The 72,089-nt window shown below is 43.6% G+C and overlaps 1 protein-coding gene across 2 annotated transcripts; it reads right to left on the minus strand.

Moving 5' to 3' along the window:
* Nucleotides 1–414: 414 nt before the first annotated feature.
* On the minus strand, nt 415–57,595 carry aadac (arylacetamide deacetylase). Of its 2 annotated transcripts, XM_048541603.2 has the most exons (6): nt 56,857–56,916; nt 56,347–56,442; nt 19,014–19,236; nt 10,707–10,776; nt 4,631–4,802; nt 415–2,739 (listed from the first exon to the last, which is right to left on the minus strand). In XM_048541603.2, exons 2-6 carry the CDS (start codon nt 56,353–56,355, stop codon nt 2,131–2,133), a joined length of 1,083 nt encoding a protein of 360 aa, XP_048397560.2. In that variant the 5' UTR covers nt 56,356–56,442; nt 56,857–56,916; the 3' UTR covers nt 415–2,130. The 2 variants fall into 2 exon arrangements, with proteins under 2 accessions (XP_048397560.2, XP_048397559.2); XM_048541602.2 differs by lacking the exon at nt 56,347–56,442 and having other exon boundaries at nt 56,857–57,595.
* Between the last annotated feature and the right edge of the window lie 14,494 nt (nt 57,596–72,089).

Below are 72,089 nucleotides of genomic sequence, written 5' to 3' on the forward strand. Positions count from 1 at the left end.
TGAACAGGCTAGATGTGCAAAGAATGTTCCCACTATTGGGGAAGGCCAGAACAAGGTGTCACAGTATAAAAATAAGGGATAAACCATTCATGATGGAGCTGAGGAAGAATTTCTTCACTCAGTTATAAACCTCTGGAATTCTTTCTCACAGGAAGCTGTTGGGGCCAGTTCATTAGATATATTCAAAAAGGAGCTGGACATGGCCCTTAGGGCTAAAGGGATCAAGAAGTATGGAGAGACAGCCAGAATGGAATACTGAGATGGCATGATCAGCCATGATCATATTGAATGGTGGTGCAGGCTCGAATGGCCCACTCCTCCATTTATTTTCTATGTTTCTATGCAACACCTACAAGAGTGAGTAACAAAAAAAGTATCAGGATCATCATACACAAATTCAAATGGAGAAAAGGACATTTTTAAAAACACAAAATTTTATTTATCACATTGAATACAAAGAGCAAGTTATGACATTTTATTACATGTTATGCAGTCAGTGTGTAAACAGAAGATAGGGTTAATAAATAACATCGCACTCAATTACTGTCTCATTATTTTACATGTACAACCAGAGCGCACTGAAAATGCTAGGTCAGACAATATAAACAGAATGGAGCATTAATTGTTGGTTTGAGGATAGGCAAGCAAAGAGACCGATTTCTGATTTGACTGGTTTTGGGGATCGGACCTTACGGTTTTAGGGGGTAAACACCCAAGAATATTCATAATAAAGCACAGTAAAATTTTCAAAACAAGTTCACATTGTACATTTATTGGTATGCAAGTAGACCTCCAACTCCGAACCCTGCTTCCTTAAATATGTTTATTGGTTTTGCAGTAAATGCAGAAGAATACCACTAGGCACTTCAAGCATTAAATTATGAGGCTGAGGCGCATAGACTAATATTCTGACTCTTGTGTTTAGAAGATCTAATTCATTAAAAGATAATTACAGGATTTAAGAGAAACTACTTCCACTAGTGGGAAAGTCTAAAAGAAGTTGGGCAAAACCTTACAGTTCAAGACCATTGGGCAGGATGCACATCTTCACACAAAGGGTCATTGAAATCTACAACTGTCACAGAAAAAGCCTATCAGGCTAGGGGTGAACACAGCATTTCAGAAACAGAATTGTGATAAATCAACATCCTCTAGGGAAGAAATTGCTGTCCTTCCCTGGTCTGGAGGTGGTTCCAGCAATGTGTTGACTCTTAAGTGCCCTCTGGGCAACTAGGGATGAGCGATAAATGCTGGCCTAGCCTGTGACACCCCGTCCATGAATATTAAAGAAAATGCTAAGTCCAAATCAAGACTGGTCTTGTGGATAGATACACACTTAGTGAAGCAAAAATTAACATGGGAGAGCAGGGGTCTGGGCTACGTTCTCATGGGGAAACATCACAAGGACATTCTGAACACTTCACTGAGGAATTTGACTCGATATGGACATCAAATCTTGGGAGAATCTCACACAGAATCTACAAATATCACACACAGTCTCTTTCACAAATAAATCCAAATCACAGCCAGAAAACACGAGGAGAGGATCTCAAACTAGCAGCTTGTCCAAAACTCAAAAATTGTCTGTGGTTCCATGTCCTGTTTGCAGAAGTACCTTTTGAGTGCATAACAGTCTCAGACATAATCTCAGTACCTGCTGAATCTCAGCTAGACGGCCCAGATGATGGGCAAGGAAACCTTCACCTTAAAAGGATGAACCACATTAGGCAGGAGGTAGATGCAGTAAACATGCAGATCAGCAAGGTACAATCGAGTGGCAGAGCAGGCTGAAGGGCCCCATCTTTTATTTTTGTCATGGTGTTGGATGGGCCAATTGGGCACATCCATGGGTGAGGTCTCCATGCCCAGATACAAGTTATGACAACCATCTACACTCCTTTAAGTCTGCCTTTCAAAGTCGTAATGAGTCCTGATCAAGTGCACGTCAATCGTGTCAAACACTAAATACAGATGAGAGTGTGGGGAGCCGAATCATAGAGACAAATATTTGCCAAGGATTGTCAGGTACAGAAGTACACCTGCCGGGGGTGGGAGGGGGGCAGTTGGTATTGATGGTGATGCTGCTACAGGGCACCAGGGGTGAGCCAAATTGGAGATGGGCAAGTTTATTTACAAATTCTTTTGCAGCCACTCAATGTAATGGCTTATCATTTTCTGACCAATTGCAAAATCGGTTGGCCACGTGATGAACATAATGGCACCATGAAAGGAGTCCTCATAATGCTCGTGTGTGACCTGGACTCCTGCTGCTTGCAATCTCCTGGCATACATGGCACCATCATCCCTCAGCACGTCATACTCACACGTTACAATGTAGGTGTGCGGCAGAGCCTGGAGTTTCTCATCCCCCACCAGCAAAGGAGCAGCCCTTGGGTCGAAGACGGCAGGCACGTTCCCGGATGGCTCTGGACTCTCTATGCCCGGCGGGACGTATTTGTAGTCCTTTCTGAACTCTTCCGGCAAGTGGGCGCTCCAGTTTGCAAAGTTGCTCAGGCCCTTTGATTCGCGAGTGCTGTGGCTGTTGGCCATCATCATCTTCAGCAGCGACTTATCACAACCAAAATATTCACTCCAAAACCTGACCATTAACGTCTTGGGCAGAATTGGCATGTTCTCATTTTGCTGGTAGGAAGGGGTGTTAAAGTCAATGGTCTGAAGCGCAGGGTAGATTAATGCCTGAACTTTGATCTCACCTTGAACGTCTCGGTCCTCTCGGATCTGCAAAATATTACCTTAAGTGCCCAAGATTACTCCACAAGAGGCGTTTGCATCAAGATATGTTTGTACATTATTATTTCACACAACCTCAATCACACAACGTCACTGCAAACCCGAAATAGAATAATTAATACCTAATAAGCTCGTCACTTAAATCTGGTAAATTATTAATCTCAACGTTCTCTAAGGCAAGCTGTGCATCTTATTTCAGTTTGTCATCAAAAGATTGTAGACTCAAGCCTAACTCAGCCTTCTAAAGAGACAAACCACTGAGAGAGTTCTGCGTTGTGAGATGTGAAATGAGATGTTACTAAAACTGAGCCCTCAGTGGGTCTGACAGCATTGGTGGAGAGAGAAAAAAAATTAACGTTTCAGAAAATTACTTTTCTGAGGCCTGACCTGTTGAGAATCACCAATATTTTCTGCTTTAGTTTTAGCTATAAAAAGTCTGAAGTATATCACTGTAGCATTGTAGGGGGTGAGTTAACTGGCAGCTGGTTTGCAATGCAGAGAGACTTTTTACTTAAGCCTATCTCCCCCATTTTCTGTTTATTTCTTTTTAAATGTAAACTCTATGAACAGTACATTATTTAAAACAATGTCCCGGTTCATAGCAATTCAACCAAACAAATAATAATTTGATTGCTCACATTGAAAGTGTTCCCTTTGATAAAGTGAAGATAGCCACAGTAACAAAGCAGCTCTTAGGAAAGTCATAAACAGCATTTTACAATGCCTACACTGCAGAAGGAGGCTATTTGGCCCATCGAGTCTACTTCCACAACTTCCCCAAGCCCTTGCCCTGCCAGCAGCCAGTTTGTAATACAGACTGATGCCACACAGTGTTAGTTCATTCTTGTGTCAGCTGAGATAACCATAAGAGACTCTCCTTCTCAACGTCTCCCTTCGCCTGATGCATAGTGCCCCTCAGGTTAAACCACCACCGGTCATCTCTTTCAAATGGGGGCATAGCCCAATGGTCCAGTAGGGCTACAATGATTTATTCTTTTAATCCAACACACAACTTTAATCACATTCTCAGACCAATGTTTCTTGGATCTTTCAGACCTTCATATTGTTGGACAATGCTCATTCCTTATCAGAAATTACAGTGACTATCCTGATTAACGACCAGGGAGGGCTTGAATATTATATTACTAACAGGGGAAAGATGGGAACTGATAAAACCTCATTAACAATTTATAGCAAAAACCTGTACATCCACAGACGGGAACACTGAAAAGTGGGAATGACTGGCTCGTTATTTTCAGCATGGACACAATAGGTCAAGTGGCCTCTTTCTATACTGTAAACGCTCTATGAACCTTTACCATTGGTGAGCAACAGCGCATGTTCAGTTTTGCACCATTTGAATTCCAAAGACTGGAGACCAAACATTGAATTGGAAAAGATATTTCTGGGGCTACAGAGTAGAAGTGAAGACATAGACTAATAGGATCAGAGGTAGTAAGAACTGCTGATGCTGGAGTCAAAGATAACACAGTGTGGAGCTGGAGGAACACAACTGGCCAGGCAGCATCAGAGGAGCAGGGAAGCTGACATTTCGGCTCAGGACCCATCGCCAGAAAAAGAATTTTCAAGGGTCCTGACGCAAAACATTAGCTTTCCTGCCCCTCTGATGCTGCCTGGCCTGTTGTGTTCCTCCAGCTCCACACTGTGTTATCATAGGCTAATGGTATAATTCCTTTCGGGGAGATCAATGGACAGAGTGGCTTCCTTCCTTATGATTCAATACCAAACAAGAAGAGCACTTGGCAGGAGCCATGTGAAAATATTCTTCCCGTTTGATGAAATGCATTATAACATTAGTTAAGTGCGTCCAAATCAGTCTTGTGAGCAGTCACAGCTATTACTGTATTTGTAACTGTACCTGCTGGGCTACTGCAGCAGCCAAGTTCCCACCAGCACTGTCTCCTGACACTGCTACTCTTGCTGGATCCACAGAGTACTGTACCAAGACATCTTGCTGTAGGAAGTACTTCACCACAGTGTAAACATCATTGAACTGATCAGGGAAACGATGCTCCGGTGCTAAACGGTATCTGGAAAATAACGAATGTATGTGAGTATCCAATCCGAAGAAGCATCACTGGACTTGAAATAGTAATTTTGCTTTCTCTCCACAGATGCCGCCAGACCTGCAGAGTTTCTCCAGCAATTTCTGTTTTTGTTTCAGATTTCCAGCACTCGCAGTTCTGTGTTTTGTTTGAGTGTACTGGTCGCGATTGCTGCCCATTGGTGTTGACAGGGAAAGTTGCATGCTGGCTATCCAGGGTGAACTTCCGATAATTTACTATGCATGGAGTTCAAAAGTTTTTTGGGGTTCAGGATTCAACTACTTATACTGTATGTTTCAATTCCCTCAGAAATGGCAGAGGTGGTGGTGGAGGAAGATAAAATTACATTTAAAAAGACATCTGGATGGTACACAAATCAGAAAGATTTAGAAGGATACAGGCCACCTGTTGGCAAATTGGTGAGGAATTTCTGGTCTGTTAATCCAGAGACCTGGGTAATGTTTGGGGGACCACTGTTTGAATCCCAGCACAGCAGAGGGCAGAATGTGAACTGAGCATAATGATGACCATGCATCCATTGCTGACTGTTGGAAAAAAATCCATCTGGTTCTCTAATATCCTTCGGGAAAGAAACGACCATCCTTTACCTGGTTTGGCCTACATGTGACTCCAGACCCTCAGCAATGAGGTTGACTCTCAACTGCCCTTTGGGGGCAATTAGGGATTGGCAATAAATGCCAGCCTAGACAGCAACGCCCTTGTCCCATAAATGATTTGAAAAAATACATTCTAGGTCAGATTGTGATGTTTGGTTGGCATGGACAAGTTGAACCAAAGTATCTGTTTCCATGCTGGATGACTATGGCACTAAAATTCTCTCTTCCCCTTTCCATAGGTCATTTTTAAAGTCTCTCTTTTGTGTTAAACGGATCGCCTGTCCCAAAATCTCCTAATGTGGCTCAGTGCCAATTCCCTACACCTCTGAACACAGAAGCAGATTAACTACATTGTGAAACATCTCTGAGTTACAGAAGCTTTCTCATGCAGGTTATTCATGTTGAATGTGAAGGGCTTTCGCATTAATAACTTGAAAATCATGTATGCAGACATTGGCAATTTTTCCCGTAGTATGGTACGGTAAAATGTCCTGTCAAATTTTTAGAGGAGGTCCTTGAGATTTCACTTGCATGTAAAACTAATGGACCATGTAGAACTGTGGACCAATGGCTTTTTTGTTCCTTTATTCATTCACAGGACGTGGGCATTGCTGGCTCAGCAGCATTTTTCTGCCTATCACTAATTGCCCAGAAGGCAGTTAAGAGTCAACCACATTGCAGTGGGTCTGGAATCACATGTAGGCCAGACCAAGTAAGAATGGCAGTTTCCTTCCCTAAAGGGCATCAGTAAACCAGATGTTATTTTCCCCCTGACAATTGACAATGGATTCACAGTCATCATTACAGTCTTAATTCTAGATATTTATTGAAATGAAACTTCACCATCCGCCATGGCAGGGTTCAAACCTGGGTCCCCAGACATTATATCAGTTGATAATGGGAACTGCAGATGCTGGAGAATCCAAGATAACAAAGTGTGGAGCTGGATGAACACAGCAGGCCAAGCAGCATCTCAGGAGCACAAAAGCTGACGTTTCGGGCCTAGACCCTTCATCAGAGAGGGGGATGGGGAGAGGGTTCTGGAACAAATAGGGAGAGAGGGGGAGGCGGACCGAAGATGGAGAGAAAACAAGATAGGTAGAGAGGAGAGTATAGGCGGGGAGGTAGGGAGGGGATAGGTCAGTCCAGGGAAGATGGACAGTTCAAGGAGGTGGGATGAGGTGGTAGGTAGGAAATGGAGGCGCAGCTTGAGGTGGGAGGAAGGGATGGGTGAGAGGAAGAACAGGTTACGGAAGCAGAGACAGGCTGGGCTGGTTTTGGGATGCAGTGGGGTGAGGGGACGAGCTGGGCTGGTTTTGGGATGCAGTGGGGGGGGGGAGATTTTGAAGCTTGTGAAGTCCACGTTGATACCATTGGGATGTAGGGTTTCCAAGCGGAATATGAGTTGCTGTTCCTGCAACCTTCGGGTGGCATCATTGTGGCACTACAGGAGGACCATGATGGATATGTTGTCTGAGGAATGGGAGGGGGAGTTGAAATGGTTCGCGACAGGGAGGTGCAGTTGTTTGTTGCGAGCCGAGCGGAGGTGTTCTGCAAAGAGGTCCCCAAGCCTCTGCATGGTTTCCCCAATGTAGAGGAAGCCACACCGGGTGCAATGGATACAATATACCACATTGGCAGATGTGCAGGTGAACATCTGCTTAATATGGAAGGTCATCCTGGGGCCTGGGATGGGGGTGAGGGAGGAGGTGTGGGGGCAAGTGTAGCACTTCCTGCGGTTGCAGGGGAAGGTGCTGGGTGTGGTGGGGTTGGAGGGGAGTGTGGAGCAAACAAGGGAGTAGCAGAGAGAGTGGTCTCCGGAAGGCAGACAAGGGTGGGTTTGGAAAAATAGCTTGGGTGGTGGAGTTGAAATGGTTCGCGACTGGGAGGTGCAGTTGTTTGTTGCGAACCGAGCGGAAGTGTTCTGCAAAGTGGTCCCCAAGCCTCTGCTTGGTTTCCCCAACTCCAGCTCCACACTTTGTTATCCCCAGAACTTTATGTAGGGTCTCTGCATTAACAGTCTAGCAATAATACCACTCGGCCATCACCTCCCTCTTATTACAAGATTGTGTATTAAATAAATAACTGGGCTTACCTGGGACAGATTAACTTGCCTTTTGCAATCAATTATGTTAACAAAGTTAAGGGATGCAAGGGCTATCAACAGTATTATTAAGCAGCACCTGCTCAGCAACCCCAAGTTCGGGTTCCACCAGGGCCACTCAGCTCCTGATCTCACTGCAGCCTTGGTCCAAATATTGGCAAGAAAGCTGAACATCAAAGGGAAAATGAGAATAACTGCCCTTGACATAAAGGTTGTATTTGGCCCAAAGTGGCATCAAAGAGCCCTAGCAAAAATTTCTGAAGGGCCTAGGCACGAAACGTCAGCTTTCCTGCTCCTAAGATGCTGCTTAGCCTGCTGCGTTCATCCAGCTCCACACCTTGTTATCTCGGAGTTAATGGGAAATGGGATGAAACTCTGAATGATTAGTGTTATTCCTGGAAGATGATTGTAGTTATTGGAGGTCACTCATCTCAGCTCCAGGACATCTCTGCAGGAGTTCCTCAACATAGTGTCTTAAACTTAACCATTGTCAGCTGCTTCATTCATGATCTGACCTTGTTAATAGCAGGAGGAAGTAGGAATGATGGCCAATGATCACGCAATGTTCACAGCTCCTCAGATACTGAGGACACACTGTTCAAATGAAACAAGATCTGGGCAATAACCAGGCCTGAGCTGATGTGGCAAATAACGCTTGAGTAACACAAATGCCAAGCAATGACCACATCCAACAGGAGACAAACTAACCAACACTCCTGACATTCAATGGTATCACCATCACTGAATCCTCCATGACCATTTTGGAGCTGCTTTGTCCAGAAACTGAACTGGATTAGCTTTATACCCGCAGTGGCTACAACAGTGCCTCAGAGGCTAGAAATCTGGCAGATAATGCATAGTGTGGGAAAATGTGAAGTTGTGCATAAGTAATACTCTGTTTTATTTACTTTAAACAGAATGACTGCCAAATTCTGAGTGAGAGGTGAACACTAAATAAAAACCAAAAGAACTGTGGATGCTGTAAATCAGAAACAAACAGAAATTGCTCAGAAGGGTCACCAGACCCAAAATGTTAACTCTGATTTCTCTCTACAGATGCTGCCAGGCCTGCTGAGCTTTTCCAGCAATTTCTGTTTTTGTTTCTGAGTGAGAGGCAACTTGACTGGAGTATTAAAGATCATGAACAGAATTGACAAGGTGGATGTGAAAAGGAAGTTTTCTCTTGTAGGCAGTTCCAGAACCAGGGGGCACTGCCTAATAATTTGGATGGAGATGAGGGGAGCGGTTGGGTAACTCTCCGCCTCAGCTGTTGGTAGAGGCCAGGTCATGGAATATTGTTAGATTTTGTTATACAGAGGAAACAAAGGTTTTGGGGGATGATTGGGAACATGGAATTTGCAACAAGCAGATCACTTATGACCATATTAAAATGGCAGAGCAGTCTTGATGGGCTGAATGGCCTACATCCGTTAATTTGTATATGTATGTTTGCACGGAGAGCTGGCAAGAGGCTCATGTGGCCTTTCATTTTGGGAAAACTACATCTATAACTAACAATAATAAGTGGAAGTCCTGTCCACCCAGAACTCTGGGTCATTCTGAGATGGATAGCTGTTTGTTGCTCAGTAACACCACTGGGAGAGCAGCAGCTGCTACCAACAACACTGCCATTTCAATGTCCAGAATCACCGAGGGACCCAGGCCACAGGTGAATGACGGCAGGCTCAGGTTGTGGGGGAGGGGTACAATAGAGTAGAATTTAGCAGAAAATCAGAAGTCACACAACACCATAGTCCAAAAGGTTTATTTGAAATCACAACCTTTTGGAGCATAGCCCCTTCATCAGATGAGCTTGAGATTTCAAATTGCGCTGTTGGACTATAACCTGGTGTTGTGTGATTTCTGAACTTGTCCACCTCACTCCAACACCGACACCCCCACATCATTTTCGCAGAAATGGCAGAGAGGTGTCTTCCAGTCACAAATCTCCATGCCTCCCGCTGCCATCCTTCAATCAGGGACTGTCTGCCAAAAAAGCCCGCAATGGAGGTGCACCTTATGGGTTCAGGGAGTAAATTAGGAAGTACCCAGCGAGGTTGTGCAGTAAGAGGTGAGGGTCACATGACGTACACAATGTTCAGCAAAGTATCACTTCATGAAAGAACAAGGAGCATTAAAGACAGATTAGACAGGGATATGGATGTGCGGTGGTTACAGCGATTCAGAGGCCTGGGCAAATATTACAGGAAATGTGAATTCAAATCCCACTGTAACAGTTTGAGAGTTCACAATTAGCTCATTTTCTAAAATTTTTGTTCAAAGATGGTAACAGCATAAAAAGAGACCTGTCAGACCACCATTTAAAATTGAAACATGTTAACCAAATCCTTCAGTGAAAAAAAAGGGAACGGCTGTTTGTATCCTGTCAGGTCTGGTTTGTAACTCCAGTCGAATATCAAATTGGTTGATTTTTAGCTGCTCGGTAAACTGGCCACGGTCCACTATTTTAAACCAATGGTTCAAGAAGGTTCATTGCAATCTTAAGGCAACGGTCCAAAGATATGCAGTGCAGGTGGATTGGCCATGCTAAATTGCCCACAGTACCCAGGGATGTTTGAGTTAGGTGGGTTAGATATGGGAAAGGCAGTGGTAGGGAAATGAGTCAGGGTGGGATACTCTTCAGAGGGGTAGTGTGGATCTGTTGGGTCGAATGGCCTGTTTCCACATTGTGGGGATTCTATGATTTCTAAGATTTCCATAACTAGGGATGGATACTAAATGCCAGCCAGAACCATATTCAAAGAATAACCAATATGCTTAAATGTGTAGACCATCCCAAGAATGGCTATATTTTTTAATAATCCATGTTGGCTGATTAATCGATTGACCCTTTTTTGTGGCAGCTTTCCTCCTTTCTGAAGTTCTAGCCTTTGCATGTTTGATTCATCCCTATCCCTCATGTGTGTAGCTTGTGCCGTTTAGTTCGTTTGTTGAAAACATCAAGCAGTTAAATTCAAAATACCATCAACAATCTTCACAAGTACAACAGAGCCACGCCTTACTATCTTACAATTGTCCTTAAAGTCCCAGAAACTATTACACAAGTTTTGTTTTTAAATACTTTGTATGGTTAGAATAGGGTCCAAAGGTAATTAACCACGATCCAACAGTGTCCCTTAATGAGGACAAAGTATGCTAAATTCTTACTCAACGGAAATGATGACTGCATTCAATTCAGTAGCGCTTTTTCTTGACAGGAGGTCATATGGTTTCATTTCTGAAAAAGAAAAGGAAGATCAATTGTGCTGAAGTAACAAAACTATTTTAACCGATTCAACTCCAATAACGTCCAGAGCATGTGGAGAAATACTCGAGAAGGCCAAAAGAGACCGTCTAGCTCTACATGGAGGAAGAGCTTGCATGTCTACCATTCCCAATTCACAGTAATGTCCTGTAGAAGAGTCTGGTGAGATTGCTGACTGTTTGTGGGCATCACTGACAACTAACATTTACTGGCCATTCCTTAAGACAGTGATAATCAGCTGCCTGCTTGTTTGCTGAGGGACATGCTTGGCCATTTCAGAAGAGTCTGGAGTCACATGTAGACTTGACCAGGTAAAAGGCAGTAGATTTCCTTTCCTAAAAGGGCAGTGAGTTTTTCCATCAATCCAGCAGTTGCTTGGACATCTTCACTGCTACAATTCTGACATTCTAATTCATACATTGAGTGATCCAAATTCAAATTCTCTAAGTAATCATGCTGGGGTTTAAGCTTATACCTTAGTATGAGTGACCTTTCACTCATTGACCATATAACATAACCACAATGTTCTAACTGTATCATTTGAGAGAAGAATGTTAACTGGGCAAGCCCACTGCTCTTCGTCAAAACAACAGCATGGGGTCTTTTACAGCAGTAGACAGGACATCAGTTTGTCAGAAATTCAAGTTGGCCATTCAGAAATAAGCAAAGAAAACAAAAACAAACACAAATCTTGCTTATTTTTTAAAAACCAGCCCAGCAATTGCTCCCTAGTATCAGTCGCCTGGAGATAATTAATATTTAAAGCTTGAAGACTTCAGTGGTGAGCAGCCCCGATTTAAAGGCACAAGCTGTGAATAAGAGGGGAAGTGCCCCAGCTGAGCTGAGCTGAGCTGAGTGAACATCGAGCTAAAACAGAGCTTGTTGTAATATCTTCTACAGCCACCAACCAGCACTCTTGCACTTGATAACAACTGCAACAAACGGTTTGCAGAAGTACAGTGATGTAACACCTACTCACAAATGTGTAGCCTAAAAACTGAACGAACCGCGGATGCTGTGAATCAGGAACAAAAACAAAGTTGCTGGAAAAGGTCAGCAGGTCTGGCAACATCTGTGAAGGGAAAAACAGAATTAACGCTTCAACCCAAAATGTTAACTCTGTTTCTTCCTTCACCGATGCTGCCAGACATGCTGAGCTTTACCAGCAACTTTGTCTTTGCTGCACAAATATATAGCAGTATACAAGAAACTTTTAACATATAACAGTGTGATTCTAAAGGAATGGAATTGATTCAATAATGGCTCAAAAAAGAACTAATGGCAGGAGAACTAGTTGCAGAATTTCTGGAGGGGTAGTGAAGTTTGACCACCAAAAGGATAATAGGATTGCCTGGGAGCCCAATGGGCATTGGACTGAGACAGTCCGAATTTGGATTTAAGGTTAACTAAAAGCTTGACAGCGGCGCTTAACACATGTCTCACTCACCCAAAGGACTGCTGCAGTTATGTGACACTAGTATTCTCTACATTTGGGCCTTTCATTCAAAAGATTGATATTGATTACGAGGAGCTGGGCCAAGTACCAAAACTTGCCTGAACTCTGCTAACTAAGAATGGTCCATTTATTCCTACTCTCTGAAGTCTATTTGTTGATCATTGCTCAATCCATGCCTGTATATTACCCCCAGTTCCACAGAGTTTCAATTTTTATGAACCTCCTGAGTGGGATTTTAGCCTTCTGAAAATCCAGAAAGAGACCACATCCACTAGCTTTCTTCATCGGTCTTAAAATTGGCGAACACTTGTGTTGAGATCGTCCCCTTTGGTCCTAGATTTTCCTACAAAACGGAAACAACCATCATGGAGTTATACAGCATGGAAACAGACTCTGCAATCTAACCAGTCCATGCCAACCATTTTCCCAAACTAATCTAGACCCACCTGTCTGCGTTTGGCCCATATCCCTCCAAACCTTTCCTATTCATGAACTTATCCAAATGTCTTTTAAATACTGTAACTGTGCCTGCATCCATCACTTCCTTTGGCAGCTCATTCCATACACTAACCAATCTGTGTAAAAGAATTGTCCTCCATGTCCTTTTTAAATCTTTCTCCTCTCACCTTATAATATGCCTGCTAGCTTTGAATTCCCCCACCTTCGGGAAAAATTCTTTGTTATTCACCTTATCTATACTCCTCATGATTTCATAAACCTCTATAAAAGATCACCCCTCAACCTTTTATGTTCCAGTGAAGGAAGTCCTACATCTCCTTAGAATTTCTATGATTCAATAAGGTTTCTTCTCATTCGCCTAAATACCAATGTGCAAAATCCTAAGCTATACAACTTCTCCTCCTTTTATACCCAGAATCAAACCAGGGAACCATTTCTAGACTGGGTCCAATGCCATTAATGCCCTTTATAGTTTTAGCTAGACTTCCCCATGCTCATAATTAATTCACAAGTTTCTCTTACCTCTAAGTGCAATGTACCCACATTTATCTTTTCATATATTTTGATTTTCCATGTCTTTAGAAGCTTTTATTATCTGTTTATGTTTCTTAACATTTTACATTCATGTTTTATATTGATGTATTGGGCCCTCATTTGCTGAATTATAACATTGCCCCAATCCTCAGGCTTATAACTTATTTTTGGAAGCCTTTTTTGATACAACACCATATTTATCGTCATTTTCAGGCACAGCTTGTTTGCTTTTCTCTGATGAGGCAACGCCCTCGCCAGTACCAAAAATGCAAAATGTTTCAGAGAATGAGATAGGCCCAGGGCAGCACAGTGACTCAATGGTTAGCACTGCTGCCCTAAAGCACTAAGAACTCAGGTGTGATTCCACCCTTCGGTGAGTGTCTGTGGAGTTTGCACATTTTCCCCGTGTCTGCATGGGTTTCCTCCGGGTGCTCCAGCTTCTTCCCTCACAGTCCAAAGATGTGCAGATTAGGTAGATTGGTCACAGTATTTAACAGGGTTATGGGGCTACGGTTGAGGGTTGGATGTGATTGGGATGCTTTGAGGGTCAGAGCAAACTCTATGGGCCATATGGCCTCTTGCTGCGCTGTAGGGATTCTATAATTCTCTAAGGAATATTGCACTACCTGTAAGGTTCTTCTAGTCTACCTAGTGGTCACCTTTCCCTCCAAGCATGCCTGGCCTTAATCTATAGTGTGACCACTGTGTTAAAACATGCTACAGATGTAAATCTCAGACTGGTGGATCCACCATAGTGATTCCAGCCTCTGCTCAAGTTTCAAAACCCAGCGCTCAAGATTTTGCAGTTGGACACACTAGCTGCATGTGATTGTCTGGGTCGCATGAGGCAACCAGGACTCACAGGTCACAGGCAGGATGTTCCATGCAGCTGAGCTGTTTTGTCAGTTTCCTTTCAGATCATTCCAACTAGAAATGAGAAAGCAGAAAGGTAAAATGACTAACAGCTCCAGTGAATCCATTTTAGAGATGAGCTTTCAACTCTAGATTTAATAATTCAACTTACCAAGTAACAGTTAAGGGTTTTGAACACAGAGCATTACCCTAAGGCTCTAGATTATGAGTCTAGTGATAGTATCACTATATCACTCTCTCACCATCTCTCATATCTCTGAAATACATCCTGCTTTACTGTTGAAAATATTTTTTAATGGGTGCATGGAAAGTCACGTGCTGCAGCTTTCAGCTTGCCAGCAGCCACGTTTAAAACACTTCAAGTGACAGTTTAGGTAAAAACAAAAAAGAAATCCCACCTTATGCCAAATCCTTTTCGGCACAACCTGCCCTGGTAATGAACACAACTGTGTTGTCATTAAAACAAGTTTGCAAAATAGATTAATCACATTATGCTGCTTAGGTGCTTCCAGCTCACTATTTTTGACCTTCCAGTTCTTGTCAACACATTCTCGCTGATGTGCGCATAGCTAGACGTGCATTCAGCTCATAAGGGTTCCCCAGGCCAGTGTTATTTAAAGGGAGCCATCTAATTTTCAGTTCAGTTGCTATGACTAATCACAGGACTGAAAATGTTAGAAGAGTTCGGTAAAGTCAGTTACATCTGCAGGGACTAGTGCTGGACTTTGTGAAAAAAAAGAGTTGCTTCCTACTTCAAAGCTTTGGAATCCGTGGGAACTACCGACACAATTTACCTTGAGCTGCAGCATGGGCAGCAATGCTTGCAAACAGTTAAAGAGAAGGACACCTAGCCTGAAGTCTTCAGAGAAGAATTCTCCCAACTGCCTGGAGACTACAGCTCTGTGTTTGACAACTGATCTGCATCAAGGAGGTAGTTATAGAATTGTGCTAGCATTAGAAAGCTGACCTGCAATGCCAGACCAAGTGAAGGTTAGTGTTGTTGTGACTAGTGCTATTGTGATGTGAAATGGGTGCGATTCTAAATATTGCTGCCAGTGAAATCCTCCAGATTTGAAAGGCATCAAACCTGCTCTTGTATTTACGTGGCTAATGCAGTACAGTTTGTGATCAATGGCTTTCCCCAGGATAGTGGAGAATTCAGCAATGGTAATGTCAAGGGTGATGGTTAGATTTCATCTTGGTGGATATGATCAATGCTTAGCACCTGTCACACAAATGTTACTGGGCAGGTCAAACTTGGACAACGTTCAAATGCAATAAAACTTGGACATGGACTGCTTCAGTATTGGAGGAGTTATAATTGCTGCTGAACATTGCACAATTGGGAAACATCCCCACTTCTGACCTTATGACAAACAGAAGGTCATTGATGAAGCAGTTAAAGATGGTTCAGCCGAGGACACTACCCAGAAGAACTCTTGCAGACACAAGCTGGAGCTGGAGTTGACTGACTCCCAACAACCACAACTATCTTATGTTCCAGGTGTGACTTCAAGCGGGGAGCACTTTTCCTGGAACCTCAATGTTATGAGTTTCGCTAGGCTGATGCTTGTTTCCACACTCTATGTGATGTAGCCTTGATGTCAAGGTCTGTCAATTTCACCTCCCTTCTGGATTTCAGCTCCTTTGTCCATGTTTGAAGCAAGGCTGTAATGAGGGCAGGGGCTGAGTAGCTCTGATGTCAGTGTGCAGGTCATTGCCAACCAAGTGCTCACAGCCAAGTCCTTTAGAACTCAGCCAGCTTGGTCAGTTGTGATGCTGCTGAACCACTCTTGGTAATAGACTTTAAAGTTCCCTACCTAGAGTACATTCTGCACCCTTGCCAACTTCCATTATTCCTCAAGTGGTAACATAGGTCAGGCAGCTCAGTTGGCTAGTTCGCTGGTTTGAGATGCAGTGATGCTAACAGCATGGGACCATTTCCCACACTGGCTGAGATTACTATGAAGGTCCCTCCTTCTCAACTTCTCCCCTTGTCCGAGGTATGGTAAGAACCAGGCTTAACCATCACCACTCATCTCTCTCTTTAATGAGAGAGCAACCCTATGGTCCAGAGAACTACAATGACATTATCAATTCAACACAGAGGAGCTCAGACTCATCAGCAGAGGAGAGAGGATGCTCTATGCTATAATCAACACAGGTTTTTTTCTAATTCTGTGAAACTTCATGGAATCGGGAGTCAATATTGAGGACATCAAGAGTATGCCCTGCAACCACAGTGCATCAGTGGACGTGTGAGAAAGAGTTGAAGCTGGTGGATAGACTGGTCAACCAGCCTCCAATGTCTTGTATGCCTTTGCAGGGACATTCATCCAGAAAAATGAACAGCATTCTATCACAGCCCTGAATTCTGCCTTTGTAGGTGAAGGAGAGGCTTTGAGAAACTAGATGGTGATGAGTCATTCACCAGGAATAGCCATCCATCTGCAACAATCACCATGGCATTTTGATGGCCATCAAGTTGAGGTTCTGGTTACTAATGACTCCATGATAATGATGATAAGGATTTAGCAATGGCTCATATCATTAACTGTCTGGTGTCTGACTACAAGTTGGAGATCATTTGAATGGCTCCCTGCTTGAATGTGAGAGTACTGCCTGCATGTGAATGTTCAGATAATTGCCATAGCCGTGATATACTCTCAGCAATGACAGTGGCTTCTATCCATCGGTGGTTTATCCTTCAACAGTAATGAATTGGACATGGACTCATTCACTTTGGATGATACGTCAGGTAGTTAAATTGAAGCTTTATTTTCTTCTCTTTCAGGACAGGAAGTTGCTGAAGTTCTCTATCTCCTTCGTGCTTCCAATATTGTCTTTGAACAATGCTTTTAGTCATTGCAACTCCATCTTCTAGGCTCAAAATGTCCAATTAATTTTTCATGTAACAATGTGGGATGTTTGGCTTCACTGAAGTTGCTATGTAAGTCGACATTGTTAGAAGCGTTCAACTCTTGACTATCACCACATACTCTGTGTCAGATTGACCGACAGGTAGCTATAAATATTTCCATGGGAAGCAAAGAAGAAATCGCAATGATTACGCATACCAAATTCTAGACCATTTATATAGAGTGGGAAAAGCAAGGCAAAATAGTAGCAGTAACTGAAGAACTCCACTACAAACCATCCTCCAGCCTGAAAGATATCCATACTTTGCTTCCTATCACTCACTAATTTTGTATCAACATACCCCTATTATTCCATGAGCTATAACTTTCCTTGCCGGTCTGTAATGTGGCATTGCATAAAATACATTCTGAAAGTCCATGTACACGAGGTCAACAGAGTTACTCATATCAACCTTTGTTTTTACCTCTTAAAACAAGCAATGTTGCAGGCAGTACCTTTCAGCTAAGATGCTAAACCAAGGTTCCTTCTGCTGTCCATGCAGCAAGTAAAAATACTCCAAGAAGAACACAAGAGTTCTCTTCAATACTTTGGGTCCATTTGTATCCAGTGGCCAACATTGCAAAAATGGATTATTATTAATATAATAACTCATCTCATTACTGATAATAGGAGCGAGTTTTGAGAAGATTTGTAGCTCAGGTTGAGGTTCTGGATGTGAGTTTGCTCGCTGAGCTGGAAGGTTAGTTTTCAGACGTTTCGTCACCATTCTAGGTAACATTATCAGTGAGCCTCCGACGAAGCGCTGGTGTTATGTCCCGCTTTCTATTTATCTGCTTAGGTTTCCTTGGGTTGGTGATGTCATTTCCTGTTCTTTTTCTCAGGGGGTGGTAGATTGGCTCCAAATCAATGTGTTTGTTGATGGAGTTCCGGTTGGAATGCCATGCTTCTAGGAATTCTCGTGCATGTCTCTGTTTGGCTTGTCCTAGGATGGATGTGTTGTCCCAATCAAAGTGGTGCCCTTCCTTATCTGTATGTAAGGATACTAGTGATGGTGGGTCATGTCGTTTTGTGGCTAGTTGATGTTCATGTATCCTGGTGGCTAGCTTTCTGCCAGTTTGTCCAATGTAGTGTTTGTCACAGTTCTTGCAAGGTATTTTGTAGATGATGTTCGTTTTATTTGTTGTCTGTATAGGGTCTTTTAAGTTCATTAGCTGCTGTTTTAGTGTGTTGGTGGGTTTGTGGGCTACCCTGATGCCAAGGGGTCCGAGTAGTCTGGCAGTCATTTCGGAAATGTCTTTGATGTAGGGGAGAGTGGTTATGGTTTCTGAGCCCGTTTTGTCTGTCTGTTTGGGTTTGTTGCTGAGAAATCGGCGGACTGTGTTCATAGGGTACCCATTCTTTTTGAATACGCTGTATCGGTGATTTTCCTCTGCTCTGCGTAGTTCCTTTGTGCTGCAGTGTGTGGTGGCTCGTTGGAATAATGTTCTAATGCAGCTTCGTTTGTGGGTGTTGGGATGGTTGCTCCTGTAGTTCAGTATTTGGTCCGTATGTGTTGTTTTCCTGTAGACGCTGGTTTGAAGTTCCCCATTGGCTGTTCGCTCTACTGTGACATCTAGGAATGGCAGTTTGCTGTTGTTTTCCTTCTCTTTTGTGAATGTTATGCCAGTAAAGGGTATTATTGATGGTCTTGAATGACATCACGAACCCAAGGAAACCTAACCAGATAAATAGAAAGCGGGACATAACACCAGCGCTTCGTCGGAGGCTCACTGATGGTGTTACCTAGAATGGTGAAGAAACGTCTGAAAACTAACCTTCCAGCTCAGCGAGCAAACTCACATCCAGAACTGATAATAGGATTTTGCTAGATGCAAATTGGCTGTCACGAGTCCTACATCACAAGAATGGCTCCATTTCAGAAGTTCTTCAATGGTTACAAATTGCCGTTGAATACAAACGGTGACATACAAATTTCCTTTATGCTTTACAGGATAGTTTCACAACTTACTTGCACTTCCTAAGCACCATCCGCCCCCGTGAATGTAAATGACCGCTCGCCTGAGTCCTGGGAGAAGGATTTTTGGCTCATAGACACGAACTGGGACCTGGTTGAAGGTGGTGTCCATCACATTGACATTTTCATCAGATGAAGGACCCACTGACTCTGCTGTGGTGAGGACCATCATCATCTCCATGTAATGCTTGAACCCAACAAGTTCACTCAACTCGGCCTGCAATGTAGACACAGAAACAGATATGCAAGTTACCTTCACAATTAGTGCAGTCGCATTTGCTTCCTCCAGCACTACAACACCCCCAAGATCTCTAGCTCCTCCAAATTTTGCTCTCTTGCACACCCTGATTTCCTTTGCTGGGTTACTACCAATGATGCCTTCAGAAATTTGGGTTCTAAAGTTTGGAACTATCTCTCCATTTTTTGCTCTCTGTTAACATTCTCATGGCTAACATTGAGTTTTGTATGACCTTGGATTCTGAAGACAACACTGGATTTGAAATGTTAATTCTGATTCTTTCCAGAGATGCTGCCAGACCAGCTGAGTTTCTCCGAGAATTTCCCAGGGAGAGGAATGGAAGAGGCCCTTGCCAAATAGGTCGCACCTGGGACTGATGGCTCAAAGAGTGACCCCTTCTCCATTGCATGTTCTCTCAATGCCTAATTGCAACCTACAAATGGAAAAAGGCTGAGGCCACACCTGGAGTAGGCAGAATCTTATATTTTCCTTTCCAACACTACTGAGCAACAAGAGGCCATTCAAGCGGCAACTGTGTTAACATGTACCCTGCAAGTGGGTGTTTAAAGTGACTTGCAATATCATTGCAAGCATCTCACAGGCACAGTCCGAGCATGCAGGGTGCAAATGTCAGTCACGAGCAATGTTGACATTGTCATTAGGAATTGAAGATTGAAGGTAATCATCTCCATGAAGCAGGGATAATCACAGGTGACATCCAAAGTGCCTCTTAAAAAGTCGCTCCCATTGGCCATAAAACTAATGCAAGACAAGATTGTAGACTTGCTCGCCAAGCCAATGTGGTTGATTGCTGATGTTTCATCATCAAGCCTCCAGTGAAGCTGGGCTGAGAAATGGCAGATGGAGTTCAACCTGGATAAATGCGAGGTGATGCATTTTGGAAGGTCGAACTTAAATGCTGAATATAGGATTAAAGGCAGGATTCTCGGCAGTGTTGAGGAACAGCGGGATCTTGGTGTTCAAGTGCATAGCTCCCTCAAAGTTGCCACCAAGTGGATAAGGTTGTTAAGAAAGCATATGGTGTTTTGGCTTTCATTAACAGAGGGATCGAGTTTAAGAGCCGCGAGGTTATGCTGCAGCTCTACAAAACCCTGGTGAGACCACACTTGGAATATTGTGTCCATTTCTGGTTGCCCTGTTATAGGAAAGATGTGGATGCTTTGGAGAGGGTTCAGAAGAGATTTACCAGGATGCTGCCTGGACTGAAGGGCTTATCTTATGAAGAGAGGTTGACTGAGCTTGGACTTTTTTCATTGGAGAAAAGGAGGAGGAGAGGGGACCTAATTGAGGTATACAAGATAATGAGAGGCATAGATAAGAGTTGATAGCCAGAGACTATTTCCCCAGGGCAGGATTGACTGCCACAAGGGGTCATAGTTTTCAGGTGTTAGGAGGAAGATATGGAGGAGACGTCAGAGGGAGGTTCTTCACCCAGAGAGTTGTGAGCGCATGGAATAGTTTGCCAGTGGTAGTCGTGGAAGCGGAGTCATTAGTGACATTTAAGTGACTGCTGGACATGCACATGGACAGCAATGAATTGAGGGGAATGTAGGTTAGGTTATTTTATTTTTGGATTAGGATTATTCCACGGCACAACATCGTGGGCTGAAGGGCCTGAAATGTGCTGTACTTTTCTATGTTCTATGTTCTATGAAGCATTAGTGTTCTGTCCTCTTTATTATTTATATGCCTCGGTTTGCTGGGATAGTTGGCATCGCTTCTGGTTCTGTTTCTCAGTGGTTTGTATATTGGGTCCAGTTCAAATTATTTATTGAAAGATCCTTTACGTTTGTCAGTAGTAATACAAAGGATCCCATTCCCACAATGTAATATAAAGTAAAGGATCCTATTCCCCCAACCAAAAAACTAATGTAATATACAAAATACCACGCAAGGACTGTGAGAAACATTACAAACGCCAAACTGGAAGAAAACTGACAATAAGGATGCCAAACACCTACTAACCACCAAGAGACATAATCAGTTCTCACTGGTCTCAATAAACACAGACAAAGAAGGACTCAAATTTGACAGGGACAACACATCCTTAACAGCACAAGCCAAACTGAGACATGCCAGGGAATTTCTGGAGGTCTGGTATTCCAAGTGGAACTCCATCAACAAACACATCGAGTCGCACCTGATATACAAACCACTGATAAACAGAACTCAAAGTGATGCCAAACACCCCAACAAACCAAGGCATATAAATAATAAGTGGGACAGAACATCAACGCTTCATCGGAGATGCACTGACGATGTCACCTAGCAGGGTGACAAAACATCTGCAATCAAACACATCGGCTTGGCGAGCCAATCTACAACCTCATCCACAACCTGAGGTACAAATCTTCTCAAAACCTTTGAACTAATGCAAGACCTTGAAGGCTCCATTGGGGTATGGGACAGATTCTCCGTAAGTTGAAGTTTAAGCATCCAGTAAGATGCTCTTACTTGCATGATCCCTTTCATTGGTGAGGTGGGATTAGGAAAAGCATTCAATCCCCCTGCAGCATTCACAATGTCTTCCTCTCTCTTTGTGACATTACTTGTATTGCATTCATCACAATAAAGCTCCAAAGTCAAAGTACCATGTAGAGGCATTCCATGGCACTCTTTGTTTGGAGTGCTCCATGTCCCACTGTACAGAGGAATATGGCAAATCATCATTTGCAATTGATGCAAATGCTGACTACTCATTATTGAAAAAGGGCCTCTTCTCTTTCTTCTGCTCCTCAAACAGACTGATTGCAAGCGTCACCAACAAAACCAGACACCGAAGCAGTTATTATCACTGTTGCTGCAATGAAATGGAGGTATACAAAAGGAGGGGAGGAACAGTTGTGTCATCAATTCCAGGACCAGCAACAACCTCCAGCGGATGTTGAGTAGCTTGGACAAGAAATGGGTGCAGCTGAAAGTCCCCACAGAATATGCAGGAGGGCCAGAGTGCTACTTCCTCAAATGGAATTTCCTCTGATGAAGGTGTATTGCTACCATGGACTGAGGGTGATATGGAACACACCCACACTGCTGGATCAGGACCTGTGACCTGATTGGATGGATGGCCATCCTTTCTTAATGGCCAGCAAGCCAACAGCTGCATTGACCTTTTACGCAATTGGATCCTTCCTGTGTGGGATCCCTCAATTATCCACTCTCAAATAAATCAAGACAGATAGTTACCAAGGCTGTTTGTGCCAGATCGCACCACTTCACCTTGTTTCCCAATGACAGGGTCAGTGCTGCAGCCCAGGCAGTAGGACACAATAATGTAGTTCGCTTCCCCCAGGTACCAGGTATGTTGGGATGTGCACTTATTACATTGAAACCATCATATAACACAGCTGAGTTCATCAACAGAAAAAGGCTCTATTCCATCAGCATGCAAGTGATTTGTGATCATTGTTATCACCTCTTAGATGTGTGTATCCGATATGGGGATAAGGCAGGAACAGGATACTGATTGTGGATGATCAGCCATGATCATAATGAATGGTGGTACTGGATCGAAGGGCCAAATGGCCTACTCCAGTACTTATTTTCTATTGTCTTTTGTACCCTGGGAGCTGCTATGATGCCTATATCTGCAGGAACTGTAATGGTTCTGTGTTAAGGACCAGCTGCCTTACAAGGATGGTTGCTAGGGGACAAGGTCTATCCTCCATTATGCAATCCCATAAAAGAGAGGCCGACTATAGATATAATGTAACCCTTTCTTCTCCCAGGGTCATAGGGGAGCAGACAATAGGCTTACTGAAGAGGAGGCTTCGAAGCTTGGGTTGGGTAGGGGGTTGGGGGTTGTCGGGGGAGGTGTGTTGAGGATGGCTTTAAGTCCAGTTCTGAAGGAGTATGCCACATAATTCCAACATGATGTGCTCTGGACTATTGGAGAAGGCGGAAGATGCAACATAACTGAAGCTGATGAATAGAGAGTGGGAACAGCCTTCCAGAGGAAGAGGAGGACACTAGAGGAGGAGATCATAACCTTGTGTACAGTAAGAGAGCTGCAGTGTAGAGGACTACAAAGCCAAACAAGATTTAATTGATATCTGCTTCCAATTTTTGACTTTAAATTTGTTGTTGCTTGAAAAACATAAGCAGTGCATTCCTGTTCCAAGAGGCAACTACAGTTTCTGTTTTATTTCTGTTCACTTTTGGTTTCAGTAAAATGAGTGAATGCATGTTCTGACACGATTAAAGGCCTTCCTGTATGTGATGGTCCCATATTGAACAATGGGCTGTAAGGGACACAAAACAGAGAAGCAGTGATTTGGGAGTTTGGAAGATAAGATTCTGCTCAGCACAGGTAGGCCAAGTGGTTTGTGATTAAACATCAAAAGACATAGGTATGTGCAAGAAAGCGTCAACTGTTCCACCTGCAAGCTCCAAGGAGCATTGGTTTGTGAATGATTTACCATTCCTTGCACAGTGAAAGGCAACTCCAGACTGCTAACACCTGATCAGGTGAAAGGTCCAGAAATGGTGTTGTTGCCATGGAACCTGGGATATCCTTGCAGTGGTAAGGACTTCCACCTACAGCAAATAGGGGAATCAGAGTGGCATTGGAGGAGAGGGGCACAGTACCAAGTCAGTGAGGCAAATTTGACATAGTTGTGTGAGAAGACTTACTGGATCTTGTGGAGAGAAATCCTCTCTGAAACTCACCAAGAACCACAAAGCCCATTTCTCAAAAGATTCAGACCTCTATGTCTGCTATCTCCACTTTTTTATTGACTGGATTTATGCCGTTCTTAGTTGGTTGCACACCTCTTCCTACTTCCTTACTTTTAACTCCGACTATCCAGAGGATATATCCTATGGTAGCCTCTTAGTTCTCAACTACTTGCTGTCCCTTGGCAATATCGTCCAAAAGTACATAAGTTTCTACATTTCCACTAACAACATCTCATGTTATACAGTCAGAGTGATACAGCACAGATTCAGACCTATTGGTCCAACTCATCCATGCTGACCAAATTTCCCAAACTAAATGAGATCCACTTGCCTGCATTTAGCTCATATCTCTCTCAACCTGTCCTATTCATGTACTTGTCCAAATATCTTTTAAATATGGTAACTGTACCTATATCTACCACTTCCTCTGGCAGTTCATTCCACATATGAACCAAGCTGTGCGTGAGAAAAAAAATTCCCCTTAGGTCCCTTTTAAATCTTTCTCTTCCTCACCTTAAAGATATGCCCTCCAGTTTTGAAATCCCCAACCCAGGGAAAAAAGATCTTTGCTATTCGCTTTATCTATTCCCCTCAGAGTTTTATAAACCTCTGCAAGGTCACCCCTCAACCTGTTATATTCCAAGGAGGAATGTCCTAGTTCTTCCTCAGAACTCAAGCCCTCAGTTCCAGTAACATCCTGGTAAATCTTTTCTGAACCTTCTCCAATTCAAATAATATCCTTCCTATGAGCAGGTTGTCAAAAAAAACTACAAAAGCCGTAAAGTAGAAAATGCTGACTGAATGAAGCTGTTAACACATCTGATATATATCACTCACAAAAGGGAGATGGAAAATACATTTAAAAGAAAACACAAACTGTCAACTTCTTTATGTAGATTGTACTTCAAAGCTTTTATGATCTGAAAATCTAAAAAGGTATGAATTCTGTTGTAGATTCACAAGTTAATTTAAAACTTGTAGATTCAGCTTGGAGCAATGCAACATGGAACAGAAAATTTCAAAAATGCATCTCATAACATTAGTCTCAAACCTTGTGCTTCAGGCAACCCTTCTATTTTAATTCTGATGACAATTTTTAATCAGAATTCCAAGGGATTGCTTAATTTTTCTGTCATAGCACCTTCCACGGATGCTACTTGAAATGTCAGACAAATACTGTATAGATTTATATGTTTCACCAAGGCAGTGTGCAGTCACTTCCTTCACAACACATCTCCCAATGCAGATATAAGACAAAAACTGGCAGCTGTCCCTATTCAAATCATCAGTGCAGTCAATGACCGATGATAAAGGGAGAGGTCGGTTATTAAAATACAAAGCAGATAACTCCTTTAAGCAATCAACCAACTGACAGGCAAGCAAGCATCAAAAAGGAAGCTGCATACACTATGAGCGTCATTTCTCACATATAATTATGATTACAGGTATTGCAAATTGTATTAAATGTTTATAGGTCATATGCAAAGACAGCCAATCTCCAGCTAACGACAGAAATAAGATTCCCTTGGTTTCCTGCCACTTTTTTCTAAGCCGTTTGCCACTTACTAATCCAGAAATTGCAATTTTTAAGGATGGTTATTCCCACGACTCCCTTTTACTGCAGCGCAGTCTATGCGAAAGGGAGGTAGAAACAGTTGCAGCGTTACCAAGAGGTAATCTATCCATTGTGTATGTTGACCAAACCATTAGTTCAGCCTAATCTATTTCAAGCTTCATGTTAAACACTTAACAAGAAAATTAGTCGTAGTCAAAAGCAAAAAAGCAAAGAAGCTTCTTGAAGACTCATGTACTAAAATGAAATACTACTAGCACAGAAAAATGGATCCTCTTGTGCTGAAATTTGATGAGCAGCACACAAATATAAAACTTTTACACTATTAATAATCAACTGCCATAAATATCTGGCAATCTTACACCTCAAAAATCAACTTATGCAGGCAACTCTTCATTTCCCCACTAGTTCTTTATCTTTTACAGCCCTCCTGTGGGTGGCAATTCAGTTGATCACAACAATTGCACTCTCACGACAGACACTTGAAGGAATGACATTTAGGGAAAAGAAGAAGGCTTTATCAACTGTGAAAGTTATCTTCATTAATCTTATGCTTACATGCACTTACACAGTTGTAACCACAATTTCACACCTAAGCCCATTGAGATTCAGATCAATTATTGCACTGGCTAACTCAGTTTCAACATTATAGAAACAGTATCATATCTTTTCAGTGATATGCACAGACATAGAGTCAGAGGTGTACAGCATAGAAACAGACCCTTCAGTCCAACTTGTCCATGCTAACCAGATATCCTACATTAATCTAGTCCCATTTGCCAGCATTTGGCCCATATCCCTCTATACCCTTCCTATTGATATATCCATCCAGGCTCTGCTTAAAAGTTTTGTGCTCCTTTCACAAACATTAGTCACTCAAAGGGCGAAGTAATTTGATAACTGCAAGTAAACATTACTGGATTAAATAGCATGTTATGTTTCCAAGAACCAGGTCTGGAGTAATGACATTTGCTGGAACAGTAGTCAATGCCTGTACACTTTAAGAACTACAATTATCACAAATTAAACAGCAACCAAAATTATTTTGCCTCTGAGGTTGAGCCAAATGAGATGCAAGTATACTCCTGTCAGATTTCTGTCAATTCAAATAGCTCAATCTGCTACCAAAAGAATTACAAGGGGAGGTTAATGGATGTGGTCGAATTGGCCATACAAATTCCAAAGTGGATGTTAAAATTTTTCTTTGACGTTCATCAAGATTGAAATTTATTGAACATTTAATATCCCATTTATAAAGATATCCAACAATTTGTACAAAGAAGTTGAATTCTCAACAATCTCCAATGCCACCAAATCACTACAGATTTTCCAATGTCATAAAACCTACTGTTCAAATGAGCAATGAATTGCCTAGCTCATCATTTTTCTCAACACATCCACTAGCACAAATCTCAGATTGCTATTCCAATACTGGATGCCAGAAAAGCAAAAATTTACTTCCAAGTGTTGCAAGAATAAAGTAGTGACGTTTGGTTGCTGCCATAATCTCCATTCTTTGGACCCCAGCTTCATTTCTGTGCTTGGCAACTGAGACGCAGGGCCAGACTGTTCACACGAACTTGTTTTCATACTTGCCCAAGGATAAACTCTCAAGCCACATATCCATGCCACCAAAACAGTTGATTTTCACCTCAGCCTCGTGCAACCATGCTTCAGTTTATCTGAGTTGAAACTCTCGTCCATGCCTTTCTCACCTCTACACTTCAGCTATTCCAGCAAACTATTACTGGGTTTTGGTTTATTCATACACATGACACGGGCATCACAAGCTGGGCCAAACTAGTTGCCCCTGACGGTGAGCTGTCTTCTCCCACTGCTGGAGTCCATTTGTGCAGCTGGACCCACAATGCTTTTGGAAGGAAGTTTGAGGATTTTGACGAGAGATACTAAAGAAACAATAATATATTTCCATGTCAAGACGGTAGGTAACTTGGAATGGAAGCTGCAGGTGGTGCTCCCTTGTATCTCCTTCCTTTAACCTTCTACACAACAGAGATGTGTGTTTTTAAGGTTGGTTTTAGGAACCCTGGCAAACTTCCTTGCCATATCCTATCTTGTTGTAAACTTCATCTACAATCCTGCTACATGGATTTATTTACACCAAATCCTGTTGGCCCATCACCCCTGTGCTTGCTGACAATGCTTTGATTCTCAAATTCTTTACTATATTACGTAGACACTCAATAGTTCTTAGGTCCTCCAGACTTACAAACCTATAAATCCCTGCCCTGTACCATTCCTGCTTCTTGCTCTTCCTTGATTATAATTATACGACCACAAGTGACTGTGCCTTCAGTTTTGTCCCTAAGCTTTGTGATTCCCTCCCAAAAATCTTTATTTTAGTTGTTCTTGGGTAGTGAGGTCCACCATAATTTCCCTGGAGAAGGTGATGATAAGACACCATCTTAAACAATTGTAGTTCATATGGTACAGGCAGACCTACAATGCTGTTCGGAAAGGAGTTCCAGGATTTTGATCCATTGAGTGAGGGAATGACGATCTCATTCAAAGTCAGTGCGTAGCTTGGAGAAATCGCAACTTGTGGTGTTCCCATATATATGATGCCATCCTCTTAGACGGTAGAGCTCAAATTTAGAAGGGATTGTCAAATCAGGTTCAATGAGTTACTGCAGCACAACATATGGATGGTACACACTGCTGCTACTATCTCTATTCCTTTAACACTCAATTTTCTTTAAAAAATAATGTTGTTTTACAGAGCTTTTGATAATTTGATCCAATATTTCTTTAGGGTTCTATATCCAACATATTCTGGAAACCTGTGAAACAACTTAAAGTTTATTACCTTTAACAGGTGCTATAGAAATGCATGATTGTTGTTAGATTTTGTTCTTTCCTTTCCTTGATGGTTCGAAAGTTCTGACTGCTTTTAGACCATAAGACCATAAGACATAGGAGTGGAAGTAAGGCCATTCTGCCCATCGAGTCCACTCTGCCATTTAAATCATGGCCGATGGGCATTTCAACTCCACTTCCCTGCACTCTCCCCATAGCCCTTGATTCCTCTACAGATCAGCCATGAGAGGCTGCTCTCATTGACTGAGACTAATATGGACTGGTCTGTAATCCCTCTGAGCATTTGGCCAATTATTCTCACCCGTGTTAGCCCACAGCCCTCCATTTCACTTTTCATGTGTCCACCCAGGGGAAGGTTATAGTTTCATTTTCAAGCAGCACATTCAAGATCATAACAGATTCTTTTCTAAAGAGTATTTCTCCCTTCTGATTCTTTTAAACCTCTGTCGCTGATTAATGACCCAGTCAGTGGACACAGTTGTACCTACTCAATCAAAATTGCCTTACCTCCATCTCAGGAGTTGACTGCAAGGAAGGCAAATGCTATAGGTTTTATTTAATGGATTGCTGAGGAGGACATATTGTGATGCAGCGGTAGAGTCCCTCACCATACACAATAAAAACTTGTGTTCAAGTCCCACTGCTCCAGAGGTGGGTGATAACATCTCAAATGGGTTTATTTGCAAAAATATGTTAATGGGAAGCTGGATAAGTAAACAAGAGGGAAATAAATAAAGGATATACTTAGAGATGATCTGAGGTGGGTGGAAGCTTGACAAACATGATCACCGGCAAAAGGCTTTTTTAAAAATAAAGTGGTAACATTCTATATAAATATTTGTTCTTTTCTGTTTCAGTGTTAAATGTTATTATAATAAAAGTGTCACTTCAAGTTAGATTTCAGATCAAGACAGCCAAGTCTCAAAACATACAATTCTCTTGTTACTATTCCTGGACTATTAGCTGTCACTTCAATGCAAACCTGCAGATTAATAATTGGGAGAGTGTGCTTTGCAATCCAAAGTAATACAATGCCCATTGGCACACCCACCTCCAGTATGCAGTAACACAGCATGTAAGGACATCTGCACTACACAATAATTTCATTCCTTGGAAACAGTCCCTGAACCCACTCACGAAGTAATGCTCACTTGCCACTGCAATGTACAGTGTGTGGTGATGAAAGGTGTGTGTGATTTATATACATGAGTATCATTTTTAAGAGTTTGGATTTCAAACTAGTAGTTTCAGTATCACTTACTACTGCGACAGCTTGAAGAGAAAACAATATTCAGAGAGTCCGTTTGGAACTATGATCCATTCCAGTGTGTGTCAATCAGCGAGCAAACCAAATGCTAGAGAAACTGAGCAATCCTAGCAGACTTTATGGAGAGAGAAACAGCTTCAATGCTGAGTGTAGTATGACTTTTCAATAGGTTCTGAAGAAGAATCATACCAAACTCAAAATATCGCCTGTTTTTCTGTCTCTACAGATGTAGCAAGTCCTGCTGAGTTTCTCTGGCATTCTGTTTGTTTCAGATATTTTTGCTTTTATTCAGGTGTCAAAGAGCAGATCCTTTGGATTGTTAATAGAAGATTTTATTTGTTGGTGTGGTGGGTTTTACAACCATAAGTATGTTAGTTTTTTTTTATTCTGGTTTAGAATCATCAAGTATCAATTGCTAGTTTGGAAAAGCAAGGGATTGAAAACTGTTGGGACAGCTTTGGAGGAGATCTGGTTGTGATCAGAAGCAAATAGTTTGTCTCCAAGAAAGCAGCCAAAGACAATGCAAGGAAAGCTCAGTCACCTTGGTCATAAAGGTTTAGTTGTAAACTTTCCAGATCAGGACCATTTGGTTCAAAGTCAGCAGATAATTAAAAAGCTGAGAAAGTCTAAGCTTTCAGGTTGGTTTACTTAAGAAAGATTTCACAATTTATAAGGCAGAAATGATCAGATAGTTGAGTCAAATGTATAGATTATACACAGAAGGGTGATTTGGCGAGGTTGAAATGTCCTTGTGGAATAGATAAGATTTTGTTTGCTATGGGCTTTAAGATCTTTCAAACCATGCCTTACATTTACAAATCTTGGCTTACCTTTAGTTTATCACTCTTTCCTTTCAGGCAATAAGTTTGTGCTCTATCAGCAAAGAAAATCTGCAGCTTTTTGTGCTTCTATTTTTTCATGAATTACCACATTAAATTAAAGAAAGTCTGGAATCAAATTTCATTCTGGGACCTTGCACATACTACAGTAGCATCTATTGGAATCTTAACAGTATGCAATGTTGTATATTTGATACAGCATATAGCTGTGAGCACTAGCAGAGTTTATTTAAAAAGAGAACTTCATTTATTCTACAACTGGTTTGGGATCAAACTTTTCTGAATGATCATATGTCTGCTTCCTACAAATAGTGTCCCAGCACCCTCTCCATTGAAGTTCTAAGTATTAAATAGTTACCCTTTACCTGTGCTTCTGAGAAATTTAATTAGCATTCACTGCATGAATTCTAATCTGGTACAGTGGATCACTCATTCAAATACAAGTTGTTGTATTTTCATTGCATTGAGTTTAATTTAAATCCCATTCAACTTGCACCATTTAATCATTGCACATTACTCTAGGAGACATCCAAATGTAAATCAAAATGCTCCTCCTGGACACCACCTCCAGGCCTCCTACTGTCCCTCAACCTTTTCATCACCTCCTCCTCAACACCACCCCAAGGTTTCCTGCCCCCCCTCGACCTCTTCATCTCCAACTGTCTTCGAGACATCAATCGCCTCAACCTCTCCACCCCTCTCACCCACTCCAACCTCTCTTCCACAGAACGTGCAGTCCTCCACTCCCTCTTCAATTCCAACTTCACCATCAAACCCACAGACAACGGAGGTACAGTTGTAGTATGGCACACTGACCTCTACATCGCTGAGGCCAGACGCCAAAACTCGGACACCTCCTCCTACCGCTCCCTGGATCATGACCCCACCCCCGAACACCAAACCATCATTTCCCATACCATCCACAAACTCATGACCTCAGGTGACCTGCCACCCACAGCCTCCAACCTCATTGTTCCCCAACCCCACACCGCCGACTTCTATCTCCTTCCCAAATACACAAACTTGCCTGCCCTGGTCAACCCATTGTCTCCGCCTGCTCCTGCCTCACCGAACTCATCTCCATCTATCTGGACTCCATTTTCTCCCCCTTGGTCCAGGAACTCCCCACTTACGTCCATGACACCACCCACGCCCTCCACCTCCTCCAAAACTTACAATTCCCCGGTCCCCAACACCTCATTTTCACCATGGACATCCAGTCCCTATACACCTGCATTCCCCAAGCAGATGGCCTAAAGGCCTTCTGCTTAGTCCTGTCGCACAGGCCCAACCAGCCCCCCTCCACCGACACTCTCATCCACCCTCAACAACTTCTCTTTCGATTCCTCCCACTCCCTACAGACAAAGGGGGTGGCTATGGGTACCCGCATGGGCCCAAGCTATGCCTGCCTCTTTGTAGGTTACGTGGAACAATCCATCTTCCGTACCTACACTGGCCCGAACCCCCACCTCTTCCTCCATTATATTGATGACTGTATCGGCGCTGCCTCGTGCTCCCAAGAGGAGCTCGAACAGTTCATCCACTTCACCAAACCTTCCACCCCCAACCTCAAGCTCACCTGGACCATCTCCAACATATCCCTCACTTTCCTGGACCTCTCTGTCTCCATCTCAGGCAACCAGCTAGAAACTGATATCCATTTCAAGCCCACTGACTCCCACAGCCCCCTAGAATACACCTCCTCCGACCAACCTTCCCTCAAAAATTCCATCCCCTATTCCCAATTCCTTCGCCTCCGCCACATCAGCTCCCAGGATGAGGCATTCCACTCCCGTACACCTCAGATGTCCTCGTTCTTCAAGGACTCCAACATCCCCCGGGCAGTGGTCGAGAATGCCTTGACCGTGTCTCCCGCATTTCCCGCACCTCATCCCTCACACCCCGCCCCCGCAATAACCGCCCAAAGAGAATCCCCCTCATCCTCACATACCACCCCACTAACCTCCGGATTCAACGCATCATCCTCTGACACTTCTGCCATCTACAATCCGACACCACCGCCAAAGACATTTTTCCATCCCCACCCTTGTCTGCTTTCCGGACAGCTCACTCTCTCCGCGGCTCCCTTGTCTGCTTCACACTCCCCTCCAACCCCACCACACCCGGCACCTTCCCCTGCAACCGCAGGAAGTGCTCCACCTGCCCCCTCACCTCTTCCCTCACCCTCATCCCAGGCCCCAAGAAGACGTTCCGCATCAAGCATATGTTCACCTGCACATCTGCCAATGTGGTTTACTGTATCCGCTGTACCTTCTAACCTCACCCCCTCCACTGACCTGTCCCTCCTCCCTGGACTAACATATCCCCTCACTACCTTCCCATCTACACTAACCTCTACAGGCTCCATCCCTGCCTCTTTAACTTGCCTGTCTTCTCTTCACCTATCTTCTCATCTATCCATCTTCGGTCCGCCTCCCCCTCTCTCCCTATTTATTTCAGAACCCTCTCCCCATCCCCCTTTTCTGACGAAGGGTCTAGGCGTGAAAGGTCAGCTTTTGTGCTCCTGAGATGCTGCTTGGCCTGCTGTGTTCATCCAGCTCCACACTTTGTTATCTTGGTTTGTGCTTGCTTTGTTTTCTTGGAAGAATTCTTTCAAAAACTGCAATCTTCCCTTTGTCCTGAACATTTTAACTATGTGTTAATATATGCTGTGGTGTAGCATTTAAAAAGATAATAAAATTCCTTTGCAAAACCAGCAAGGTTGTCTTCATTGCACAAGACTGCAACCTATTTCTCCTGACTTAAGGTAGCATAATGGATTGTACTACCGCCTCACAGCGCCAGGGACTCAAGTTCAATTCCACCTTTGGGTGACTATCCGTGTACAGCTTGCACATTCTCTCCATGTTTACATGGGTTTCCTCCCACAGTCCAAAGATGTGCAGGTTAGGTGGATCAGCCAGGGGGATGGAAGGACTGGTCTGAGTGGGATGCTCTGAGGGTCAGTATGGGCTGAATAGCCTGCTTCTACAATGTGAAGTACATGGTGTTTGCTGTAAGGTTTTCACCAGAGGGTTAGGATCAAAGAACCAGGCCACAGGTGAAAGAGGACTCGCTGATTGAAGAGGTGAGAGGGGCCAGTATGGCGCTAAATATTTCCCCTCTTAATGCTATGTCTCTCAACATCTGCTTTTGAAAACAGGGCTACCCACAATATGCTTTCTGGCTCTTACCCCATTCCCTCTCAATCAGCCCAAAAACAATGATATTTGTGCCATGCAAGTGTCTGACAATCACCCATCTGGAAGAAAGGATCTAAACATTGCCCCTTAATAGTCAATAGCATTCCCATCACAGAATGTCCACGATCAAGCACCGCGGGTTTACATGGAGCAGAAATTGAATTAAACCAGTCTCATAAAGATTTTGGTTACAACGACAGGCTAGAGTAACTCCCCAGAACCTGTTCACCACCTCCAAAGGCACAGGTCAGCAGTGTCAGACAACGAAATGTGAGGCTGGATGAACACAGCAGGCCAAGCAGCATCCCAGGAGCACAAAAGCTGACGTTTCGGGCCTAAGCCCTTCATCAGAGAGGGGGATGGGGAGAGGGAACTGGAATAAATAGGGAGAGAGGGGGAGGCGGACCGAAGATGGAGAGTAAAGAAGATAGGTGGAGAGAGTATAGGTGGGGAGGTAGGGTGGGGATAGGTCAGTCCAGGGAAGACAGACAGGTCAAGGAGGTGGAATGAGGTTAGTAGGTAAGAGATGGAGGTGCGGCTTGGGGTGGGAGGAAGGGATGGCTGAGAGGAAGAACCGGTTAGGGAGGCAGAGACAGGTTGGACTGGTTTTGGGATGCAGTGGGTGGGGGGGAAGAGCTGGGCTGGTTGTGTGCTGCAGTCGAGGGAGGGGACGAACTGGGCTGGTTTAGGGATGCAGTAGGGGAAGGGAAGATTTTGAAACTGGTGAAGTCCACATTGATACCATTAGGCTGCAGGGTTCCCAGGCAGAATATGAGTTGCTGTTCCTGCAACCTTCGGGTGGCATCATTGTGGCACTGCAGGAGGCCCATGATGGACTTGTCATCTAGAGAATGGGAGGGGGAGTGGAAATGGTTTGCGGCTGGGAGGTGCAGTTGTTTGTTGCGAACTGAGCGGAGGTGTTCTGCAAAGCGGCTCCAAGCCTCCGCTTGGTTTTCCCAATGTAGAGGAAGCCACACCGGGTACAGTGGATACTGTATACCACATTGGCAGATGTGCAGGTGAACCTCTGCTTAATGTGGAATGTCATCTTGGGGCTTGGGATAGGGGTGAGGGAGGAGGTGTTGGGGCAAGTGTAGCATTTCCTGCGGTTGCATGGCAAGGTGCCGGGTGTGGTGGGGTTGGAGGGCAGTGTGGAGCGAACAAGGGAGTCACGGAGAGAGTGGTCTCTCCGGAAAGCAGACAGGGGTGGGGATGGAAAAATATCTTGGGTGGTGGGGTCGGATTGTAAATGGCGGAAGTGTCGGAGGATGATGCATTGTATCCGGAGGTTGGTAGGGTGGTGTGTGAGAACGAGGGGGATCCTCTTTGGGCGGTTGTGGCGGGGGCGGGGTGTGAGGCATGTGTTGCGGGAAATACGGGAGACGCGGTGAAGGGCGTTCTCGATCACTGTGGGGGCAAAGTTGCGGTCCTTGAAGAACTTGGACATCTGGGATGTGCGGGAGTGGAATGTCTTATCGTGGGAGCAGATGCGGCGGAGGCGGAGGAATTGGGAATAGGGGATGGAATTTTTGCAGGAGGGTGGGTGGGAGGAGGTGTATTCTAGGTAGCTGTGGGAGTCGGTGGGCTTGAAATGGACATCAGTTACTAGCTGGTTGCCTGAGATGGAGACTGAGAGGTCCAGAAAGGTGAGGGATGTGCTGGAGATGGCCCAGGTGAACTGAAGGTTGGGGTGGAAGGTGTTGGTGAAGTGGATGAACTGTTCGAGCTCCTCTGGGGAGCAAGAGGCGGTGCTGATACAGTCATCAATGTAACAGAGGAAGAGGTGGGGTTTGGGGCCTGTGTAGGTGCGGAAGAGGGACTGTTCCACGTAACCTACAAAGAGGCAGGCATAGCTGGGGCCCATGCGGGTGCCCATGGCCACCCCCTTAGTCTGTAGGAAGTGGGAGGAAGGAGCTGATGTTGGTGGATGTGATGCCAATCAAACGGATTGCTTTGTCCTGGATAGCGTTAAGCTCCTGAGGGTTGTTAGAGGTCAAATTTTACAGGCAGTGTCAGACACTTGCCTGTAAAATTTGACCTCTAACAACCCTCTGGAGCTTAACGCTATCCAGGACAAAGCAATCCGTTTGATTGGCATCACATCCACCAACATCAGCTCCTTCCACCAATCTTCTGTAGCAGCAGTGGGTACCATCTGCAAGATGCAGTGCAGAAATTCCCCAAGAGTCCTTGGGCAGCACCTATCACTACCCAGATGACGAGAAGAACGAGGGCAGCATATAAATGGGAACACAAGCACCTAAAAGTTCCCTTCCAAGTCACCCACTACCCTGGCTTGGAAATATATTTCCATTCCTTCGTTATCGTTGGGTAAAAGTCTGTAATTTCCCTCCTAAACAGCACTGCTGAAAAAAAGGACTGAAATTGTTCAAGGTGGTAGCTCACCCCTACCACAAGGGCAATCAAGTATGGGCAATAAGTCTCATGAGTGAGTTTATCTTTTTAAGAATAAAACATTTGTTACTCAGGCTCCTGCAAAGGCTGTTCCCTGCCCACTTAAGGGCCTCATTCGCATCCTGGTCAGAAGGTCCAAAGGATTCCCATCCCAGACATAACTGGGAAGAAGGGAAGTCCCCTAACACCACCTCTTCTGGTCAATCAATGCCCCCATCCCCCACGTGCTGCCATGTTGCACAGAGACCACTAAAAAAAGCACAGAATATACTAAGTGTGTCCTATTTAAAAAAGAAAGATGAGCCCATTCCCAGCCTTGACCGCAGTATGTGTTGAACAAACAGCAGTAAAGAGCACTGTAATTAATCCCAGCCATGGCTTGTAATTCTGATTTCCATCTGGTGATCACTGCTGGAAGGGAGGAGGGTCTCAACATTGCTGAGAACAGGAGAAATCTGACAAAAGCTCACTGGTTAGTGCACTGTCTGGAACCCAAGGGGCCTGTGAAATCTACACAGCAGCTCCACCTGCAAAACCTAGAACAACTGATAGGTTTCAGGTGTTTTAAGGCTTGCAATGTAGAACAATATGGGGTTTCAAAGCAATTTTCTTTTTTCTGAGGGTCAATTCTCCAACAACAATGAAGAAGGGTCCCGACCCGAAACGTCAGCTTTCCTGCTCCTCTGATGCTGCCCGTCCTGCTGTGTTCATCCAGCTCCACACTGTGTTATCTCTGACTGCGATAGTTCCTTTCGTGGGTGTTTAAGGTTTGTGTGATCTCACATTCCATCCTGAAGATCCTCTGTCTGTGGTGGCTCAAACTAAATGGCACCATGAATGCCACAGGGAAAGAAACAGACTGCAGTATAGGACATAGATTTGCCATTTCATCGACTGCAGCGAAACAAAATACTCCATCAGTGGCATTCTTGGTAGGGACTAGGGTAGCAGTACAAGCAGTGAGGCAATGTTTACACTTTTGACTGGGGAAAGAAAACAGGATCCGGCGAAAATATATTTTGCATTTGTTTGGCTGGTCAAGTATACAGAGGGTAGAAATGTGTGAGATTGAAATAGTTAAATCTAGATGTAATGAAAGCATGGCTGAGGTTCCAGCAGATGATAAACTGAGACAGCAGTGAAGGCAGGCAAGTAAGTTACATCATAAAATTAATGAAAAGGCTTAAATAGAGAACACTGGTAAAACAGCCAGGGAATAATGCAATCAGACACTGGAAGTGCTACTACTTGCTCCAGATGTAGGCTATTGACAATTATCTTCATTGTGCCTCATAGTAACATCTATTGTTTTCAATTACGTCTTCATCATGTGCTTGCAGAGCTTAATAGTCAGCTGCTTGAATTGTCCAGACTCACTTATTCAGATAGGCAGACCTTGTTGTCTGATAACATTTCAAATATGCAATGGGGGCAAGTTGGGCTTCTTATTAGGTTAAATCATATTTGGTCTCACATTTAGATATGCTCATACTATTAAGTATGTGTGGCTCAGTTGAAAGCAATCCAACATGCATTTAGACAGTTATTGGACCAGTCAATTTGAGTTGACTCTCTACAGCAATACCAATTGAGGGCTTCACTGCTGGAAGGACCCCTTTAAAATGTTGACCCAATGCGATGCATATCTCTCAGATGGATGGAAAAGAGACAGAATCATACAGCATGGAAACAGACCCTTTGGACCAAATTATCCATGCCGGCCAGTTTTCCTGAACTGAACTATTGCATTCATCTGAATTTGGCCCATAGCCTCCAAACATTTTCCATCCATGTACTTGCAAAACATCTTTTAATTGTTGTAATTGCATTCATCTCTGCTGCTTCTGCAAGCAGCTCATTCCATATATGCATGACCTTTGATTCATAAGGATAGGCTGGGAAGGAGTTTGTGCCAGACACTTCTCCCATGCATTCCTTGAATGTTTGCCATTACCTGTAGGTCACTGTCCCCAATTTATCAAGTTCAGCTCATACCTCATATCTTCAATGTCTCCTTTACTAATATTCATCCCACCCTAGTCTCCAAATCAATTACCTCACCCTCCACCTTGATAGAATTTTTAAAATCATATTATGGTCACTCATCCCCAAGGAGACTTGCACAGCTAGAATGCCAATGATTCCCTTCTCATTACACAGTACCCAATCTAAGATGGCCTGTTCTGTTGTTGGTTCCTTCACATATTGGTCAAGAACAGTATAGAGAAAGTAAAATGAAGCTCAAACCGAGACTTAGAAGGGCTGAAAAGGGTCCATGAAATGTGCGTAGCCAGCAGGGTTAAGGAGAATCCCAATGCATTTTATACATATATTAGGAGCAAGAGGGTAGCTAAGGAAAGAACAGGCCCTCATAAAGGTTCAGAGGAAAGGTTGTGTGTGCAGCCACAGAAAATAAGTGAGATCCTTAATGAGTACTTTATATCGGTATTCACCAAAGAAGGGGCATGAGGGATGTTGAGGTTAGAGAATGGTGTGTGTGAATACTCTCAGGCAGGTCAACATAATTAAGGAGCAAGTGTTCGAAATGTATTAAAGGTAGACAAGTCTCCAGGGCTAAATGTGATCTACCCCAGGCCACTGTGGGAGGTATGAGAGGGATTGGCTAAGGCCCCGACAGATATTTTTTGCATCCTCTTTGGGCTAAGGTGAGATTCCACAGAACTAGAGAATGTTACTCCTTTGTTTGAGGAGGGAAGCAGATATAATCCAGGTAATCGCAGGTTGGCAAGTCTGATGTCAGTGGTGGGGAAGCTGTTGGAGAACATACTGGCAGATAGGATTCATTCACATTTGAAAGATAGTGGACTTGTTATCGGTAGGCAGCATGGGTTTATGTGAGGGAAAGTCATACGTCACCAACTTAATTGAATTTTTGTTTTGAGGAGGTGACAAGAATAATTGATGAGTGAAGGTCAGTGGATGTTGTCTACATGGACTTTAGGCATTTGACAAGGTATCCCATAATAGACTGGAACAAAAGGTAGAGTCTCATGGGGCCTGAGTGTGAGGTGGCTACATTGATATAAAAATGGCTTGGCCATAATAGAAAAATGTAGCAATGGAAGGGTGCTTTTCACAGCAGAGAGCGTGGTGTTCTGCAGGATCAGTGCTAGGACCCTTGTTGTTTGTGATATACGTAAATGATCTGGAGGACAATGTAGATAGGCTGATTAGTAAGTTGACAGAGTTGCAGATAGTGGGGAGGATTGTCAAAAGACACAGCGGGATAGAGATAGACTGCAGAATTGGGCAGGCAAATGGCAGATGGAGTTTAGTCCAGACAATTGCAAAGTGATGCATTTTGGAAGAGCAAATTCGGGTGTGAATTAGATAATAAATGGCAGAACCCTTAGGAACGTTGACACACAGAGAGATCTGGGTGTACAGGTTTGCAGATCCGCCAAAGTGGTAACACAGGTGGGTGGTCAAGAAGTCATACTCTACACTTGCCTTCATCAACCAGGGCACTAAACATACAAAAACAACAACATACATACAATGTACTGCATATAAACTGCATCCTGCATACAAACTGGTGTTTTCCCAGCTGCCATCAGTTCTGAGGAAGGGCCACCAGACCCAAAACGCTAACTCTGTTTTTTTCTTCACAGATGCTGCCAGACCTGCTGAGCTTTTCCAGCAACTTTGTTTTTGTCACTAAATACACAAGTTGGCATGTAACAGCTGTATAAAATTTTAGCTAGGCCATACTTCAAATTTTGGTTGCAGTTCTGGTCTCCACACTATCAGAAAGACATGGATGCTCTGGAGAGGGTTCAGAGAAGGTTTACGAGGATTTAGCTTGGTCTAGAAGGTTGGAATTATGAGGGGTTTGGATAAACTCAGATTTTTTTCACAGGAAAGACAGAGCCTGAGGGGCAACATGCTAGAGGTCTAAAAAAATAAGAGGCATAGATAGGATGGATAGTCTTTTCCTCAGGGTAGAATGGTCAATAACAAGAGGGCACAAGCTCAAGGTGAGAGGGAGAAAATTTGGGGAAGAAGTGGAGGAAAAATTTTTCATAGAAGGTGATGGGTGCCTGGCCTGGAATGTGTGGCCAGTGGAAGGTGGTGGATATTGGTACATTAGCAACGTTTAAGACATCTTAATAGACCCATGAATGGGAGGTGAAAGGAGGGATGGAAACCACACATAAGCAATAAGTAGTGGGTCTAAATAAGGCTGAAGACCTTGCTCCTGTACTGCATTGTTCTTTATTCACATTTCTATAGCAATTTCTGTTTTTAATTCCCGATCTCCAACATCTGCAGTTCTTTGTATTATATGAAAGGAGTGTGTGTGTGTGCGTGTGTGCGTGCGTGCGTGTCTGTGTGTGTGTGTGCGTGCGTGCGTGCGTGTGTGTGTGTATGTCTGTGTGTGTGTGTGTGTGTGTGTGTGTGTGTGCGCGCGCGCGCGTGTGTGTTTGCATGAATCATAAAGTTATCATGCAGGGCAACCAATAAAAGCAAAAATAAACAATGTGTTTACATTTATTGTGGGGAATAGGGAGGGGATTTTAGGTACAAGGTTAAAGAGGTATTGCTGCAATTGTCCATAAGGTACCATCTTTCGATATGGTTATGGTAAAGACTGATAGGCTTTCGACTGCCAGTGACCACACAGTTATGGGTCTGGGGTGAGTAAAAGGCATTGACGTGTTTGATCAATCATCATATTGAATGGTGGGAAAGGCTTAATGGGCTAAATGGTCTACTCCTGTTCCTATGTTCATACAAGTAGGGCCTCAGTGAGTATTGCATGTTGTTTTAGTCTCCTTAGGTTAGCTTAGCTAAGCTGTATGCAGTTAAATATGTCTGAGGGGATGCAACAAAAGGTTCACTGGATTGATTCCTGGGTTCTCTTGAGTTGAGGTTCAGCAGAATGAGCCCATATTCACTGGCGTTTAGAAGAATGACACATAAACTCATTGATACATTTAATATCCTTCTCTGAAGCTTTCTCTCCTGACTGGAAATGAAGAATCATGGTCTCAGAATAAAGTCATTTACCAGCAGAGAAGAAATTCCTTCACTCAGATTGATTTGTGTCTTTACAACTCTCCAAAAGGTTTTGAATGTCTAATTATTAATAGTTAAAGTGGATAGAGATTTTCACATTCTAGGGAGAAATCAGGGGATCTCAGAATAGGCAAACTATCCAGCTCAGATAATAAAGTGTGAAGCTGGATGAACACAGCAGGCCAAGCAGCATCTCAGGAGCACAAAAGCTGACGTTTCGGGCCTAGACCCTTCACAGGTCTAGGCCCGAAACGTCAGCTCTTGCGCTCCTGAGATGCTGCTTGGCCTGCTGTGTTCATCCAGCTTCACACTTTATTATCTTGGGTTCTCCAGCATCTGCAGTTCCCATTATCACTGAAACTGTCCAGCTCAAATGATCTTACTGAATGGCAGAGTAGACTCAATGAGTCATTATTATGCTTTGCTTTCTGATGTTCTTTGTTAAGTAAATGGGCTCCTTCGAAAATGTTAAACTACCCAAATTCAAAGATCAGAAGTCACATGACACCAGGTTATAGTCCAACAGGTTTATTTGAAATCCAAAGCTTTCCAAACACTACCCCTTTTTCACTTCACCTGACAAAAGGGCAGTGCTTTGAAAGCTTGTGATTTCAAATAAACCTGATGGGCTATAACCTGGTGCCGTGGGACTCCTGATCCTGTCCACCCCAGCCCAACAAAAGCAACTTCACACCACACACAAATTCAGTAACAGAAGCAGCATACTGAATGAACTGGCTCATTAACTTTTTCAGACTGTGTACCCATTCATGCTGACAATTGGATGATATCAGAAACTGACGGCTGAGCTCTGCAAGGGAATCGTGTCTGTTTTTTCATGACAAAACCACTGAAAAAGTTCCCCACAGCAGCAAAGTGACAACAGCCAGATCATCTGCTTTAGTCATTTGTGAAGAAATTCGCTGTTCCTCCTGGAGATATTGTTGACAGTATACTGTGAGTGGTCAGACAAGAATCTTGCTTTAATGTACACTGCAGGTTTAGCCTAGATTTTGTGCTCAATTCTTTGGAGTGTGAACTTAAAGAAGTACTTCTACCCATTTCTTCTAATATTCCAGAAGCAGTGAATCTGATCAAAACATAAAATTGAGTAGGGCAAGTGTAAAATTTTAGTCATCATATTTAAATTTTGGTCTGGGATCAGCAACAGGTGAGAAAGATGCGCTTTTGGTTACGTAAGGTTATTTTAAAAATATGGTATGGTAGTTTATTGATTCCATTACTCAACAAATAAATTTAATCACAAGTTCAAATCTTGCTATAAATAATATTCAAATTTGAACCTAGTTTAACAAAATCAATCTGTGATGAGCTTAAATACAAAGGGACCACAATGTGATTAGATTAGAATTGGTTCATTGATAGCTGTTAGAGAGGAAAACCTAGAGAATAAAATGTGAGGCTGGATGAACACAGCAGGCCAAGCAGCATCTCAGGAGCACAAAAGCTGACGTTTCGGGCCTAGACCCTTCATCAGAGAGGGGGATGGGGAGAGGGAACTGGAATAAATAGGGAGAGAGGGGGAGGCGGACCGAAGATGGAGAGAAAAGAAGATAGGTGGAGAGAGTATAGGTGGGGAGGTAGGGAGGGGATAGGTCAGTCCAGGGAAGATGGACAGGCATGATCTGGTTCCATAGGCAGGTGCTGAGGAAGGTGATGTGGCTGTGGTACCTGGTTTGCTTCAGGACATGGTCGAGCAGTTTCAAGGCCGAAGAGATTACAAGAGAGTTGCAATGGGAGAGAGATTCCCTGAGGTTGGTCCGGAGGGAGGAGGGTAACTTCTTCAGGTTAGGCATCCCTGGAAGAGGCTTCGCAGTGAGGTTAAAATAGTATCAGAGATAATGGGAACTGCAGATGCTGGAGAATTCCAAGATAATAAAATGTGAGGCTGGATGAACACAGCAGGCCAAGCAGGAAAACCTGACAACTTTACCCATTCAGGGCCTGTGTGTGACTCCTGTCCCACTCTAACACAACTGACTCTAAATAGCCCAATCCAGGCACTCATCTGTTGGGAGCAGAACCTATTGTCAACTGCAAAGGGCAACTATGGATGGGCAAAAAAACTACCTCTGACCAGGGGTAACAAAGCCATTTAAATTTGACAGTGATTCAAATGCCTAAGGACAGTGTAAAGACTGAGATTGGAAGACATTTTTAGGATATGATATATTCAAGAAAGAGATAAAGTTTTCAAATTTTAAAGGTATCATAGGCATGTGAGAAAGCAGGAATACAGCACTGAAATAGAGCATCAGCTGTGATCATATTGAATGAACGAGCAGGCTCAAAGCGCCAAATGGGCGATTCCTGCCTCTAGTTTTTATAGCAGTAAGTATAAAATTGTTTCCAATAATGCAAAGCTGAAACTATTTTAATTCACAAAATGAAATGTGACAAAAGAGAGTTGATTCACGACAAGTTTGACAGTCAATGGATGCACAGGTTTTATGCTATTTAGCTACAACTTCATTACTGGTATGTTTCACCCTTCAGGGGCATAAATGATGCTTCCTTGTTAAGATGTCAACTGACTATGTCCCTTCAAACAAAAGCTGAGTTCTTCATAAAACTAGTGATTGGATTACAATGTTGAGATCCAGTTCGAGAGCAATGTGCTGCTTTTAGCTACGTGTCCTAGATTATAGTCTTCTGAATGCCTTATGAAATCCTTATGTCTAATTCTAGCACTGGAAAGCCGTATCAGTTTATCCCATGACATTGCTCCTTCTCCTGATGTCTTATGTTGCATTTTGAAAAGGTCAGAACAGAAGAAAATTGGCTGAGATTCAACCTCAAAAGCAGCAATTAAGTTGGCAATTTGTGAATTCCCAAATCAATACCAGTACATCAAGAGATTTGCACACTGAAACTAGATCCTGAAAACTGGTCATTTAGCAGGGCTGGTGCATCAAATTAACCACTGCATTTCACTTGGGCCAATATAGTTCTTGGAGGGGGTGCTACACAGTCAGATGCGGAGGCCATGCATCAGAAGAGACATTACACAATGAGTCCCACTCCCCAATATCTCCCCTTAGGTGGATGTGAAAGTACCCATGTCATTATTTTGAAGAAATTAAAAGCACAGCAAAAACTGCTAGGATCAGAACGACAGCATACATGTTGTAATGGTAGCTTTTGAGATATCCTTTATACTGAGCATAACAGTGAAGGATTGTTTATTATGTTCTGCAGGTTTGCCACCACAAACTGGCTGGATGAAGGTCTTAAAACATTCAGATCTTCCAGATGTATCCCCCCCTTCCATTTATATATGAAGATTAGCAACCGCCACAGAATGGAAATGGATGGGAAGCCATAGGGTATTCACATTTGTGCCTTCAGGTCTTAGGCACTGGCCACGTGAGACTGTTTATTGTCTCATCTGATGGATAACATCCACATCTGACTCTACAAATTCTACACACACTTTCCCCCAGAATCTGCACGGCTTTCCTCTGGGTGTTCCAGTTTCCTCTCAGACTAAAGATATGCGAGTTAGATGGATTAGCCATGGGAAATGTGGAGTTACAGGGATAGGGTGGGGGTGGGGTGGGCGTGGGTCTGGGTGGGATGCTTTTTGGAGGGTCAATGTGGACTCAATAGGCCCAATAGCCTGTTTCCAGACCTGTAGAGATTCTGTGGTTCAATGAGACCTTGGACGCAGATTCCCATGGGTTTCTAATTCTTGTCAGATGTATTATTGAACTTTCTGTCAAAGACCTCATTGCCTCCAACCATCCCACTCTCATCATTGCCCACTAAACATCACATAGGAAACAGTTATAAGATCATAAGACCATAAAGACATGGGAGCAAAAATTAGGCCATTCAGCCCATTGAGTCTGCTCTGCCATTCCATCATGACTGATAAGTTCCTCAACCCCACTCTCCTGCTTTCTCCCACTAACCTTTGATCCCCTTGATAATCAAGAATCTATCTACCTCAGTCTTGCAGTGAATTCACCACTCTCTGGCTGAAGTCATTTCTCCTTACCTCCGTTCTAGAAGGTCTTCCCTTTACTCTAAGATTATCTGAATGAAAGATCATTGGTTCTGAGTCAAGCAGCCTGTCAAACCCCAATTCCATTAATCAGCGAAAATGAAAATGAAAATAAATGGTGTCTTCTTTGTCTATATCCAGGTGATTTTTCACACCTTTTGTTCACAACATTGTCATTGAGTCTCCAGACACTGACAAGGCAATTGAGGAGGCTTGGTGTTAACCCCAATCTATCCTTTGGATAAAACTTTGCACCATGATCAAATTAGCCACATTTATTGGGTCATGCTGATTGGCGGCATCATGCTTTGCACATTAAACTGACAGGAAACAGAGTTCATTATGATTTGAAGGTGATGTATTTCATGTTGGGGAATTAGTGTTTATAAATAATCACTTCACATTAACGGGAAACTGTTCAAGTTGAATTTGCTGATTGTTAAAAACACGATGCTGGTAAACAAGTATATTATTACATTTTATTACAGCTAGCATCCTAGACCATTTTTCCAATCCTCCACCCACAGTTTCACGTTGTCCATACTGTGAAGTATTCACTCATTTTTCTATCATGAGTGCATATGTTTATTTTCCAGGCCAGCCCATTTAGACTCAAAGCACAGGGTCTGTGGAAGAATAATTTAAGAGTCAAGAACAATTATATTAGAATGTAGCTAGAGTTTAGGATTAGAGGTTAGAATGATGGGAAAATAGGTCAAGTAAGAGATATGTGACTCAAAGCTTAAGACACGTTCCACTTCAAGATAATGTATCAGCAACCACAAGTTGTGGAACCATGACGTATGACATATCATAAGAACTGCCTTAAGGGGATGTGATAAACCGTACAAGCTTATCTGCTTGTAACAACTGTCTCACTTTATAACAATGCATATAAGTATTGCCTTGTTTTTGTACTCATCGGAGAGTACGGACCTGACCTTTTGTCAGCGTTGATTCCCCATGATATCACGTAATAAAGCCTCTTTACTTTGAAGCCTAAAGCTCCAGTGTGTGACTAAATTAATATCTTCAACAAGGGACAAACAAATTGTAGAGCATGGAGACAGAACCCTTCAGTCCAAGTTTTTCATGCCAACCAGATATCTTAAATTAATCTAGTCCCATTTGCCACTTTTTGGCCCATATTCCTCTAAATCCTTCCTACTCATATAATACCCATCCAGATGCCTTTTAAATGTTGTTATTGAATCAGCCTCCACTACTTCCTTTGGCAGTTCATTCCAATACACACCACCCTCTGTGAAAAAGTTGCCCCTTAGGCCTCTTTTAAGTCTTTCCCCGCTCACATTAAACCTATGCCCCCTAGTTTTGGACCCCCATGCACTGGGAAAATGACCTTGGCTATTCACCCTATCCGTGACCCTCATGATTTTATAAACCTCGATAAAGTCACCCCTTAGCCTCTGATGCCTCAGGGAAAATAACTGCAGCTTATTCAGCCTCTCCCTATAGCTCAAACCCTCCAGTCCTAGGGACATTCTCACCTTTCAAGGTTACCAACATCTTTCCTACAGCAAGGAGACTAGAACTGAACATTTATTCCAAAAGTGGCCTAACCATTGTACTACCAATGTTAGGTCTCAGCAAGAAATAGCAATTAGCAAATAATATTTGTGCCAGACAAATGCGAGGTGATGCCCATCTCTAATAAGTGATAGTCTAAACATTTCCCCTCGCCAATCAATAACACCCTCAAACATTCTCTCCTTCCACCACCAGCCACTATAATTATTGTGTGTACCTCCTGCAAGATGGAACACATAAACTCACCATGGCTTTTTCAATGGCACTTTCCAAACCCACAACGACTGCTTCATTGAGATCACAACATGTAGAGCTGAATGAACACAGCTGGCCAAGCAGCATCAGAGGAGCAGGAAAGCTGATGTTTCAGGCCTAGAACCTTCTTCTTCATTTTTTCTGAAGAAGGGTCTAGGCCCGAAACGTCAGCCTTCCTGCTCCTCTGATGCTGCTTGGCCTGCTGCGTTCATCCTGCTCTACACGTTGGTATCTCAGATTCCCCAGCATCTGCAGTTCCGACTATCTCATGTCCACTTCCTTTATGCATGGGAGATAAATAATACTTGCTAGTTCCCCTTCAAGCCACACACATGCTGTCTTATAAGAATCAAAACACCACGCCCCACTTGACTGTCAGTAGGTAAAAATCCTAACAGCACTGTGGGTGTTCCTTCACTCCGATAGTTGTGGTGGTTGAAGAATGCACCCGACTACCACCTCAGTAAGGACAATTAGTGATGATGAGTAAATAAAGGTTTTATCCTACAGTTGGGTGGCACAGTAGTTCAGTGATTAGCGCTGCTGTCTCACAGCACCAGTGGCCCATGCTCAATTCCCTCCTCAGGTGTCTGTCTGTGTAGAGCTTGCACATTCTCCCCAGTCTGCATGGGTTTCCTCCCACAGCCTAAAGATGTGCAGGCTAGGTGGATTGGCTGTGTAAAATTGCCTATAGTGATGCAGAGATTAGGGGATGGGACTGGGTGGGTGCTGTGAGGATCAGTGTTTTTTTAAAGTGATAATGGGAACTGCAGATGCTGGAGAATCTAAGACAGTAAAATGTGAGGCTGGATGAACACAGCAGGCCCAGCAGCATCCCAGGAGCACAAAAGCTGACGTTTCGGGCCTAGACCCTTCATCAGAGAGGGGGATGGGGTGAGGGTTCTGGAATAAATAGAGAGAGAGGGGGAGGCGGACCGAAGATGGAGAGAAAAGAAGATAGGTGGAGAGAGTATAGGTGTGGAGGTAGAGAGGGGATAGGTCAGTCCAGGGAAGACAAACAGGTCAAGGAGGTGGAATGAGGTTAGTAGGTAAGAGATGGAGGTGCGGCTTGGGGTGGGAGGAAGGGATGGGTGAGAGGAAGAACAGGTTAGGGAGGCAGAGACAGGTTGGACTGGTTTTGGGATGCAGTGGATGGAGGGGAAGAGCTGGGCTGGTTGTGTGGTGCAGTGGGGGGAGGGGATGAACTGGGCTGGTTTTGGGATGCAGTGGGGGAAGGGGAGATTTTGAAGCTGGTGAAGTCCACATTGATACCATTGGGCTGCAGGGTTCCCAAGCGGAATATGAGTTGCTGTTCCTGCAACCTTCGGGTGGCATCATTGTGGCACTGCAGGAGGCCCATGATGGACATGTCATCTAAAGAATGGGAGGGGGAGTGGAAATGGTTTGCGATTGGGAGGTGCAGTTGTTTATTGCAAACCGAGCGGAGGTGTTCTGCAAAGTGGTCCCCAAGCCTCCGCTTGGTTTCCCCAATGTAGAGGAAGCCACACCGGGTACAGTGGATGCAGTATACCACATTGGCAGATGTGCAGGTGAACCTCTGCTTAATGTGGAATGTCATCTTGGGGCCTAGGATAGGGGTGAGGGAGGAGGTGTTGGGGCAAGCGTAGCACTTCCTGTGGTTGCAGGGGAAGATGCCGGGTGTGGTGGGGTTGGAGGGCAGTGTGGAGCGAACAAGGGAGTCACGGAGAGAGTGGTCTCTCCGGAAAGCAGACGGGGTGGGGATGGAAAAATGTCTTGGGTGGTGGGGTCGGATTGTAGATGGAGGAAGTGTCGGAGGATGATGCGTTGTATCCGGAGGTTGGTGGGGTGGTGTGTGAGAATGAGGAGGAGCCTCTTTGGGCGGTTGTGGTGGGGGCGGGGTGTGAGGCATGTGTTGTGGGAAATGCGGGAGACGCGGTCAAGGGCGTTCTCGACCACTGTGGGGGGAAAGTTGCGGTCCTTGAAGAACTTGGACATCTGGGATGTGCAGGAGTGGAATGCCTCATCGTGGGAGCAGATGCAGCGGAGGCAGAGGAATTGGGATTGGGGATGGAATTTTTGCTGGAGAGTGGGTGGGACGAGGTGTATTCTAGGTAGCTGTGGGAGTCAGTGGGCTTGAAATGGACATCAGTTACAAGCTGGTTGCCTGAGATGGAGATTTTTTTAAAATGTTGCTTGTCAAGTTCTTTGAAACATAAAGCTAAACTCAGTTAAAGTGAATGGAAACCTTCTAACATTACAAAGGGAACGCAGCTTGCTACAAATCATTGAGTTCTTTTCTGACATCTAAAAAATGTTGCCACCATTTAGAGGCTGATTAACTAAAAGTCATGAATCTTTGAACACAAGTGCTGACCTCTACTTTGTTTGCCTTTGATTTGTGAATGCTGCAATTCGCTCACCACAGTCGTAGTGTAGAAATTCATTGGACTGCTTTCAAAATGATTTTGTAATCATTTTATGGGGGCAGGTGGTTCAGCAGTACAGCTCTTCCCCATTGAGTCAGGAGTTCACAGGTTCAAGCCCCCCTCTAGAGACTGGAGTATGTAACCTAGGTTATCACATCTCTAAACCAACATCAGCAACTCATTAACCAGTCAATATCTTCACTGCATACTGCAATATTTTTGCCTTGGGCTCAAAATATTGACTCTTTCTTTCTCAACCGACATTGCCAGGCCAGCTGAGTTTCTCTGGCACTTCATGCCTTTAGAATGAAGGTCATGCTAACCACTTAGTCTCCCAGTGACACCGGTACTATTATATCCACAAAGCTGAGGGGAAAGAAAGGCTTGCATCGATTCATCACATTTCCTGAGCACAGGATGTGTTAAAGTGCTTTACAGGGACTTACTCCTGTATATAAAATAGATGACAGCCAATTCGTGTGCAGCCAGCTCCCATTATTAACGATGTGACAATGACCAGATTATGTGTTTTGTGATAGAACATAGAACATAGAACAGTACAGCACAGAACAGGCCCTTCAGCCCACAATGTTGTGCCGACCATTGATCCTCATGGATGCACCCTCAAATTTCTGTGACCATATACATGTCCAGCAGTCTCTTAAATGACCCCAATGACCTTGCTTCCACAACTGCTGCTGGCAACGCATTCCATGCTCTCACAACTCTCTGCGTAAAGAACCTGCCTCTGACATCCCCTCTATACTTTCCACCAACCAGCTTAAAACTATGACCCCTCGTTCTAGCCATTTCTGCCCTGGGAAATAGTCTCTGGCTATCAACTCTATCTATGCCTCTCATTATCTTGTATACCTCAATTAGGTCCCCTCTCCTCCTCCTTTTCTCCAATGAAAAGAGACCAAGCTCAGTCAACCTATCTTCATAAGATAAGCCCTCCAGTCCAGGCAGCATCCTGGTAAACCTCCTCTGAACCCTCTCCAAAGCATCCACATCTTTCCTATAATAGGGCGACCAGAACTGGACGCAGTATTCCAAGTGCGGTCTAACCAAAGTTTTATAGAGCTGCAACAAGATCTCACGACTCTTAAACTCAATCCCCCTGTTAATGAAAGCCAAAACACCATACGCTTTCTTAACAACCCTGTCCACTTTGGTGGCCATTTTAAGGGATCTATGTATCTGCACACCAAGATCCCTCTGTTCCTCCACGCTGCCAAGAATCTTATCCTTAATCCTGTACTCAGCCTTCAAATTCGACATTCCAAAATGCATCACCTCGCATTTATACAGGTTGAACTCCATCTGCCACCTCTCAGCCCATCTCTGCATCCTGTCAATGTCCCGCTGCAGCCTACAACAGCCCTCTACACTGTCAACGACACCTCCGACCTTTGTGTTGTCTGCAAACTTGCTGACCCATCCTTCAATCCCCTCATCCAAGTCATTAATAAAAATTACAAACAGTAGAGGCCCAAGGACAGAGCCCTGTGGAACCCCACTCACCACTGACTTCCAGGCAGAATATTTTCCTTCTACTACCACTCGCTGTCTTCTGTTGGCCAGCCAATTCCGTATCCAAGCAGCTAAGTTCCCCTGTATCCCATTCCTCCTGACCTTCTGAATGAGCCTACCATGGGGAACCTTATCAAATGCCTTACTGAAGTCCATATACACCACATCCACAGCTCGACCCTCATCAACTTTTCTAGTCACATCCTCAAAAAACTCGATAAGGTTTGTAAGGCATGACCTACTCCTCACAAAGCCGTGTTGACTGTATTTGATCAAGCCATGCTCTTCCAGATGGTCATAAATCTTATCCCTCAGAATCCTTTCTAACACCTTGCAGACGACAGACGTGAGACTTACCGGTCTATAATTGCCGGGGATTTCCCTATTTCCTTTCTTGAAGAGAGGAATTACATTTGCCTCTCTCCAGTCCTCAGGTACGACTCCAGTGGAGAGCGAGGATGCAAAGATCTTCGCAAGTGGCGAAGCAATTGCATTTCTCGCTTCCCAAAGCAGCCGAGGACAAATCTGGTCCGGGCCTGGCGACTTGTCAATCTTAATGTTTGACAAAATTTTCAGCACATCAGCTTCCTCTATCTCTATCCATTCCAGCATGCACACCTGCTCTTCAAAGGTTTCATTCACTACAAAGTTCATTTCTTTCGTAAAGACAGAAGCAAAAAACTCATTTAGGGCTTCCCCTACCTCCTCAGACTCCACACACAAGTTCCCTATGCTATCCCTGATCGGCCCTACTCTTTCTTTGACCATTCTCTTATTCCTCACGTAAGTGTAAAATGCCTTTGTGTTTTCCCGGATTGCTTCTGCCAAGCCTTTCTCGTGCCCCCTCCTGGCTCTCCTCAGACCATTTTTGAGCTCCTTCCTTGCCTGCATGTAATCCTCTCTAGCTGAGCTTGACCCTAGCCTTCTCCACCTTATGTAAGCTACCTTCTTCCTTTTCACAAGAAGCTCCACCGCTCTCGTCATCCAAGGTTCCTTTATCTTACCCCTTCTTGTCTGTCTCAGAGGGACATATTTACTCATCACTCCCAACAACTGTTCCTTAAACAGTCTCCACATGTCTATAGTTCCCTTACAATGGAACAACTGCTCCCAGTCCATGCTTCCTAACTCATGTCTAATCGCGTCACAGTTTCCTCTTCCCCAATTAAATATCCTCCCATTTTGCCTAATCCTCTCCTTCTCCAGAGCTATGTAGAATGTGAGGCAGTTATGGTCACTATCACCAAAATGCTCTCCCACCACAAGATCTGATACCTGCCCCGGCTCGTTTCCGAGCACCAAGTCTAGAATGGCCTCTCCCCTCGTCGGCCTGTCAACGTACTGCGTTAGGAAACCCTCCTGAACACACCTTACAAAAACAGCTCCATTCAAATCTTCTGCTCGAAGGAGGTTCCAATCAATATTAGGAAAGTTAAAGTCACCCATTACAACAACCCTACTACGTCCGCACTTTTCCAAAATCTGTCGACCTATGCTTTCTTCAATCTCCCTGCTGCTATTGGGGGGCCTGTAGTAAACCCCTAACGAGGTGACTACTCCCTTGCTGTTCCTAATTTCCACCCACACTGACTCAGTAGGCAGATCTTCCTCGACAATGGAAGCTTCTGTAGCTGTGATACCCTCTCTGATTAGTAGTGCTACACCCCCTCCTCTTTTTCCCCCCTCCCTATTCTTTTTAAATGTTCTAAACCCTGGAAGATCCACCAACCATTCCTGCCCATGAGAAACCCATGTCTCTGTTATGGCCACAACATCATAGCACCAGGTACTGATCCATGCTCTAAGTTCATCACTTTTATTCCTGATACTCCTTGCATTAAAGCAAACACACTTTAACCGATCCCTTGGTTCCTTCCCAGGAAAATCCTTCCCACTAGCTGGTCTACCTCTTGCTACTGCCTCACCTGCATCAACGCTCACCTCTGGTATACAGCTCAGGTTCCCACCCCCCTGCCATACTAGTTTAAACCCTCTCGAACTACTCGAGCAAACCTTCCACCCAGGACATTGATGTTAATTGAGGGATGAGCATTGACCATGACACCAAGGAAAACTCCCTCGCTCATTCAAAATGAGGGATTTTTATTATCATCTGAGAAGTTTTTTTCCCTAATCCATTCAGTAAATGTGGGCATTGCTAGCTAGGCCTGTATATTGCCCAAATTTAATTGCCCTTGAGAAAAGTCTGTGTAGAGCTTGCACATTCTCCCCAGTCTGTGTGGGTTTCCTCCCACAGTCTAATGACGTGCAGGCTGGGTGGATTGGCTGTGTTAAATTTCCGATAATGTTCAGTGATATACAGGTTAGGGGATGGGTCTGGTTTGGATGGGTGCTGTGAGAATCAGTGGATTTTTGGGTCAAAGTGCCTGTTTCCACTCTGTGGGCTTTTTTTAAAAAATACCACCTCCTAGCTTTATCTGTGATAATGGGAACTGCAGGTGCTGGAGAATCCAAGATCATAAAATGTGAGGTTGGATGAACACAGCAGGCCCAGCAGCAAAGGGTCTAGGCCTGAAATGTCAGCTTTTGTGCTCCTGAGATGCTGCTGGGCCTGCTGTGTTCATCCAGCCTCACATTTTATTATCCTAGCTTTATCTTCTCTGTTTCACATTCCTTAAGATCTACATGTTACTTGTCGTAAGACCTCTGGCTTAACATCATTCTTTGTTGTGTAAACATGTGGTTAGGAACCCAATTGTTATATTCTCAAAGACACTGTACAAATGCACTTTGGTGTCACTTTTTTAAATGTTGCTTGTCTAGGTCTTTGAAACACAAATCTAAACTCAATCCATGTGAACGGAAACCTTCCAACATTCCAAAGGGAAAGCAGCTTGCTACAAATCATTGAGCTCTTTTCCAACATCTAAAAAATGTTGCCACCATTTAGAGGCTGATTAACTAAAAGTCATGAATCTTTGAACACAAGTGCTGACCTCTACTTTGTTTGCCTTTGATTTGTGAATGCTGCAATTCGCTCACCACAGTCGTAGTGTAGAAATTCATTGGACTGCTTTCAAAATGATTTTGTAATCATTTTATGGGGGGGGAGGTGTTTGGTTTAGCTGTACAGCTCTTCCCCACTGAGTCAGTAGTTCGCAGGTTCAAGCCCCCCTCTAGAGACTGGAGTATGTAACCTAGGTTATCACATCTCTAAACCAACATCAGCAACTCAATAACCAGTCAATATCCTCATTGGATACTGCAATATTTTTGCCATGGGCTCAAAATGTTGACTCTTTCTTTCTCAACAGACATTTCCAGACCAGCTGAGTTTCTCTGGCACTTCATGCCTTTAGAATGAAGGTCGTGCTAACCACTTAGTCTCCCAGTGACACCGGTACTATTATATCCACAAAGCTGAGGGGAAAGAAAGGCTTGCATCTATTCATCACATTTCCTGAGCACAGGATTTGTTAAAGTGCTTTACAGGGACTTACTCCTGTATATAAAATAGATGGCAGCCAATTCGTGTGCAGCCAGCTCCCATTATTAACGATGTGACAATGACCAGATCATGTGTTTTGTGATGTTAATTGAGGGATGAGTATTGATCATGACACCTAGGAAAACTCCCTCGCTCATTCAAAACAAGGGATTTTTATTATCATCTAAGAAGTTTTTTTTCCCGATCCATTCATAGAATGTGGTCATTGCTAGCTAGACCTGTAAATTGCCTAAATTTAACTGCCCTTGAGAAAAGTATTGATAAACCACTTGAACTGATGTAATCCACATGGTGTAGATACATGCTGCTGGGGGTGTGGGTGGTGGGGAGTGGGGTGTTGTTGTTCTTGAATTTGACCCAGAGGCTGTGAAGGAACAGAAGCACAGTCACACTCTATATAAAAACCAAAAGAACTGTGAATGCTGTAAATCAGGAATATAAACAAAGTTGCTGGAAAAGCTCAGCAGGTCTGGCAGCATCTGTAAAGGAGAAAACAGAGTTACCGTTTCGGGCCCAGTGACCCTTTCTCAGAACTGATGGTGGCTGGGAAAACATCAGTTTATGTGCAGAAAATAGGGAGGTGGCTGGTGTAGGGAGTAAATGATAGGATAGAGCCCAAAGAGAGAGAAAGACAGTTGAACACAAAAAGGAGTTGCTAACGATCAGGCTGGGAGGGTGAATAGTTGTTAATGGGGACTATTTGTGATTAGCAACAGGGGGTGTATAGTGGCAGGCTATGTGGTAACAAGGCCTGGTGTGTGGGTTGGGGAGTTTAGGCCCTAAAATTATTGAACCCAATATTGAGTCCGGAGGGCTGTAGGGTCCCCAAGTAGAAAATGAGATGTTGTTCCTGCAGCGTGCACTGGGCTTCACTGGAACACTGTAGCAAGCCGGAGACAGAGACATTGCCAGGGAGCAATGTGGTGAATTGAAGTGGCAGGCAACAGGTAGTTCAGGGTCTTTTTTGCAAGCAGAATGTAGATGTTCTGCGAAGTGGTCACCAAGTCTACGCTTTGTTTCCCCAAAGTAGAGGAGACCACATTGTGAGCAGCGAATGCAGTAGACTAGATTCTGGGAGGTGCAGGTGAAGTGTTGCTTCACCTGGGAGGTATGTTTGGGCCCTTGGATACTGAGGAGGGAGGAGTTAAATGGGCAGGTGTTGCACCTTCGCCGGTTACAGGAAAAGGTGCCATAGGGCTTTGGGAAGGCGTTGGGGGTGAAGTGTGCATGGATCAGGGTGTCCCAGAGGGAACGGCCCCTGCAGAAGGCGGACAAGGGAGGGGAGGGGAATACAAATTGGACACATACCACTGTGCCACAAGGCTCCAAAATATTATTTTTGAAGGAAGCTGACAACAAGTAGTTAATTTGGTGGAACTGAGTTTATAAGAAGTGGAGAGAAGAGGAATTAGGGAATGTTTTTTAGAAAAGGGCAGTAAGGCGACTCAGTGTTAGCACTACTGCCTCACAGTGCCAGGGACCTAGGTTCAATTCCACCCCTGGGTGACTGAGCAAACTCTGCACAGACAGACGTACTCCCTGTGTGTTGGGGATTCCTCCCACGGTCCAAAGATGTGCAGGGTAGGTGGATTGGCCATACTAAATTGCCCATAGTGTCCAGGAATGTACAGGCTGGGTGGATTGGCCACAGGAAATGTATTGTTACAGGGATTGGGGTGGCAGGGTGTTCTGGTTGGGATGCTCTTCAGACAGTGTAGGGATTCTATGATCAGAGGTGGCTAACATCTTCAGGGCTTTTGATTTTCAATTAATTACGCCCAGGCATGGACACATTTGAGATTAGCATATCCCTGAAGAATGCTGGCAAGTTATTTCTTGTTGTTTCTGTCATCCACACACATATGTAAAAATATGCAAATTTAAGCTCACTTTTTAAAAAATCACACACCCAGATAAACTCTTCGCCACTCACATCCCATTCCATTTCAGAAAAGAAAATGAACACTGTCCTTACATTAACCATGCACAGATTTGAAAAGGAACATTTCACTAATTGCTAGTGATCGGAGAGTAGAAAACAGAAGTTAACAACAACGTCCTGGGGCAGCACCTGTAGGATTGTAAAATGAGGGCAAATTATTTCGAATTTCGGTGGAGTACTGTTTGTGGCACATTCAATCCCCCACCCAAAGCTATAACAATTTTACACCACGCTTTTTTTTTGCAAAAACCGAAAGGGTGCTGTAAATCAGAAACAAAAACGAAGTTGCTGGAAAAGCTCAGCATCTGCGAGGGAAATAAGGAGAGTTCTTAACGTTTCGGGGCCGGCGACCCTTCCTCAGAACATTTTTTTTTGTTTTGGTTCTGTCGGGGTCTCTCCTTTTGAAAGAAGTTTATTGTGGGCAGCCCGTCCACAAGAGAATCCCAGCTGTGCTACACAGCCCACACAGTGAATCAAAACACAGGCAAATGCAACAGTAGCGAGTCAGAGCTGCAAGAGATATTTGTCAACACGGACACATACCAGGTGTTCCAAACTTCGAAAGCAGGCATCCACTAGCATCAACTTCCACCTCTCGCCCAGTGCCTCCGGGAGTGGGATATAAATGTAATAGGCGAGCAGCGCATTGACCAATGCAAACACGACCAGCTTGTTTCCCATGTCCAGCGCCGGCTGTAGCCTCCGTGCAATGTCTCTGAATCAGAATTTAGAAAACATGAAATCAATGCTCAGACTCCGAGCGGGACTTCAATCGAGCTGCCGCAAGGACGTGACAGACTTGGAGAGCGTTTTTGTTTTGCCTTGTTTGCCAAACAGGTATTACAATACGTGCTGTTATCAGCTGATTGAATTATTCAATGGTTGTTCGATCCCAGGAGAAGCCGCCAGTTTATTGCTGCTTCATATGATCTTCCCAGGGAATTCGATCGCAGTCTGGAGGAACTTCAAGGCTTTATTCGGCAACATTGTCAGTCATGACACTTGTTAACAGCAACTTCACTCAATCTACTCCAGAGCCTGAGCCTCCCCTATCCCTCAGGGTCTAGGTCTGACACCCAGAACAATTTCTTCACTCAGAACGTAGCGGAGCTATGGAATTCTCTCCGGCAGGAAGGCTGGGAAAGCGAAAATAGATTATGTTTCAGCTTTCATGGGCGGGGGGGAATGGAGAGAAAGCAGGAAAAATAGCATTGAGATGGAAGGTGAACCATGAGCATATAGAAAGATGGAGCAGACTCAAAAGGATCAAATGACCAGCTTGCTTTTTGGTTTAATTGCAGCAGTTAGAAGTCAAAGGGCACCAGATTATAGTCCTCCGAGGGGATTTGATCGCAGTCTGGAGGAATTTCAAGGCAGCCGCTTTATTCGACTTATTATAGTCCAACAGGTTTATTTGAAATCACAACCTTTCAAAGCGCCGCTCCTTTGTCAGATCCATCCCAGTCCAACACTAACACCAGCCCCTCCACATCTTAGTTGATGCACTATCTGGAATCTGACTCCCAGCCTTGCAAATAACAGACCTCTCCTCCAGATCTCCTTCAAAGGCTCAATGGGATCAACTGTGCAAATGGATACAATTCATGTGGACTGCTTGAAAGGACACAATATAATAATTTTACAGAAAGGAATATGTTCCCTGTAGTGATTGGAACCGGTGGATCTTGTTGACTATGAGATCCTTGACTGGGCTAGTTAACCTGTGCCTCTCCCCATCCCCCCTTTCTGATGAAGGGTCTAGGTCCGAAAAGTCAGCTTTTGTGCTCCTGAGATGCTGCTTGGCCTGCTGTGTTCATCCAGCCCCACACTTTGTTATCTTGGAATCTCCAGCATCTGCAGTTCCCATTATCTCTGATACCAATAAGGACAGCCCTGGCTTACTAATATAAACAGGGGATTTAAAACCTCCTCAGTTCAGAGACTGACTGTGAGATAGCTGGGCCACAGCCGGTGTAATACGGATCCATTTTCACTGATTTCCCGGCTAGCTGGGTAAAATAAAAACAAGGAGATCAAAATCTCCTCCTGAAGACTAACAGCTCATGTACTGTGCACTGGTAAATAAATGGTGACTAGGTGATGAGACAGTTATTTCACAAAGGCAACAATTTTTTTTTATTTAATCGAACATTTCCTTGTTATTTACTAATAACATCCCATTTTCAAAAAACAAAATATAAGCAGGGCTTTTAACATCTCCTCGGTTCAGAGACTGACTCTGAGCAATCTGGCCACAGCCAGTGTACTGTGCACAAATGTAGTGCTCACATGAGGGAGTTCTAGGATTATAATCCAGCACCACGGAAAGAGCAAAGATATATTTCAAATTCAGGATAGTGTGTGGCTTTGAGGGGAACTCGCAATTGATGGCGTACGCATCCATCTTTTGCTTTTTAGGTAGTAAAGTTCACAAATTTGGAAGCTATTATCTTAGTACCCTCAATGAATTGCACAGTACAAACAGCTTCCATACTTGTACTAGTGTTGATGACAGTGAATGTTAAGTGTTGTATGCCAATCAAGAGGTGTTTCTCATCCTGGATGAGAAGCCATCAAGATGTAGAGTTGTACAGCACGGAAACAGACCCTTCAGCCCACTATAACCAGATATCCTAAATTAATCTAGTCCCATTTGCCAGCATTTGGCCCATAACCCTCTAAATCCTTCCTATTCATATATCCATCTAGGTGTCTTTTAACTGTTGTCATTGTACCAGCATCCACCATTTCCTTTGGCAGCTCACTCCATACATTCCCCACGATCTGCAAGAAAGATTTGCCCCTCAGATTCCTTTTAAATCTTTCTCCTCTCACTTTAAACTTACACCATTTAATTTTGGACTCCAGTAACATGGGCAAGATGACCTTAGCTATTCACCCTATCCTTGCCTGTCATGATTTTATGAACGCCTATAAGGTCACCCCTCAAACTCTGAAAATCCAGGGAAAATAACCTCAGCATATTCAACCTCTCCCAATAGCTCAAACCTTTCAACCCCAGCAACATCCTAATAAACTTTTTCTTAATACTTGCAAGTTTAACAACATCTTTCCTATAGCAGCGAGACCGGAATTGAATGCAGTATTCCAAAAGTGGCCTAACCAATGTCCTGTACACCCACAATATGACCTCTCAACTCCTGTACTCACAGAACAATAAAGGCAAGTGTACTAAACACCTCCTTCACCACCCTGTCTATCTGTGACTTCACATTCAAGGAACTATGAACATGTGAGGAATGGGACACTGGAATGAGACTAGGACAGTTACCCTTGAAGGGAGACAGCGTGGATGGTCTCCTCCTGTGCTGTAGTTATTTTAATCAAACTGGTTGGACATGTTATGACTCTTAGAGTGGGTGGGACTTGAACCAGAGCCCTTCTCGTCCAGAGGTAAGGACATTACCATTGCACTACAAGACCCTTCCCTTCTGTATCAGAACCATTGTATAATTCTATGATATTATGATTCTGAAAGCTTGCTCTGTGAAAATCCCCCATAAACAGTGGTATAAAACGCATACTTAAAATATTATCTGTGCTCAATGAAAACATATTGTGTGAAAAATAAACAGTTGTGCTGTTTGGTTTCCATGTGAGAGTGAATAACTCATAAAGGATTGCATGCAAGCTTATCTTTTAGGGCCTGTGTCTCAGTCACTGGTGAACTTGTTCCTTGATCTTTGACCTCTAATGTTCAGGTACATTTAATGGTGCAGGATCAAAGGAATATTCTTAAACAGCAGCAACTCCACAAATCTTATTCCTCTGAACGCTGCACACACTCGGGCACTCCCTTTATTGTGCACATGATGTTTGCGTTGACCCAATGTTAAAAATTATGTTTATAAAAGGTAAGAATAATCTCAACATCTGCTCTCCTATGCCGACTGATCTCTTCTACCCTGAAATTAAAATGGGACATGTTCTATTCTGTCAGTTTTAAACCATATAGCTTGAAGCCTTTATTATGCATAGCTGCGTCCTGCAGCCTTGTCTTCATAATCCCAACTATATCATATCTGTTTCTATGTAATTGTGTTATTAACTCATCCACCTTATTTCAAATGCTCCATATGTTCAGGCACAAAGACTTAAGGTTTGTCTTTTAAACACTCCTTGTCCTATTTTCATTATGTTTTTTACTTGTTTAATTCTTGCCTGAAACAACTCCTTGGAGGTCAGTGTCCCATCATCAAATTACCTTTTATTCATAAGTGCACCATACATGGACTCTGACCAGCTGGCTCAGTCCCTAGTGTGAGGAGAATATCTGTCAACCAGGACTCCCTGATTTGCCCAGGTTATAATCACCAACCAGCGAACTCATATTCTATGAGATCCACCTGATCCTTGCTCTAGTTACTACATAGCCTTTGATTCCTCTCCTTATCACTTCTCTTATTCCCCGTTCAGTCATTTATCCTTGCCCCTGCTGTTGCATAGGTCCCCATCACCCGACCAATTTAATTTAATCTCTCTCCAACCACTCTAGCAAATATTGCTTCTGGGGCATCAGTCTTCAGCCCGCCCAGATGTAACCCAAGGTTCCTTCTCCCCTAGAACTGGTCCCAATGCCCCAGGAATCTGAAGGGCTCCCCATCACACCATCTTTATCGCTAGATGTACCTGCTAACTCTACTCTGACTAACACAAGGCACTGGCAAAAATCTTGAGATCATACTTTCCAGCTAACTTCCTAATGCCCTTTATTCGGCTTTAAGGACCTCAGACTTTTTTTTAACCTATGTTGTGATAATCTATGGTTTGATAATTTACATCCCAGGGTACTTAAGGAAGTGGCCCTAGAAATAATAGATAAGTGTGGCAGATATCTTTCAAGATTGTTTAGTCTCTGGAACAATTCCTGCAAGATAGAGGCAATGTAACCTCACTATTTAAAAAGGACAATAGAGAGAAAACAGGGAATTATAGACCAGTAAGTCTGATGTCAGTATTGAAGATTGTGCTACAGTTCATTATCAAGAATTTTATAGCAGGGCACTTAGAAAACAGTAGTAGAATTAATATAAATTTGCAAAAGGGAAATCATGCGCGATAAATCTACTGAAATTCTTCAAGGATGTAATTAATAGAATTGATCAGGGAGTGTAATTGGATGTGGTTTAAGTTGGACTTCTAGGGTGTTTCAACAAAATCCCACATAACAGATTAATGCTTAAATTACACCAATGGGATTGGGGGTAGAGTATGGTAATGGATAGAAAATTAATTAGCATTTAGCAAAACAAGGGTAGATCTAAATGGAAAGAACAGTGTGAAGCTGGAGGAACACAACAGGCCAGGCAGCATCAGAGGAGCAGGAAAGTTGACATTTCTGAAGAAGGGTCCCAACCCGAAACGTCAGCTTCCTGCTCCTCTGATGCTGCCTGGGTGGCTGAGTTCATCCAGCTCTACACCTTGTTATCTCTGACCCCAGCATCTGCAGTTCCTACTATCTCTAGATCTCAATGGATCTTATTCCGAATGGCAGGCAATGATCACTGGGATACTAGAGAGATCAGAACCTAGAGCCCCAACTGTCCACAATATTCATTAATGATTTAGTTGAGGGAAGTAAATATAATATCTCAAAATTTGAAGATGAAACAAAGTTCAGCCCTGACTGGAAGAACAGCATCTCATTTTCTGCTTGGGACTTGCAGGCTTAATATTGAGTTCTCAATATGAGGGCCCAAGCACCTTCTCCAATTCCTTACCCCAACATCCACACACTAAGCCTTGTCATTCACATGGACTGTTACCACAAACAAACCATTATTAGTCACTAATGGTCCCCATTGGTAGCTATTCATTATCCCAGGTTGACCTTTACACATCCATTTGTCTGCCCAACTGCCTTTCTCTCTCTCTGGGCTCTAACTCCTTCTAGCATTCTCTCCTTCCCCATCCCCGCAACCCATCTTTAACACATATAGCAACCTTTTCCAGCATACAATCAGTTCTGAACCCAAAACATTAACTCTGATGCTGCCAGACCTGCTGAATTTTTTAAGCAAATTCAGTTTTTGCTTTAGATTCAAGATCTAACCATTTGCCCTATCTGTGTTGGAGGCCACAGGGCTGTGGGTTGGGTTGGGCAGAAATTGGAAATAGAAATAAATAGATAAATAACTTCATGTGGTGCAAACCATTTTGTAATAATGTTATGAAGCACTTTTTTCACACAGATTGGGGGATGTAATTTAGAACTTTCTCCCTCAAAAAAGTGAAGACCATCAAGGTAATTGCAATTCACAAGAATGAGACTAATTGAATTATACAAGAGTATCAAGGGATGCAGAAGAAAGAGGGAAGCATGGATTGGAGATACATCACATCCATGATGTAATTGAAGGTTCATGGGATTTAATGGCCAATCCTGCTCCTATATTTCTACACTTTCATGTATCATAAGGAGGTAGAAGTTATAACCTACATTCCAATCACTGTATATTCTGTGGATGGACCCAAAACGTTAACGCTGAGTCTCTTCAGAGATGCTACCAGGCCTGCTGAGCTTTTCCAGCAACTTCTGTTTTTGTTTCTGACTTGTAGCATCTGCAGTTCTTTCAGTTTTTGTTCTGTACATCAATGGGTCCTGTTTGCAATTAACTGTAGAATGGTGAAATCAAGTGGAGACTCAGTGAGTGAGCATTGGAAAGCCAAAGACTTTTAATGCGCAACTTAGACAATATCTGATAATAATAAAATTTCTGGAAAGCTGCTTTGAACGAGTGTAAAATAAGTGAGTGGAAAATTGTGGAGAGTATGCCAATAAGTCACTGGTATGCAATTCCAACTATAAAAGCTCCCCACTGAGAGCCTGATTTCATAAAACAGCTTATGAATATATACATTAAGCATTCAAAATCCAGAACTTTTTAAAGGACACAAGTTACAATTTTTTTTTCTCGTTTAAGTGCTCAATGGTGTCAGCAACATTGAAATTCCCATCTGCCCACCAAAGACAGATCACTACATTTTAAATGTATTCATTATCAAAAGGACACCTTCAGGCTTCTTTGACTGATGGGCGGTTCAGTCAGTACTACTTCACTTTTGTTGGCAAAGATTGTGAGTGCAAACTTCTTGAGTGTATAATATGAAGAGACATTTTTGCGCTGTATCTTTGGAGATACATTCTCTTTAAACAAAGGCTCTTTGGTAGATTGTAGGATTCCCACTGTATGATATAATGAAGGACAAGGGAATTCTCCTTGTGTTCTGGTCAATATTAGTCCATCAACGAAAATCTAGATTTGTCTCATCAGAGGAGCAGGAAGGCTGACATTTCAGGCCTCAACCCTTCTTCAGAATTTCTGAAGTAGGTTCTAGGCCCGAAACGTCAGCCTTCCTGCTCCTCTGATGCTGCTTGTCCTGCTGTGTTCATCCAGCTCTACACCTTGTTATCTCAGATGCTCCAGCATCTGCCGTTCTTCTAGATTTGTCTTGTGTGGGAACTGTAGGATTGTGTGTGCAAATTGGTTGAAATATCTGTTACATAATCATCATGATTTTAATTGAAACAAAAATGGATTTTGTTGCCAGAAAAGCATTATGGGACATCCTGAGACCTGCTAAAAGGTTTCGGAGACAGTAGGAACTGCAGATGCTGGAGAATCTGAGATAAAATGATGTAAAGCTGGATGAACACAGCAGGCCAAGCAACATCAGAGGAGCAGGGAGGCTGACGTTTCAGGCCTAGAGCCTTCTTGTTACCTGTTAAAAGGTGTTACTTAATTGTATGTTATTTCTTATTGGTTGACATGGGCTAATTTGCCATTAAACATTCTTTCAGAGTCACACCAATCTTCCCAGAAACCTTTCCCCCTCCACAGTATTGTATTTGGTGATAGCCAATCAGCAGACATATTTACATGACCAAACCTATAACCCCATTAGTGGGCTCTTGTAATGCTGTCATAGTGTTCCTATCTCTGGGCTTAAAGGTATGAGTTTGCATTCCATCTGTTTCAGAGGTGTTTAACAACGTGTCTGAACAGGTTGCTCAGAAAGTACCTATAGATCTATGTGTTTACACAGCCTCATTATTATAAAGTTACAGCTGCATGCAATAGGCTTTTGTGGTGTTGCAGACAGGAGGCCTGCTGCCCACCTTCGATAAGGCCAATTTAAAAATATCTACAGCTGGATACATGATAGCGATAGAACCTAAAACAGATATTATAATTTTCTTACCTGGATAGCCTAGAAACAACTGTTGAGAAGAAATGACCAAGACATCAAAAGAAGTGTATCACATGCAAAACAAACATTCAGAAAAACATCCACATCTGTTTGTTCTTAGCAAGATGAGATTACAAAAATACTGGATCTGTTCAACATTATTATGAGGCTGTAAAAGTTGGAATATAAGCGAAACAATGGAATATAAATTACAGAAATTATCTCCAAGATTCTGATGAGGATTAGTTGAGCAGCACACTCATCTCAAATTACAATGTTTTGAGAACTGCAGGGGCACAAGACGATCACCTAGTGACAATTATAATCTTTTGTGCATGTACTTAGGTGAGACTGACCAGACCATCTTGCTGTGACTAACAAAACTGAAGGCAGCTGAGCTAAAGGGAGACAAAGGAGGAGATGGTCCGAAAGTTTATGGGCAGAATGCGTGCTTTGACTGAGAACAACCAAGATGTTGGCTGCTCTCAAGTACAGAGAAGAGCTTTGATAGTCAATGTTGTAAGACGTGGCATCTCTGGAAGAAGAATATAGCAATCTTCAAGTTAGCCTTGTATCTTCCCACATTATCAAAACTTCCCTCTATCTTGGCAATTATTTGTCACATTTGATTGATATTTACAGTGATTTACCTAATCAGTGAAATCTTGGCACCTCTTGCAAAAACGTTGTGGAGTGTCATTAATTAAGCAACTTGTGGTGTTTATGCTTTTTCAACTGTCTGTGGCAATGTGAGATAGGGTTCTCCATGGTGAGGTATTGCTGAGTTTTCTTGGGGGATCTGGGACTACTGCTCATAGTAAGTTCATTTGTATAATTTCACTCATTCTTTCTTACCAATCTTCTCACATTTACATGTTATGGTCATGTAATACAATAGTGGGAGTTTCTCTCTGAAATGATTATCCAACATTGTCTGGCTGAAAGGAAACTAAACTGCAAATCCAATTCACTGAGACTTTTCAAACAGCTCAATCAGCTCAGCCAACTGAAAATGAATTTATTCAAATACATTGCCTTTCAAACAGCTTAATCAGCTCAGCCAACTGAAAATGAATTTATTCAAGTATATTGCCTTTTAAAGTGCACAGTCTTTCTACTAATGTAGCAAATATGCGCACAATTCAATCCCTCAATCAAAAATGTGATGACCAAGTCACCTACCTTCCTGAAATAAAAGCTAAATTGCAGGCTAGTCTGACAGTATCTACGGTAAGAGAAACAGAGTTCATCATTCAGATCTGTGAATGTTTCATATGAATTATTTCTGTTTTTTCTCTCTCTCCACAGTTGCTGCTGTCCTCGAGTAAGGGGAAATGTATTGACGCAGGCTTGGAGGGCCGAAGGACCTTTTCCTGTCCTGTATTGTTCTTTCTTCTTTGAGCATTCTCAGCATTTTTTGGTTTATATTTCAGTTTTCCAACACCTGCAGAATTTGGCCTTTGTGTCTCTTTTGTTGATGTTGATTGTTGTCCATGTCACCAGAAAGGTCTGCTCATTTTTTTTTGCCAAAATTCTATGGGGTATTTTTGACAAGAACAAAATAAATAGGAGCTAAAGTAACTGATTAATCTCCCCAAGGCCTACTTCATTTTTCATCGCTGTCAATCTGAATGGATTATTGCTATAACTGTTGTTCTTAACTGCCACACATAATCTTTGACTTAATGAGAGAGAATCCAACCATTGCCTCTTGATATTCAATATCATTGCCATCACTGAAACCTTGTTTATCAACATTCTTGAGGGTTACCATTGACTGGGAACAGAACTAGACTTGCCATATATATGGAGTAACTACCAAGAGCAGGTCAGAGACTAGGAATACCGCAGCAAGTAATTCACCTCCTGAGTCTCCAAAGCCCATTCACCAGCCACAAGGCACAAGTCAGGAATACTGTCCACATGCCTGGATGAAGGTACTTCCAACAACATTCAAGAATCTTGAAAGTAACTGTGCCAGGGACAGGGGGTGCATAGTGGTATTGGTAAAAACAGGAAATGTAAGGGGTAGTGTAGGACATCGGTAGTGTTGCAGGATGCCAGGTGGGAAGGGTGGCTGGTGAGGTACCTGAGAGGCAGGCAGTTAGGTGGTTCAGAGCCGTAGTTAGATCTGGCAGTTCAGCTCAAGGGAGTAGTCACAGGGTTGGGGAGAGCTTGGCAATGGGGCTTGGTCTGGTCAGGTCAAGTCAGATTAGGTGTAGCCTGATCAAGAGATGAAAGATTTTGGGGGATATGCAGGAAGTTGGAGTTGAGGTGAAAATCATATTAGCCATGATCTTATTGAATGGCGGAGCAGGCTGGAAGGGCTGGGTAACCTGCTCTTGTTCCTCGAAAGAAATGGTCAGGAGTTTTCTTTTGTGTTGGGGGATATCACCTCAGGTCAGGAGGTGAGTTGGTCCAGGTTTCTCAAGTCATAAACTAATCAGTTTGGACCAAGATAGGCGAAGGTCAGGGGTATAGTTGGAGGTTGGTCAGGGAGTTACAGGTTACTAAGGGGGAATTGAGGAAATCAGTCAGTAGAGGTGTTAGTTTTGTCGTCATGTGGAGGTGATAGTGCAGCAGAAACATAGGGGGCCCTGCAGGAGCCGTGGAGGGATGGGTGAAGGGATGCAAAATCCCTGACAAAGGTTTGGAAAAGAGTGTGGTTGAACGCCGGTGGGTGTATAATTAACAGTGACCACCACAGGCTGAGCATCGAGGAGCAACTTAGGTACCATCAAGGTGTATTGTAGGATCTCAGGGGAGAGGGAGGACAGTGGGAGATGAAGTTTGATATGGTGGGTCTTCACATTGGGGAGTGGGTGGAAATGGCCTGTCAAGGCAGCATGACGTAAAAGGGGACGTATGAATTTGGAGGAGGTTGTGGAGGAAAGTGTACCTGTCAAACTCAGTGCTGACAATGTCCACTGTAAACTATGCTCCCTTGCCATTCAAATGATGCAAAATACAACTGGATAATAGCTGGTACAATGCCCAGAATAGGCAGAGTCAGTGTCAACTTGATGAGCAGAAGTGCAAGCTCAACATCTGCAGGACGCTAGGACATAGCAGGGGCAAACACAGAGGGTGGGCATTAGCAAATTCCAGCCAGGTACCATTGGCAATGGACTCAGCACCTATGTGTAACGCATGCAGAGTGAATGTGATTGTGGTTCTATTGCTGATTGAAGAGAATTCTCTCTATGCTGTTGGACTTTGCAAATTGAATACATTGGCATCTCACTGATGAGGACGTTTGTAGTAATGATGTAAAAGAGACATTACCAGCCAAAGTTCAGCCAGTGCTTCTGAGACTTCCAATGGTGCAGTGGAAGATGGGGAACATTACTTCATCATCTGACATGTACATTTAGAAATGGTTTATGCAGATTGCAATTGTCATGTGCCTGGGACAGGAAGGGCATTTAGAAATGAGCAGGCACTCCCTTTTTGATGTAATACGTTGGCCTCTCAGCTGGTGTGGCATGTTTGCCAAATTGAATGAATGATGGAGACATAGCCCTGTTATTAATCACTGGATGTCTTACTGTTTGGAGGAATGTGTATTGCCTCAACTGCAAGGTATGTCATCACAGTCTGTTCAGAGATTAACATCCCTTTCACTCCCAATGTTCCCAACATGGGCTATTTCCACTCGAACCATCGTGCCCTACCGCTGATAGGATGTTGCTGGCTTGTGGCTGCTATCCTATGAAGTTGAAAAAAGCAAGTCAGACAGCAGGCCCAGAAACTAGAGTTTGCCCCAGTGGAGGCTGAGGAAAACCCAGTTCAGGCAGAGGTGGCAGCCCTAGAAGCCCTGAGAATGGTTTGAAGAGGACCAACACTTTACAGCCGTGACTCCATTCCTGGAGGTAAGTGACGTGCGATGTTGATGGATGTCCTGTATGACAAAACTTTTGGGATGATGGAGTAGGACCTGAGGGCGATAGAAGAGGGGCACCATCCTCTCCCAGTGCCTGTGAAGGTGACAGCAGCTCTGAGCTTTTATTGACTTCACTCTTTCCATGGATTAGGTTAACTGCGTGGATCTCTCAGTCAGACTCTCACAAATCTATCAGGACAGCGACCGATGCCATCTCTACAAGGTCACACTGGGTTGTTTTGCTCCACGGTGGCTAGCTCAGTGCCGCAGCCTGGGCAAGTAGGATTCAGGGGCATAGCTGGCTGTTCCCAGGGGCACGGTGCCATCCACTGTACACACATGGCACTGAGAGAGCAGCGACACAACTCGCCGAGCTGGTTTGTTGTTCTGCAGACGTTTCATTACCGTGCTTGGTAACATCCTCTGTTTAAAAACCGGGCAGGAAAATACACTGACGCTTCATTAGAGGCTGCACTGAGGATGTTACCCAGTAAAGTAACGAAACATCTGCGGAACAACAAACCAGCTCAGTGAGCCAACCAACCTCAACACCCACAACCCGAGCTACAGAGCTAACCCAAGACCTTACAGTAACTCAACACTGTGGAATTCATCAGTAGGAAGGAATTCCATTCCATTCGTGTCAGCTGGTCTGTGATCACTAATAGCACTTCCTGGAGGTGTGTGCCCATTCCCCTGGCAGCTACCAGGACTCCGACATCCTGGAGCACCCTTGTGTTCCTGTTGTGTTGGAGGGTCTGGGTGCCTTGGGAGGCTGATTACTGGGAGACAGGGGGTATTGTGCTCAGGGTGTCCCCTACCTGAGAACAAGGAGAATGTTGCCCATACCTTGGGCAGGCCCATGGTGGAGCAGACTATGGGACTGCTGAAGATGCGGATTCCACTACATTCACTCATCTTTTGGGGGTGGGGCGGGTGTGTGTGACAGTCCAGGATGGTCCAGACGCAATGAGCCACATGATCGTGCTCTGCTGCGCCCTGCGCTGTTGGCACAAAGAGACAATGTGCTGGATGCTGAGGGAGTCGAGGAGGAGGGAGCAATCTGCTGAGGAAGAGCAGGAGGAGGACGTTGAGGAAGAGGAAGCTGAGCTCGTCCATGAAAGTGCACATCAGGCACCAGGCAGGAGCTGGCTACCACTTGAGTCCAGTTGGTGAGGGCAGTGTGCGGCAGACCATCATGGAATGTACAATTCGTACTGGTGAAGGTGCCAATGTTGGTTTTCAGTGTGGGAAGAAAAGCTGCCTCTGTTCGCCTTGTTAGTATTAATGTTGCTGTCTAAAAATAACAGCTCCTATTTGAAACTGTGTGATTGCTTGCTTGAAACCCTGCCGCACAATGACAAAATGTGAGTCGACGGTGAATAAAGAGAAGCAGTGACCTGGAGGGGCTGTTTGGATGCGTTGTGGCTGAGGACAGATAACGTGTGATCTAGTTGTGAAACAATATCTAGAATCTGCGGATAGGCTTGTTTTGCTAGGGAGCATTATTCAGCTGCTGTGTCATTGCGATACCGGTGAGGATCAACACCAGATGATCAGTGCTTCTGCGCGTGCACAGCAATCCTTTAAAGGTGGCATAGATGCAAGCAGGTCTGTGGATGTCCAGAGAGTGGTAACTTATTCTGGGAAAGGTATTTGGTAGGATGGAAGTGGAATCACACAAGAGGGGGCTCTCGGAGCGTGGTGGTTAGTTAATGAGTTAGGTTTAGTAAGGTACAACAAGGTATCTCACTAGGTAATGCAAAAACACTTCCAAAAACTCAACACAACTCAGACTTTTGAAACAAAAACAAAGTTGCTCAAAAAGCTCAGCAGGTCTGGCAGCATCTGTGAAGGAAAGAACAGAGTTACCATTTCAGAAGAAGGGTCACTGGACCAGAAACGTTAACTCTGTTTTTTCCTCCACAGATGCTGCCAGACCTGCTGAGCTTTTCCAGCAATTTTGTTTTTGTTCCTGATTTACAGCATCCGCAGTTCTTTTTATTTGGACTTTTGAAAACCTGTTGTACTTAGGTTAATTTGATTCACTTTTATGTCTGATCCATAATTTTAGCAAATTTGTGAATGGTCTGTGTTTTCAATGTACACTCTTGGTTAATTATTTTTCACAATTAGCATTCATGTTATTTATTCTTTCCCCCTTTCTTGGTTATGTTCCAGTATTAATCTTTTGATTGCCTTATCAGCAAAGTCTATTTGTACTCTTTGAAAAGATCCATTCATCCATGACCATAGTTGTAAAGGAGTTTTTGGCAGCTAACTTCTGCAGTCTTGCAGATTTTGCATTGTTTCTAGATCAGTATTTATTCCAGGCCAATAAATAAAACCTCATCAAGTTCACGCTAACTCCTGCCTGTATGTTCATTATGAAGGTCTGCCAGAATCACGCCTTTTAATGTGCTAGCACTGTGTTACCCTATTTCATCTAACCCTGTTCGTTTGACTACTCTATTCCACTGATGGTGGAATAGTTTCAGTGCCCCATCTCCAACTGTCAAACTCTGTCAAACCTTTCAAAGTCTGTTTGCTCACTATTTTCAAAACAAAGACTTTCAGAGTTTCAGGTACAATTTCAGATGCAGTAAATCGCAAACTATTCCCTTCGTGAAGGTTACACTTTTATAGCGCCATTCTTGATCCTGTGACTGACATGACAATATATAATCTATTGAGTTCTCCTACGATATTGGGGCTGTGCTATGAAATAAGTAAAGCCCACTATTCCATCTTTGATGCTGTCATCATTGATTAGCAGAGAATGGACCCAGGATAGCTACTAGGAATTCATGATTGTTAAAGAGTATTAAGTTTCGATCCAATATTAACTGATGGACCATTTCTGATTCTGACTATGGTCATAAGTGCTTCCTTGGAGTGCAGGTTCATAGTTCCTTGAAGGTGGAGTCACAGGTAGACAAAGTATTGAAGAAGACACAAAAACGAAGTTGCTGGAAAAGCTCAGCAGGTCTGGCAGCATCTGTGAAGGAAAAAACAGAGTTAACGTTTCGGGTCTGGTGACCCTTCCTCAGAACTTCTGAGGAAGGGTCACCGGGTCCGAAACATGAACTCTGATTTTTACCTTCACAGTTGCTTCCAGGCCTGCTGGGCTTTTCCAGCAATTTTGCTTTTGTTCCTTATTTACAGCATCCGCAGTTCTTTCAGTTTTTATTTTGTACTGAAAAAGGTATTTGGTGTGCTTGCCTTTATTGGTCAGTGTGTTGAGTATAGGAGTTAGGATGTCATATTGTGGCTGTGCAGGACATTGGTGAAACCACTTTTGGAAGACTGCGTTCAACTCTGGTATTTGTGCTAAAGAAAGATGTTGTTAATCTTGAAAGGGTGAAGAAAGATTTTGTAAGGATGTTGCCAGGATTGTATGGCTACAGGGAAAGGTTGGATTGGCTGGGGCGTTTTTCCCTGGAGCATTGGAGGTTGAGGGATGATTTTATAAAGGTTGATAAAATCATAAGGGACATGGATAAGGTGAAAAACCAAAGTCTTTTTCTCAGGGCAGGCGAGTCCAAAATTAGAGGGCATTGGTTTAAGGTGAGAGGTGAAAGATTTAAAAGGGGCAACATTTTTATGCAGAGGGTGATGAGTGTATGGAATGAACTGCCAGAGGAAGTGATGGAGGCTGGTACAATTACAATATTTAAAAGGT

The sequence above is a fragment of the Stegostoma tigrinum genome, chromosome 14 (genome assembly GCF_030684315.1).
Source record: "Stegostoma tigrinum isolate sSteTig4 chromosome 14, sSteTig4.hap1, whole genome shotgun sequence".
NCBI lineage: Eukaryota > Metazoa > Chordata > Chondrichthyes > Orectolobiformes > Stegostomatidae > Stegostoma > Stegostoma tigrinum.

Excerpts from the sequence above, each read along its gene's own strand:
- aadac (XM_048541602.2), bottom strand. The coding sequence starts at position 56,994 with ATGGGAAACAAGCTGGTCGTGTTTGCATTGGTCAATGCGCTGCTCGCC. Across the intron at positions 10,777-19,013 it reads ATGGTGCTTAGGAAGTGCAA|AAATGAAACCATATGACCTC; the intron begins GTAAGTTGTGAA and ends TTTCTTTTTCAG. Across the intron at positions 4,803-10,706 it reads GCAGTCATCATTTCCGTTGA|ATACCGTTTAGCACCGGAGC; the intron begins GTAAGAATTTAG and ends GTTATTTTCCAG.